This window comes from Sipha flava, unplaced genomic scaffold, assembly GCF_003268045.1.
Source record: "Sipha flava isolate LNK unplaced genomic scaffold, YSA_version1 89_pilon_pilon, whole genome shotgun sequence".
In the NCBI taxonomy this organism is placed as follows: domain Eukaryota; kingdom Metazoa; phylum Arthropoda; class Insecta; order Hemiptera; family Aphididae; genus Sipha; species Sipha flava.
This window is the reverse complement of record NW_020273631.1, coordinates 550200-610957: the sequence shown is the minus strand read 5'-3', so window position 1 is coordinate 610957 and position 60758 is coordinate 550200. Positions and strand designations below refer to the sequence as shown.

Here is a 60758-nt window from a genome sequence, read left to right as displayed (position 1 = left end):
CGAATTTAAGCTCTTATTGTTGTTTATATTGGTATAATATTTTATATAATATTTATTGTTTTATATTTTATTCGGTTTATTATGATTATCTGATTGCATACCCGAGCATATTCTTCATTGAGGAGCGATGACACAATTCTGAAAGAATAGCATCGAGTTATCTTAATAAATACATTGACTTCAAATAATCATCTTAAATATCTAAATTCTAATTCACCGCTTGAACTTCATGCATAGTCCTCGCGTCGCTCACTATTTGAATTATTTGAACATTCCATTTAATATACTTGAATTACATATATTTTTAACCTGGTTATTATTCATTTTATTTTTATAACCATAGTTAATGAACTTAAAATAAAATGATAAATATAACTATCAATAAGAATACTCGAATTATTTTCTATAGTTAAAACATTAGTACATACAAATACATCAGTAAATATAGTGTACAGTATCAAAACTATTTAATTAATTCGAGTAATTCGACATTATTTATTCTAATTGGTAATACTTAAAATGCAATAAACATTTTTTTTTTTTTTGTTCATATAGCATTTTTTTAATGTAGGTCATTTAGTTCATATATTCTCAAACTCTACTGGCTATTTCCGTAGCACGCAATAAAATGATTTGTTGTAAATAATCAAGCTTCCGTCTTTATTTGTTAACTTATTGTTTATACATAAAATCATCTTTAACGATGCTATAATTTCAATTGGGTTGAATCCGAATCAACCTATACGTAAAATATACATACTCACGAGTACGGAGCACCTCAATAAATAAATATATTATTTGCACATACTTATAACCAATTAATAATGTTTATTTGATTGTAAAAAGTATATTAATTTATCATTGATAAAACCAATTGATTCTTCGAATTCAATAAAAACGTGAATTGTAATTGTTGAAAGTGCAGACGTATAAAAGTACACAAAAATAGAAACGCTCTAATTTATTTATTTCTTAAATAAGAAAAATAAAAAAATATGTTATGATATTTTTCATAATAAAAAATAAACATAATAATAATTTTATTTGTTGTTAATAACGTATAGATCAGTAAAAATTCATTTGCATAAGATGCTTCTCCAATAAACATGTAGAAAATAAAGCACAACTAAGAATTATAAATATCTAATTGTTTAAATTTATTTTTTTGACAATATTGGATTCTAAGAAAACTCTTTTGGAAATTATTATTTGTCGGTAACAAAAAGGAAATTTATTAAAAAATAAAAACTTAAACACAATAATAACCATATTAATTATAATAGAGTTAAAATCAGGGATTGAGACCGAACCGAAAAGAACCGGTTACGGAACCTAAAACCTAGTGTAAATTAAAGAACTGAAAATAACCGTTACCTGTATTTTATATTTACAATAAACTATAACCAATACCGAAACCTATAAACAATACCAAAAGAATATTGGTTTTTTTAAGGGTTTTTTACTGTTTTCAATTTCCTATTAAAATCGAAAAAAATTACTCTTTAAACTAAAAATATATTATTTAGAAACAATAACTACATATAATAATTTATATTATACAGTATTTACGCAATGTTATATTCGGCCGTCAACTAATGAATATAATATTATTGTCTAAGGAATATTAATATATATTATGTATATGTTAAGCTGGGTACACACGTTCAGTTTTTGTTTAAAACTTGACTAAACAGGCCTGGCCGTTCAGACAAGTCCTAACGTATGTATGCAAAAACTGAAGGCTCGTTCAGTCCTGGGCGCGGCATGAACTGAACTGGTTGTTCTTGATTTTTTGAATTGGCGTGAACGACCACGTGCATATAAAAATGAATAATATATTGAAACTTTCAAATATTATTCATCGTATATCAACTATTATTAATAAGATAATTAAGATATTATGTCAGAAGAGTAAGTTCAGATATAATAATTATAAATAATTATAAAACTATTGTAAATGATTATCTTCAGTATTTTAAATTATAATAATAGTATGGACTCACGAAATTGGCCACAAAAGATTCTGAGCAAATTTATTGAACTATACCGAGAAAACCCATGTTTAGGCATCAGAATATAGTGACAAAAATAAAAAAAACGATGCACAAATCGTCGGACATCATGAAGTCGCCATACTTAACTGATCAACGATACGAATCGTGTGTAGTGAATCACGAGCTCCGACTTACCTGAACATACTTACTTTAAGTTACACGATAATGTCGATAACGGATCATTTCTGCGGACACATAACTTATTTTTACAATCACAAAAATGACACTGGGTTTTTGAAATGTTTATTTTTATTACATATCTATACGTCAAACACAGTACAAACGCATATCGTATTATCGTTATTAGTTATTATCGAATATCGGTGCTCAACGGTGAATTTGCTATATTTGCTATTCAGTCACCGATGCATGAACACGTAGTCTACCTTTATTAGTTTAAAAGTATCAAATTAAAATTATGGGCTGTCATACCGTGTCATGCGTTTATAAATATTTTGTTTACAATAAGAAATCAAACGAGTCAGTTTGTAAAAGTTGCAATGGAAAAATAAAAGTAAGTAGCTACACATTTTTGTTTCATTTAATTTTAGTTTAAGTTTAAAATCATTGACAAAAGAATTAAAATAATATGGTAACAAAATGGTAGGTAACTATGTAATATTCAAGTAAATAGACAAGACGACATTATCTTTATAGTTTATAGTTTATATTTATACCATCAACTATAATAGTGCAGTCTTGAGTAATTTATTCAGGTCCTACTCGCTATTATGTTAAAAATACCTGATATCGGCCGATATTGGTGGTATCGGAAATATCGGTATCGGTTTATGTTCAAAACCGATTTTTGATCCGATATATACCGCAAAAACTAATTGTGATTATAATATCGGGTATCGGTTTTATCGGTTCATAGTTTTGCCAAAAAAATTGATTTTTTGCTATGTAATATATTAAAAATCGTTTTTACTTGTGATTATAATATCGGGTATCGGTTTTATTAGTTTGTGGTATCGGATTAATTTTAGTATCCGTTCATGGTTTTGCCAAAAAAGTTGATTTTTTTTTGTAATATATTAAAGATCAACTTAGTTTTTACTTGTGATTATAATATCGGGTATCGGTAAAAGGTGGTATCGGCCCATCCCTAAAAAATACCCAATGTGAATATTATGTGATTATCTACAAAATAAAAAATAGTATCTATAATTTTACCAGTAATTGCTCTTCACCTGTACGTGTAGCTTTGTAGCGGATTACTTATGAAAAGTTTAAATAATATTTATTTTAGTTAATTCAGTTTGTATATTGTATTCCTTAAATATTTATATTTTGAAAATCTAATTGATATAGCTAGGTAATCAGATTTTATATAAATATTTATAAATATGTACCTATAATTTTAAAAGGGAAAGCTTGGAACAAATTTGAAAAGGCATCTGAGTTCCCACCAGGATATATATGAGGAGATGCTGGTTAAAGATACAGAAATAAAAAAATCTACGCAGATTAACACATCTGTCAAAGCACATGAGAAACTCTTTTTTTTTCTATATCCGGGGTTAAAGTTAACATTAATATGAGCACTTTAATCAGCGCCGGCAAATACTAAATAATAATATGCAATATATATTCTCGTATTAAAATTTCTAGTTTGAAAAAATAATGTACAAAAATAAAGGTTAGAAACCGGTTGGAACCGAAACCTAAATTTTAAAACTCTTAAAATCCCGAAATTTAACCTAAACCATTAAAAAATATTTTAAAAACCCGAACCCTTACCTAAACCGTTAAAACCATTTAGGTCTCAGTCCTTGGTTAAAATTAAATATTATAAATAATAACAAATAGGTTTTTAAAAAATTAAGCATTCAATCATATCCACTGTAAATTTTCATGAATATTTGTATCCGGCTTTGCAATAATCCAAAACTTTGAAACACTCTGCAATCCGGTGACTCACTTTAGTGTCTGAAAGACTTATAAATCGTGTGACAAATGAAAATAGAAATTTTGTTGGATATAAAATCCTATAATATGCAATTCGTTTTATAATAAATATAAAATTTAACAACTTAACTACCGTAAATACGCTTGAAATTCACGTTTATTAAAATGTTTACATAAAATATTTATTGTTCAAGTTATAATTTTACCAAGTGAAAGATAAATATTTTAGTTTCTGAGTATATATTAGCTTAAGAATAATATTTTCGCCTTTATTCTTTTAAATATTTGTTATTATGTATTAAATGTGTGTTGCGACGTTTCAGTGTTTCTCACGATCCCGAACATCGTATGACGGACCCGTAGGAAGAGTCGCCAACCTATGGCCGAAACGATTCGTCGGAACTCATAGGTTTTTTTTTATAAAAGAAAAGGTACTGTGAGGAAAAAAAGAAAAAATATAAAAAAAAACAAAATTGGTAAAATAGGATATAAGTTTTTATTTATTTTTTATTTTTATTACGTTGTCGTCGAAAAAGCTTCCGGCCGTTAAACTCGGTCAAAAGAAGAAAAAAAATGACGATACAAAACTAACCTAAGAAATTAATGTATTATTAAATTTATATTGATTGGTACATCAATTCATGCAACAGTTTTTTTTTCAGTTGTGTTTCAGGCAACACAACTTTACATCAATAATTAAAACTAAAACATTAAATAACAAATTTTGTCCATTGGGTGCATTAAAAGGAAATCAAAAGGAAAATTATTTTTTTCTTTTATATTTTTTTTTTTTTTTTATAAGTATACCGGCCAAGGTTTATACATATATTTATGTGATACTTCACAACGGTCGCACTCTACACATCCTCTTCAGGATCGACATCCGAAGATGTGATTGTAAATGTTCTACTCCATGTTGATGGTGAGCTTCAACAGTAAAAAAATAAATTCACTTTGGAAATTCGACTGTGTCTGAAAGCTTCCAGTCGAGAAGTGATCCAACAGGGAAAAACATAAAAGATTGTTGGCCGGCAGACTTTAATTTTAAAACAAATATCAATTCACGTGGTGGGAGACGGAAAAACATTGCGCGTGAGTCGCACGGTCACCGGCAGTATGTGGATACCGCTAACAAGTTTGGACGCATTATTAAAATTTTGACAAAAACGAGATCGTCACAGTGTTAATCATTTTTCTACCACTACTTTTGAAATTAGTGATTGAACCCAGATAGTTATTTAAACCAATCAATGTTTATTTTTTCAATTCTCTCTGTGCTTTTCTCATACGGAAAATAACTTGTAAATAATATTAAATGTTATTCATGAAGTATACATGTGTATTTCAAGTAATTTTGTATTTTATAACTTAACAATAATTATATCCAAATTCAAAACTGTATCACAAGTGTAAGGCGTCACAGACCGACAGCACGGGGTATATTATGAACGAGATCCGGCAGTTATACATTTAGCCGTCCATCTTGAAAACGGGCAGCAAATATTTTTCGCTAGCAAAACAAAATTTGACCGTGCTATAAATCCATCAAAAACTACACTCACTGAATTTTTCGAATTGTGTAATGATTTGTATGAACACTAATCTATTCCAAAGTAACGCGCTATTTTAGATGGGCTCAAGCGAAAAAATGGATGCCTCGCAAGCAAAGAACACCAGTTGATGCGTGCCCCAGTTTATCAAACACTTTGGGCCGAGTATACAAATAGATAGTCAATCCAAAGCAGACTGTCAATCCAGGTGAAACTGGCAAAACATATCTCATTTCGCTAATTCTTGCCAAAATACGATCAAATAATGGAATCGCATTAGCCGTAGCATAATCTGGAATTATAGCAACTTTATCGCATGGAGTTAGAATAGCTCATTCAACATTTAAGCTGCCACTTAATATGCAAAATAATCCAGATGCAGTGTGCAACATAAAAAAACAATCGTCCTTGGCCATTGCTGAAAAAATGCAAAATTATCATCCGGGGTGAATGCACTATGGCACACAAACATTCGCTTGAGGCGTTGAACAGGACACTAAAAGATATAAAAAACAACGACGAACCATTTAGCGACAGTCTGTTACTCTTCTCAGGTGATTTAACTCCACAATTGTTAGATATCGGTAATGGAAAAGTTGCTATAGATGAAAGTACAGGATGCATAACATTACCGACCGATTTTTATCGATTGATATCAATCGTTTTTTTTAAAGTAATTTTCAAAAATTCTCTCTTCAATTACATTTTTCCATATATAAACATAGAATACACAAATCATGAGTGGCTGGATTGTTCTTCAAGATTAATATTTTTTTTTTATTTTTTTTAAATTGTCATTTAAAGTAAAAAGTTTATTAAATTATTTAGTAAGTACATTGAACTAAAAAAATAAATGGCTGGCGAATTGTAATTTTTATAGGCCGTCATCTCCACAGGATTCCATTTCAATCATAGACAATCATAGACATCATAGACACCATCCCAACATACTTACAATAATACTAGAAATATTAAATATATGGCAAAACGTTGTTTACTGAGTTAGCTAGTCTTATATATATATATATAAAATTCTCCGGTCACAGTGTTTGTTACTGAACTCTTAACTAAAACAGCTTCATTTCGGTTTCATGAAATTGTTTGTGTATATTTGATAGGTCTAAGAATAGCTTTTGAGCTATTTTTTAAACCTCTAAGTGTTAAGGGTGGTCCTTCCCAAACGTAAAATTGTATAACTATCTATAATAAGCACGCCGGTTCGTAGTGAACACACGCAGATCAAATGACCGACAATGACAACAAGTGGATTTATATCAAACTCGTTCCTTCATCTGGCATTCAACTACGAGCCAGATATTGAATATCACGCTCATTTGAAAGTGACGATTGGTGCTATGGACAAGGAATGTCTCTATTGCCACGTGCTTATATTAAAAAATGAGCCAGCCGAGATGTGTTGCGCGTCAGAACAAGTGCAACTACCAGGAATTGAAACACCACCTGAACCATTAAAAGGCTTACTTATGGGTACGTATCTAGATTCAAACTTGTTCCTGAAGTCCATTAGCACATTTAATTCTTTTTTTCAAATTAAATCGTTCTGTGCAAAACAAATAGTCAACAATAATGCGTCAAATGGTAACAATTCAATTCAATATTTAATATCAAAGGTCAAGTTTATCACAAAATGGGCACTTTTATATACTACAAAATATATACTAAAAATACTAGAAATATATGGCAAAAAACTTTGCCGTGACAGGGCCGGCGCAATGGCAGTGCAACCGGTGCACCTACACAGGGCCCCGTGGAAAATAAATCATTAGGTACTGAATAAATATTATAATTTAGAAAATATTACATTATTAATAAAAATATAATATTTTAAACTACAGATCCTAGCGAAAAGTCAAGAAAAAAATCGTTATAAAATATATAATCAATAATAAATTATATAATGTATTATATTATTGTATACATTTATTTTATATATATAACTAAAAAATAAAGAGTATATATTAAATATTAATTGTTGTGTATTATTTTATTTCAACTATTTTGCACGGGGCCCCGCAATTTGTAGCACCGGTCTTGGCCGTGTATACCAGTAAATATATATTTTTTTTGACCGTGTGGTACGTCAATGAACTTCTTTTAAATTGCTGGACTGGTTTTTATGAAATTTTGTATATGCGATTGAATCGATTCCAGAATGGTTTAGATTTATAATTTGATCCGATAGAAAATGTTTTTCATTCACATAAAACAGGTTAACAGGTTTTTTTTTAAATATTTCTGATGTATGTTTCTTAGACAGAGACGGTTTGAACATTTACATCTTACCGGGGTAGTATAATTTAAACCACACCACCTACCTGAAAAAATTGTTCTGGCTTCCTTCATATCACATTAAAACTACTTAAACGCTAAAACGTAAATTATGTATCTCCAAATATGTTCATAAATATATATAAGTATATAAATATACTGGTATGACTACTAAATTTGAATTTATTTAATCAAAATGTACATAAAAAATGTTTTTTACCGGGGCACCACCTCGGTAGTAAGTGCTTACAAGCCGCCTCTGATCTTAAACATACAAATTACGTGTTCAACGTTATGTCTTCGATGGATTCCGAAACTACATAACCTATTTTGATGAAATTCGGTAGAAAGATAGATAGACCAAAGATTTAGACTACCTTTTATCTCGGAAAAAAGGAAAGGGAAACATCAGTACCAGGAGCGTACCCAGGAATTTTTTATGGAGGGGGAATCCAAAATTTTTATTTTATCTGTTATCTAATTATAACTACAGTTGTAACTCAATACCAACAATTACTGTAAATATACTATAGTATGGTTTATACATTATTGGTATATTATATTATCTATAAACTTTGTATATTGAACATAATAGGAAATTAAAATGCACTAGATACTATTATTATACTATTTACTATTAAACCGTTGAGTAAGTAGAAATTTCAATGGGGTGTCCGGATCCGAAACCTCCCCCTCTTAATCAGTACACCTAACCCGAACGGGCAGTTGTTGTTTGGTTGTTGCTATAAGAATCGAAAAAACGGAAAGGAAGCCCACAAATTTCTCAGTGAGGAGTGAAAATGTTTATTATATTGAAAATAATTTTCAAGAGCGACTATCTTCTCCTCTAAAAATGACACTCGCCGCGATGGATTTGCAAGAACTTTTATGTTGAGGTACCGAGATATTACAATTGGAACACAACAGAAAATTAATAGAAACGCTGAATTCAAGGAACTACTGTTCAGAATTGACCTGGTGTCAAATTTGGAGATGTCTAAGGTTGAGTTTTGACCAGGGGCATATTTAGCCTTACTTCTAGGGGCAATGACTCATATTTTTTTTCAATTCAGACTCAAAATTTATAAGTTAAATTGTTGGTAATATTTAAATCAGGTGAATCCTTAATAATATGTGGTTTTATTTTTTTAATCTAATGCCGGTTAAAATCCACCTAGAATCGACTTTTGTGTAGTTCTTTTTTTAACACTTGTCTATGTTTTGAAAGTTACGTTTGTGTTTTATTTGATTTTTCACCAAGTATGGACCTGACAAAAAGCCCAATTCAGTATTCACAGCAACATATAATTTGATTTCGTTATAAAATGATCCACATTAAAAAAATTTGAAATGTGGGAACATTTCTACTTAATGGGACACCCTATTTTTTTGGAATCAGGTAAATGATGTTTTAAAAATGATGGTGCAAAAAAATGTTGGAAATCATTAGTTTTGAAATTATAGTATTTTTAAATTTGCGTATTTTACAATTTTTGTACAAATTGTTTTCAATTTATCCTGAGTACTTCTCTTTTATTTGTAACAGTACATTTTTTGCTACAGTCATTTCATATTTCATCACTCTGTTATAGTATTATTATTTATTATTGTTCGGTGAAAAACACCAAATCCACTATTCAATAGATTAAAAATGATTCATGGTTGTTTCCTAAAATATGATCTCATATAACAGTACGAGATATTTTAGAATAAAATAATATTGGTCTTAAGCCAAATTGAGGATTCTAAAAGTGAGCTTATGAATGCTAAGCATCCTAGTAACTGCACTAACTACTTCAATGTACATAAGCTTAAAAAATAAGGTTTAATACAGCAATACATGAACCAAAAATCATGATGAATAAAACATTGAACTTATATATCTATCTATATACAGCATATTGTAATGTTCCTTATAAAATCATTTTTACATTATTACAGCAATCTGAGATTTATGAAATAAATTTTAATAAAATTACTTTACATCTTTTAGATCCATACATTTAATACTATAATATAAATAACTAGTTGAAAACATGTAGCTTTAAGTTTTCAAATGTAATATATTTTTACAAAAATCATGAATTTTTCAAAAAGGAAAATAGGATAATCAAATTTAGAATTTCAATGAAAAAAACAAAGGCAATTTAATGTTTATATCAGAACTATAAATAAAAGTTAAAAAATAAAATATAAGTTTGATTTGAGATTTGTAAAATAAAATATTATAAATAAAGACTGGCTGCAAATACAATATCTCTTTTAACCATTTTAACTGATTCACTAAATTTATTTTCGAGATCAGTATTACCAATACTCTTTGATGCTTGAATCAATTGTCTTAATATTTCTTCTAAACGTCTCATTGCTCTAATAATACTTCCTGAAAAATACCAAGATTATTAAAAATGTTATTCAACAAAATAATTAATTATTCACAAAATTAATATAACAACAATATTCACCTTCAAATATATCGGTCATTTGACATATTTGATAAAATGTGGCACCTCGACACCACTCATAACAAACGTCCATTAAAAATGGTTTAAAACCTTCAACATAGGCATCTTCGTCAATATCTAATTTAGCGTCTTTACAAACTTTAGCTATTTTTCTGGCAAGTTCCTTCAAAAAATAAAAATAAGTTATAATTACTAATACATTTTTTCATGAAAAAAAGGTCATACAGTATTAATAAAATAATAATTTACCTGCATTTTTCTTAAAGGTCCGGCTAATTCCGCTGTTTTGGCTGGCATTTCATTACTTTTTTCATCACACACAAAACAACTGAGCAATGCCACTGTCTGGGGAACTGATAAGTCATTAAATACTCCATTAAACATTAATTCAGTCATCAATAATTCATCAGCACTAATAAAATACAAATAATATTATTAAAAACTTGAAATTTATTATTATTATTATAAATATTACCTGCTTAGTTCGCATGCAATTCGTCCTTTAGTTTCTATAACTTCTCCAGCAGTACAATAACCCATTCGTCTAAGTATGCGTTTACGACACTTCAGATCATCCATTTGCATAAGTGATTTTGCTTTTTTTAATTCATTTTTAAATTTTAAAAGCTCTTGATCTACCTAGTACAAACATGTATCATATGAAATAATTTTTTTAAAAAATTTATGATAGTAAATATTATACTTTGTCTTTCTCTAAATATTGGGCATATAGATCATCAATATCATCTTTTTCATGTAATGGATGAGCAAATAATCTGCTTTCAAATTTTTCAATTTGTTCTGTTACTTTTTCAAAATCTGGATCTTTTATATGCATATCATTAACTGGATCTAATAATGGAATATCTGTGGAGCATCTTTGTAAAACTTCCTAAAAAAGTTTAATATATTTATATGAATTAGGCTTTTATTGATTTCACAATTAAATAACAATCCTATCCCCTACATTGGTGTAGAATCCCTTTAATACATTTTTTAAAAAAACCTAAAGCAGTACACTACAAATATATCTAACTTTTTTTTTTTTAAATTTTAGGACTATATTTAACAATAATAAATATAATTTTGGCCATAATAAAGCTTAAAAAATGATTACATATTTCATGTCACTATCAAATATTTTATTTCAATGAATGTCTCATCTTTATTTTGATACAAATTGATATTTCATTTAAAATATAAGTTGTAATTTAACATTATACTGTAGTAGCTATTTAGTGTTATGTTGTAATTTTGTATACTTGGTAATAACTGTTGTAATTTTAATTTTTTTTTTTTTTTTTGTATAGCATATGGCATATGTAATAAATAATATTATGTATTGGCATATAAAAAAAAAAAACTAAATTAATGATAGTTGAGTAGTAATGCATAAATTTTTTTAAATTAATTTTTTTTTTTTTTTTTAATATCCAAATATTATCACATATTTAAGGAAACTTGAAAACAGTTATTATATTCAATATTTTAAAGACTTACTTTTACATTATTATATAATAATATTCTAGAATCTCGAGATTTTAAATTATTTGGCATTTTGTTTAATCGTAGTGAACTTAAATCTTCAACCATATTATGTTTGACATTAATAATTTCTGGCTCTCCCAATTTTCCAGGAGGACAAGGTGTTGGCTCTTCATCTGTATTTTCAACAGACTTTTCTAAATTTAATAATACATTCAATATTGCTTCTCCAACACCACCACCTTCGTGTTTACTCTTCATTATAGACTTAAAATTCACAATAACACCCCAACCAAAATCCACATCATTTTTCTTAATCTAATAAAATAATAAATTAATAAAGTTAAATCAAAATATACATAATAATAAATTAAATATAAAAAATATAATTAAATTAAATTATACATTATTAATCATAAAATAAAATTAATAAAAATAACAAAATAACTACTTTGACAAAAGTAAAATAAATTGTAATAATTATTATTAGTTTTTATTTTAATATAATATAAATTAAAATCTTCGAGTTTCTGAAAAATTTGTTATTGTTTATTTAGTTAGTTAGAAATACAGAAACTACATTTGAAAACAGCATTAAATATTAAGTAATTAATAATGAAGTCTAAAATAATTAATTTTAAAGTAAATAATAATTAATTGTATATAGTAAGTTCCCTTCCAATAATTTTATTTAAACTTAAATATGTATATTAGAAAAAATTACAATTGTAATTTAGTATACAATTTAAATAAATACATAATAATTATAAGTACTAAATATTATTATTTATTAACTGACCTTAACCAGTCTTCCAGGATTACAAAAAGGTACTAAATTTTTAGGATTTACTATAAAAGAATGATATTGCTTTGCTAAGTCTTCTAACTGTTGACGGATTAGAAAATATGATCTGACATCAAATTCATTTTCAATTATTATTTTGTTTTTTTCAGTTGATAATTCTTTCACCTCTGAAAAATAAGAATAGGTTATATACTACTTCAAAGTAAACATGCATTAGTCATGTCTAGGCTTAAGGACTATTAGCACTTGTATATTTTTTTTACGAGAATTGCAGCAGCAAAAAAATAAGTAAAGAACAAATTACAGTTGTGTTGTATGTTAATATGGAAGGTAATTTTGCAACACCTTTGGTGATTGGAAAAACACTAAAACCCTGGTGTGTTAAGAACATTATTGTTAACAATCTTAGAATAATATGGAAGGCTAACCATAAAGCTTTAATTTTTTGTAAATTTTTCTCAATAGCTGACCTATTACCTATAACCTCTCAATAGTTGAAAATTTTGATGGTCTAGTAAAAATACACTATTTAGAAGTTATACTGCATTTAATTTAAATAAGTACCAAGGATTTTTTTTTAAATTTTTTCATTAAACTATGGATAACAACTAGAATTTCCAAGGAATTAGAAAAGTGATATTTTTAAAATACCATGTGTATTCAATTATAAACATAAAAAAATGAATAAAAAGTAAGTTATATATTTATAATTAATCAAAACTTGTTTGTACAGATTAATTAAAAAAAAAAAATTATAATTCGAAATTTTGATTAAAGGAATAAAATAACATTATAATAAAACTAATATACTTTTGGTTCATTTAGAATGTAATTATACTTATCTATTTACTAATGAATTTATAATATAATGTTATTAATTGCTTACTTTCTACTATTTCTGGTATAGCTGCTTGATTTTGAAATTGGAAAAAACTTCTTTCTAACATATATTCTGGATCAATTTCTTCAACGCGCATTAAATTTAAAACCATGTTATATGTCAAATGAAAAGCTGAATTAAGTGAATCCGGTTTTCCTTGTATAATATTCCTGACAGTATCAGGACTAACTTTTTCATCGATTATCAACATAACAATACCTTTTTCATCTAATCCTCGTCTACCAGCTCGGCCAGACATTTGAATATACTCTCCTGATGTTATCTACCATTAAAATGTAACTAGTTGAGATTTAAATTAAAACAGTTGATTAATAAATTCTCACAAAATACTCACAAATCGTCTTTCTTTACCATCAAATTTTCGACAGGCAGTAAACAAAACTGTTCTTGCAGGCATATTTAAGCCCATAGCAAATGTTTCAGTAGCATAAAGAACTTTTAACAAACCTTCACCGAATAAAATTTCAATTGTTTCTTTTAAAATTGGTAAAAGACCTAAAATTAATGTAATATGATATTAGTTTTTAGTAATAATTAACTGTCAACATTAATAATATTATTTACCTCCATGATGAATACCAATGCCTCGACGTATTAAAGGTATAATATTTATTACTGCTGGTAACTTACGATCTTCCTCTGTCAATACTTTAGTAGCATTTTCAAATAATTTATCAATCAACCCTTTTTCAACATCTATAATAGACCATATATATTATATATAATATTTTCACATTCACTAACTTCTTCACATTTATTCCTAAAAGAGAGCACAAGAATGCTTTATGGTACCTCATACATTTAACAAGAGACAATTAAAACTGTTTCAGATAGATATGTGGTGTAAATTATATAAAAAAATAAAAAAAACAGGGGAAATAAAACCAATACAAGAAAAATTATAATCTTGGAAACATTCTTTTCTTTAAATTTAATTATCTATTATAAATTAAAATATGTATCACAATTTTGATTTTGCACATTATAATTTTACTATATTTTTCATTTAACAAATGCATACAGATAAATATGTACCAGTATCACGTCCTCTTAACATCATAAATTTGAGACAATAAAATATTTATATATATATATATAAGATAAAACATATTTACCTGAAGTAAAATCTAATTTTGACATTTGCATAGCATAGTTTTCACAATCTTTTTTACTAAATGAAAATACAATTACTGGTGCAAAATTTCTTTCCATAATCATTTTCACCAATTTGAAGCAATGTGATTCATTATCTGGATTGTTAGCTGTAGGTCTACTAGGCTGTCCATAATGTTTAGTTGGTTGAGTAACCGCAGATAAAACATTCATAGCTGCTGCAAAGTTTTCTTCTCGAAATTTGTTCTAGAGCAATTAAAATAATTATAAAATATGAGTTTAACTTGCAATAATTTATATCATCAAACTTCTCACATTTTCATCAACAATAAGATGTAAGCCATCACCACCAGCAGGATATAGGTAATGTTGTAATGGTGTTGGCCTATATTCTGTATATACAACGTGACATGGTTGACTATGCAAATGAGCTACCCATTCAGCAAATTGTCTAGCATTCGGTATAGTAGCAGACAAAAATACCAATCGTACATTATCTGGTAATAAAATCAAAGTTTCTTCCCAAACATAACCACGTTCTTTGTCACGCATGTAATGAATTTCATCAAATATCACCCATCCTACTTCTTTCAACACCTCTGAACCACGATACAACATAGAACGAAGAATCTAGTTTTAAAGGAAATGCAATTTTAGACAAACTATTCTTATACAAATTCTTTGTTATGAATAATAAAAAAAATAAAATGTTATATATATATATATTGCCTTAAATTATTATATATTGTAAATCAGTTTTTGTAATTAAAAGAACATATATATATAGTTATATAAATTATAACTGAACAAAAATTTCCCACAGAAATAAACTTCAGTAAATTTGATTAAATATATTTACTTCGGTTGTCATAATAAGACAACTTGCTGATGGATTAATAGTAACATCTCCAGTTATAAGACCAACATCACCAAATTCTTCATGAAATTCCCGATATTTTTGATTACTTAATGCTTTAATAGGTGTAGTATAAATCACACGTTTGGATTCTCTTAAAGACAATGCTATACTATATCTATAATTAAAAATATAAAGTAATTCAGAAATTACATATTTCAATAAAAAATAAGCAGGAGCTTACTCAGCTACAACTGTTTTACCAGCTGATGTATGAGCTGATACGAGAACAGATTGATTATTTTCAATACAAACAATAGCTTCTTTTTGAAAAGGATCTAATTCAAACTCATACACTTTTGCCGGTTTTTTATTATTTTCACGATTTAATGGTATATAATCAAAATTTGAAGGCAATGCAATTTCATGTGTACATGATTCACCATCAAGTGATTCAACGGCAAAAATTTTTATTCTAGGAGCTGATACTTCAATACTAAAACAAATAAATTCATATATATATATATGTATCAAACCATATTTTCTCAAATATAAATATCAGTATTGAAAACCAGTGATCGGCAACCGGCGGCACGCGGGCCGTATCCGGCCCACACGTCTCTTTTATATGACCTACATTAAATTCCAAAACTAGAATATGTCATTGAATATCATATCAATTTTGTGTATTGTCTGGCCCGTGAATCCTTTTCAATTTGTGAATGTGGCCCAAGGATTCAAAAAGGTTGCTGACCACTGTTGTAAACTATACTTAACATATTTAATTTAAACTTACTCCAATGTAGGCAGTTCATCAAAATTTTTTGATTTTTTTAGACTATCATCTTCATCATCAGATAATTCTAATGTTCTTTTTATGGGACTGAAAATTAAAAATATATAAATTAATAAAACTTTCAATAATAATAATAAATTAATATCAGCCCTAGTTTATTAATAAAATAAAATTCAGCAGTTTAAAAAGATATTATTTCAAATTGAAATCTTATGATATATTATTTAGTAGGGATGGGCCGATACCACCTTTCACCGATACCCGATATACCGATAAATACAACCAATATAAAACCGATATCAGATGTTATAATCACAAGTAAAAACTAAGTTGATTTTTAATATATTACATAAAAATTTCAAATTTTTTGGTAAAACCATGAACCGATACTAAAATTAATCCGATACCACAAACCGATAAAACCAATACTCGATATTATAATCACAAATAGTTTTTGCAGTATCGGTTCAAATATTGGTTTTGAAAATAAAACAATACCGATATTTCCGATACTACCAATATCGGCCAATACCAAGTATCGGTTCTAGAATCAGCCCACCTTTATTATTTAGATGTAGTTTTAATTACTATACTACATATTCAAGATGAATCAATTTGAAGTACCTACTAAACCAGTGGTGGCCAAACTTTTTTTTCCTCGGGCCATAAAAAACAACTTTTTTTTTATTGCGGGCCATAAAAAACAACTTTTTTTTATCACGGGCCATAAAAAAATGCATTCTAAATTTTTTTTTACGTAAATGCAAAATATTACAGTTATACAAATAAGTGCTGTAATATAGAAGACTTTCGTGGGCCAGATATTAAATGATGGCGGGCCGGAGTTGGCCCGCGGGCCGTAGTTTGGCCACCACTGTACTAAACAAAGAAAACTCAAGTTATAGTATATATGTGTATAACAGTGTATATGTAGTCTCATCAGTACGAAAGATATAAATCAAATAAGTATTGAATTGTACATATATAAATATACATAATTAGTCAATTTAAAATTAATTATACATGAATTGATAGTAAATTGGTAAACACTTTTTAACTATAATAATTTATACTTAGTTATAAGTATAAAACATAAATAAATACCGAAGTATAAATCTAAGCATTATAAATTTATGCCATATAATATAAATAATACGTAAAATTAGTTTAATATTAAATTGAAAATATTTTTTCAAAAATAAAATAATTCATGATATATTTTAATGCAAGATTATTTTGAATAAAATAAAGCTTAAGTAAAATTATTTTATTTTACTCGACAAGGATTTATTAATTATTTTTATAAGACTATAAATACAAAAAAAAATTGCAATTTCAAGAGAATTTGTTCTTTAATCATCAACGTTGAAAACAAACTAATAAAATATGTGAATAAATGATAAAGGTTGTAAAATATAATTCAACTTTTACAACGAATAACAAATAAAGAGCTTTTCAAAACTATTGGTTAAATAGGAACTAATTTTATAATCTAAAAATAATAGATAACTTTAAATAAAATAAAAAATATTAAAATCGTTTGGTTACTCATACTTTTCTTTAGCATTCTGTTGATCATTAGAATTTTGCTCTCCGACAGAAAAAGAACTGGCAGATGGTTTTTCAAATTCATCAAATAAATCGTCACCAAAATCATCCATGATTTGATACTCAGGTTTTGGAAATAAGTAAAAATTGTTAATTTATATCACAAAATAAGAATAAACAGAATATTTAATGTTTGTTGAGCAGACAAATTGAGCGCAAAATTTAAAATAAATAATAACTTACATTATACATTTAACTTCAAATCAAACAAATTTAAAATTTGTTATTTTTTTAGGTTATGATATTTACATTAATTGATAACGTAATAATTGTATTACTCCCATTCGCTGTACACAATACATGGACACAGAATTTTATACCGACTATACTTTTATTCCATTTATTATATGAAAATACCTAATTTAATACCAAATTTTATAATTTGTGGTCATACACAAAGAGTGACGATCTAATTACTTCAAAATAGCTAGATATAGCTGTATCTTCACTGCTCCAATTTATTTTAAAAATATATGTATCTATTGATTAGTTAAAATATTTAATATTGTTTCAACTCTGTATCGGCACGATTTCAGAACATAATGTCTTCTAAGACATTAGAATTCATTAGCATTCTATATAATAAAATTTGATTTTTAATGACAAATAATATAAAAAACCGTTTACTAATCGATATCAAGAACTCAAAATTCGCATCATATGAAAAAACTAAGAGTTAAAAAGCCGAATTAATTGTATAAAGCAATAAATCATACATCGTCTATATTAACACATATGAGACACTAGTGGTTTCTTTTCCTTGTGTCAAGTTTATTTTTTAATCGTTTTCTATCGTTGTATTTTTTTGTTCGATTTAAGAGTAATTACGTTATGCGATGTCACACGACGAATCCTTACAAGGTATTTGATTCAATAGTCAATACTTAAGTGTTCGAGCTAAAAAAAAAAAAACAGTGATATTAGCGTAATTCCTTCAAAACAATTTTAGTAAATCAAACGGTTTGTTACGAGCAATATATTATAGTTTAAGCCACGCCCACATATCTGTTTTTGGCGTTGGGTATCATATGTCGGTAATTCGGCATACTGGGATTTCTATGTTCTGTACCATGTACAACCATTTTTCAGATCCTCCCATAGACTGTGATAAAAAAAAATCGCACTCCCCATTGGTCAAGCAGTATCTGATTATAGGAGATCGTTACAAATTTGATTGTTTTATTTGAAAGTTATATATTTCCGATGTCCAAACCTAGGTTCGCGTGGTACCTAGTAGTCATTCATGTTGTTACGATTTGGCGTCTGCGAGCAAAAGATTAATAGATCAAATCCATTTCAACTGTTCCATGAGTAAACTCATTTTGTTCCCTTCTGTTAACTTTTCACGGCCTAATATTATCTTGCGCATTTCAGTTACTGAAACTTACATCTTATGACATTGACATACTGTTCACAGTGCTTATGTGGTGATTCTACCGAACAAATATTATTACTTTGTCGGTCTCTATTGATTTAATGATATCATTTGAATTATATTACCGTTTAATTTGCGCCCCGAGATAATAACCTAAACCCTGGTAGTAAGTAATAATAATTTATTAAATATAATTAGATATAGGTACAAGTTCAAAATATAACTATTTGAATTTAATTATTTTTAATTGTTTAGTCAAATTGAAATTATATATGATATATAATTGAATTAACTTAAAATATAGAAGGGGAAAACTAACAAAATAAAATATGGGTTTTATGTAAGAAATAAATTACTCTATAGTAAATGCAACTATTGATGAACTATTTAATGTTAATGAGAATTAAAAATTAGTATTTTTAATCAATAAATATATCATCCATTTTTTGTAATGACTAAATTCAATAAATATATACCTTTGGTTATTCTATTATACAAATAATGAAACCTCTTAATTTTGATATTTATATTGTAACTGATGTATTTACATCAGTTTTATATAATACTTATTTAAAAAGGTGAGTGATATGTTTACTAAAATATTTTATCTCTCAAACTTTGATGTATTTAAATTTCTAGTACAATACCATCATTATCAACTTTTGCTTATTGAAATATTCAGTACTTAGAAGTTATTTTTAATGTTTTATAATTTAATAAAACTATTATTTTCACAGTTTGAATTGAATGTTAGGTAAAAATTTAGGTAAGCAATTTTTATCTAAAATCATAAGACATTAAATACAACTATATGCCGCATAATAATTCAAGTAAATTAATTATTTGGTACATATTTAGTTTATATTTTAAAATTAAAATAATTAAACTTTTTGAATAGTAAAAATATTTACAACTTTTATATTTTTAGGAAGTATGTCAAAACAAATAATATTTTCAAATTTTTTAAATAAACTTGAAGAATATGAAAATTCAAATTTTATTTGGTGTGCTGATTTGATAGCTAATGGACGTCAAACACTACTTTCTGTGTTTAACAGTATTGATAATGAACAATTAACAAATTTAGTGGAGAGTTTCACTAAATTTCTCTCATTACTTACACAATATAATCCTAATTCATTAACTAATGAAAATAACATCCTTATACAAAATGAAGTATGAATAAAACTAATAATTTAATGATAAAATCTATTGTATCATCAAAGTTATATTTTATTTTTTAGCCTACTCCAAAACAAAATGAAAGCCAAGAATTATTACCAAAAAATGATGTCATCAAGATAGTGAATAGTGATCTTCAATGTCCAATATGTAACGAATGGCTATTTAGAGTAATATTGTTTTTTACTTCTTTATATAAAATAATTTAAGTTGGTTTAAGTATAGTTTGTATTATTTCGCTAATTAAAAAAAAAAAAATGGTCCATAGAATATCTCAGGGGTATATTATTTTTTTATTTCATATCAAAATATTTATACTATTTTGAAATTATTTAACAGTAATAGTTATTAACTAATTTAATAACATAATAAATATTCTAAAAAAAATTTATAAAAGTGATTTTATTGATACATTCAAATTATTTTAGGCGACTACTGTAAACTGCAATCATACATTTTGTGAAACGTGCATTAAGAAATGGCTGAATATTAATAAAGCATGTCCTGTTTGTCGTGCTTCAATTCAATACACTTCTACTTCTATAGCAGTTGACAATTTTATTACAAATTTATGTCAGTTGATTGGTGGATTTTTTAAAGAACGGCGAGAATCAATACAGAATTCACGAAAATGTATAAATTACACATATTTTATATTATATTTATGTATCTTTAAATAAGTTTTATTTTCAGGTAATAATAACAGTTCAACTGTTGATCTTACAATTGATGAACTAATTAATGATTTGAATATTAGCCAATCAATTGTAAATGATACTTATATAAGCCAACTTGAAACTACCATACCTATGACACATCCAAATATGGTTCGTTTATTGCCTTGTCCACCAACACCTGTATCCAGAGCGAATTTAAGACAACCAATAGCCAGCTCAAATACACACCATCCTAATAGAGTTCAATTATTACCTTTTCCTCAATCATCTACAGTAATTAGCTCTCGTGAAAATCGTCTTCAACTTCCATCTTCCACATCTGCATCAAACTCACGTGTAAATCGGTTGCAACCAGTACCTTCAACTAATGTTGGTTCTAATGTTGGTCTACCCACAAGGCATCAATCAAATATAGCCATATTATCACCATGTCATCGAACAACTTCATTAAAATAACATAATGTTAGGTATTACTACAGGACCTAAATTGCAAAAGTTTGCATCGCATTACTATTATATACTATATATAATTATTTTTGTAACAGTAGATTTTAAAATTGTAATATGCAGCGTATCATAATTTAATCAATTTACATTTTCTAAATAAAATTAAAATACCTACATTGTTTTTTATTATTTTAAATATAATTAGTTAATCTTCTTTACTAAAATTAGTTTAATTTTGCATTTTTCAAAATGAAGTTGTACTTATGTCTAAATTTTCATAAAATCTAAAAATAACTAAAACATCATTAAAAATGTATCAAATATATGTTTTAAGTGAATGAAATCATTTTATTTCAAGACAATAATGATTCCAAATGACTTTTCAATAACATTTCACTATTCAATCCATCTTTATGGTTTACCTAGACAAAATAACTTATTAAAGATATATTTTATAATTATACTTATTATTTAAATGTAAAGTAGAATTCTTACAGTAATAACTCTGATATCCAACTTTGATTCAAGACGAAATTTTAATTTCATCATGCCATTAGGAATAGCTGTGTCATACAGACATGTACTATTGTCAAGAACTTCTACATATATAATTTTACTGAAAATAAATAATGCATTTTTAATGTATATTGTCAACAATTTTTCAATGTAGGTTTTTTTGAATAATATAACAATCTCAAAATAAAAAATGGGTTAAAAGTGAAAAATAAGATTAGTGTACAATTGAGATAAGTATAAAAATAATAACTGTACATCAACCTAAATAAAAAAAATGTATAAGTATAAACATTTGATTTATTAGAAAAATATAAATATTGAATTTTAAAAATTACCTATTTTTTTTTATAACTTTTATACCCAATATTTTCAAAAAAGGTATACTGAAATTATATTCAATTTCTGAAATATTCAATTTATTAGATAATTTTTTCAAGGTTTCATATACTTCTACCAAAAATGGACGTTCGCCTAAATGTGAATTAACATGAGGCATGGAATATTTTTCTGGATCTAATTTACATTTTGTTATCAAATCTGGTTGTTCAATTGATGCACATATTAATAAAAGGTTAAGTCTGTTATCCTGTTTATGAGCATTAGGCACTGTATTATAAAAATTATATTTATTTAGTTATATAATAAAATATATACTAAAAAAAATAAATTACTTCTTAAATTTGCAGTAGACATATCAGAAAATATAAAATGCATTAACTTAATTGGTTTACTGTCCAACATCCACATAGATAAACACATGCCGATTAATACTTTTGAATATTTTTTACATTTTTCTTTAGTATTAAACATTTTATTTAAAAAGTCAACAACTATTTTACATACATTAGGATCTTTTGGAGTTAGACCTAAGTAACTAGCAGAAAATACATAACTGGATATATCTTTCAATCTATAATTTTTTAAACTATCTTTGATCTGAAAACAAAATATGTTTTATAAAATTAAAATTAATAATATTATTTAAATAGGAATAACTTACCATCCTTTCTCCAATAGAATCGATTAATGATTGTAAAAAATCAACTTTATTACAATTTGCATCAGCAAAGTACGAGAGAATATGAATGCTGCTAATCACATCAGCCAAGACTTTATTATTTGTATTATTATTAAAGGCAGTGATCAATTTAGATAACAGAATTGGATCATGATATTTGGATTTTTTTAGTGGTTTAATAAAAGATATCAATTGCATTGGGTTTTGCATAAGATTATCTAAATTTTTTTCAATTCTAAAGGCAAATATTCTTAATATCTTGTCATAAATTTTAGAACTACTTTTGTATGTTGCCACACCTAAGAAACTAAGTTCGTCATCAGTTAATTGTTTTAAATAATTAATTTCATTCAATAATTTTTGTAATCCTAATTCTACAACACGTTGTGATTTATTTTTATAAATACTAACATAGTAAATTAACTGTATAGTTTGAGGAACAGTCAAATCTGGTCTTCGAAACCACGATTCATCAAATATTTCAAAACATTTCCTAAATGAACTTGCATCTTTTGACAGTGAATTTTTATCAGATAAACAGGCATCCATTAATGCCAGTATTTGATTTATTGACATACCATGAACTCTACTTACTAATTCGTTATCAATTTCATAGAGAAGACTTTTAATATTTGAGGATGAAAATCTTATAAGTAATTCGTCAGTAGAAATTGATTTTAGTTGTACATGATTGTAAACGAAATTATTAGTATTAATCATAGATTGTTTCAATACAAACTTATTGTAATGTGGTTGATTTCTGAAGTAATCTAAAGTCCATTTATGAAATGTTGAATGATTGTTTACTTGATTTAATGTTCGAAAATTATGACTTGTCTTGAAACTTAATGATTTGAGAATGTTGCAGAGATTTTTTCTTAAAAACATAATTATTTATTGTCCTACAGAGTAAAATGAACACCTATAATAAAAACAAAATATTTTGGAATAATAATAATATAAAAGTATTAAATCTACTATTTAGTGTTTTGTAATACATTTTAACAGTTAATGGCATTTATTAAGCTTTTCTGACTTCTGAATATCGTTTTAATGATTTATTGTAATTTATGGTGAGACATTTTACACACCAGAAGATCTGCCGGAGTGATAAGAATATATGATATATAAGAGTGATAAGATAAAAAAAAGTACCAATTGTTTGGAATTCAAATTATTATTGGTGGAATTGAATACCAAATAATTTACCCTTCTTGTACTTATATATTTAACGATTTTCAAATATGTATCTTAGGAATAAACTTGTTTCTAGATCTATATTTGTAACAGAGGTGAACGTAGGATAACATTTCAAGGTAAGTTTTGAAAGTATGAAAAATTTAAATCTTGATAAATAGCATGCTTTATTACTCATAATATAATATATATATTTATATATTTTATTTGCAAGTCCCATGGGATACTTTGAAATAACTATTAAATTTGTACGTCAGGTAATTTTTTTATACCTACTTAAATACTATGAGAAAAGGATAATTTTATTAGGTTATCTTTATTATTATAAAATAAACTATTATTTACATTTATTTTTTAAATATAATATCTTTTAAATATTGGCCGTAACTGCCACCAATATGATCTGTTCTTAAATCCCCGTTTACAAAAACACTTCGAGGTATTTCGACCATAGACGTATGTGATATTGAATTCCAATTCAATAAGATTGTTATAAGATGTTGGCCATGTAGACTTTGGACATAACGTAGCCTTAAACAAAAAATAGGCCTCATTGCTGAACAAAATTTTGGTTGAAAACATAGATTTTCTTCAAACTTTTCAAGGGCCCATACGCTAAAATGGTGATGATTCGCAAGAACAGCGGGCTTCAATACTTGCACGAGTTGAATTTCGTATGCTTTAAAACCAAGGTCCGTAGCTACATAAAATACGCCAAGCTGGGCTGGATAACGGTAAGAGGTTTTTTTTTTGGGGGGAGGGGTTATAGCTCCGGGCTGCAAGTTGAAAGGATTCAATTCAAAATTCAAATTTCAAAATCAATTCAAAATTGACAAAGCTATCAATTTTATTTATATAATTGTCTTACAATATTTTGAAGATAGTCTTTAATATTTTCACATGTGTGTGTCATTGGGAATTTCACACATGAAAGTAGATATGATTTTAATTCACAGTTCTGATTTATGAAGTTTACAGTAATTGTGATATAACTCTAATTTTTAAATGATGTCTATGCCTCTATAATTAAGGCACAATACTAAGCATTAACTTCTATATCTGATTGAACTGTTTTGTATATTTGATTATAAAGAACAGGCAATAATGATGTTGAAAGGGTTTTCCTATATGGAAGTGAATAACCAGGATTCAACATATTTATCAACTTTTTAAATGCAACATCCTCAACAATACTAAAGGATTAATATTCTTTAACAATCATTTTAATTAACTGTTGGTCAATTAATTGCCTCTTTGTTGCAATTAACTGTTTGCTGAAATAATTAGAAATATGACATTGCTGTGAACGACTTAATTATGATGATTGATGATGAAGAAAATATATCTATTACATGTTGATGCTAATAGAATGCCATTACTAGAAGGATCATCTAGGAGTTATTTACTTCCAGATCAAAATTAGGTTTGAACATATAGTCAAATCAGTTATTGGATGTTTAGATATTATGTCTTAATAAATTAGTTATAAAAACAATTAATTATTACATTAGTCTTATAATTCATTTATTTAAAATAAATCTATTTAAAGCACCTGTAATTTTAACTTAATAACCAAATATGTTCAAAAATTATAAATCGACAAGGAACATAACAAACTTAAGTGGTCACTGGTGTGTTGTGGATATTTATTTATACGAAATTTAAATCAAATTATAAGTAGTTGTCAACCAAATCTAACCTGCATGAACAGTCACATCATGTTATTTATTGTTTGTAAACAAAGACATAAATATATATGTATATTCTATAATATTATTTTGTGAATATGGAATAAATGATTTTGATGTACAAAATAAATATTATAGACTAGAATATTTTATTTATATAAAATAAATAATATACACCATGTCTCAAGATTTTGATTTTATTGACTTCCAATAACTTTTTTTCTATTAAATATTATAGTTATTTATTGTTGTCATGCAAAAATTGATCAAGAGAACAATTTTAGTATTAAAAATATGAATAATTTTTATTTTTTTTCTTGCTTAATTTTTGTATGACTGCAACTGAGTTGTAATACACATATATCAGTATTGATAATGATTATATTGATTGTAATCAGTATTGCAATATTATGTTAGCAAAAAGTAACCAATTAAAAAATAAATAAATCTATTAAAAGTATTGTCAAAGAACTTAATTTACTTTTATATATTGAAAAATATTTTAGTAAGTAATTAATTCCATTTATTCCATAAATGTATTTAAATTAGTCGTTTCATTGCATTCAATTAGTATACATCATTTTTATTAAATTATTTATACTTTTTTTTTATATATCATTTTTTCATGGATTGGAATAATAATATTTTCTTTTTAGAAATATAATTCAAGTCTTTATTCTTTAGTAATGTGTGAATATGTATGGCTCATTGTAGGAGTGTAAGTTCACATTGTTGCTGCTGCAAACACATTAAATACGACATGAATAAGGAAGTTAATAATTAATCATGAATGTACATACATGAGCTAACCATAGGTAACTAACATAACACAAGAGTGTATATTGTATAGCCATTAAAACATTTATTTTAATTTTAGAGGTGTGAGGACAGTGGTTAATTTTTAAATTCTTTATCTATGTACACAATTTTTTTTTAGTGAAAGATTACAACTTAAAACCCTGTTTAATCTTTTGCCTATCATAGTGTACATAGTTGTATTATTTTGGAACTTTGTTACTTTACCGGACATCTAAAAATATTGTCTAAACCAATGCTTCCCAAACTTTTTCGACTCCCGGCGTCCTTTTTAATTCAATGCTTTTTCAGGGCGCCCTGACTTTCGCTCGAACGCTTCTCAATTTACCTAAACTCGTGCCCCACGACCCAATCGGGTGACATGCATCCGTACGAATTGTAACATGTCCAACTGGTTGCATTCGAATTGGTTCTCATACCTAAATATCGGCATCCAAATTGGTTCCCGAGATTTTATGTAGTATACATCCGAATTGGTTCCCGAGATTTTATGTAGCATACATCCGAATTGATTCCCGATATTTTATGAATTCTATTTTTGTAAAATACCTTCGATGATACATATGCCTATGGATTCTTCCGATAATTCAGTTTATCTAATAATTTCTCCAATCATAAATATATTTATATAAATAAAATAAGAAACACATTATACGTAGATAATGACGATTTGAGTGGTATGGTTAAATATATATTTGTTACTTGTTAGTCGTTTCCTGTACGTTACGTGTTATAAACTTTTTTAATATGGAATTCATGTACAGTGAAAAAAATAAGAAACTTGTGGTGTTAGACGGTTTTAAATTTGGATATCAAAAACAGTCAGCATATGACATTGAACGTTGGATATGTGTAAAAATAAAATGTAAGTCATACTTAAAAATTATATAATTCAATAAACATACATAATCAAAACATTAAAAAAATATAACTTAACTTCTTTTCGTGTTATAAACAAGCACACCTACATCAAAATAAGCATAAACAAATTTCAAAAAAATGAAATTATCATAATACTAGAAAAAACAATTTTTAACCATACCTAATAAAAGTAAACAATCCTAATTCTGTATGAAATGGAAAGGAAAATTGAAATTACTCCGTAAAAAAATGGGAACCAATTCGGATATACTCTTTGTAAGAAATCGGGAACCAATTCGGACGTTTCGAAACCAATCCAGATTTAGCGATTATAACCACCGGTTAAATACCGACATAACCTAAATCTTCTAACCTTCCTTTCCTTGTGCTGACCAGTCTAGTTAAAAAATCGTCAGCACAATTACTCAATGCATTATATTTGTTTACAGATTGTAAATTTTTCTGTATTTAAATTAAACAAAAAAAATTACAATTACATTTAATTACATTTTGTGAGATTATAAGTTTTATAGTTCCCCTTGGATAAAAATAAATAAAATTATTGTTATTAGGACTAAGGTGAAAATAATGAACACGAAATTGCGTATTAATATTAAATTACAACAAGTAAAAACTGTTAGATTTATTTTCAATTGATAATAAATAATTAATATCAACAAACGATTATCCAATGTTATATACATTTATAATATTAAATTTACAGAGATGATAATCATAAGTTTAACAATTATTCATTTGTACAATATCACATGACTTTCTTTCCACTCAAACACACTATTTTTAACTTTAAAAAGTGTTAAAATCAAATTATACAACATAATATTTTAAATAAACAAACATTAATACTACTTAACTTTTACTTTTTTACGTTAAGTATAACGTAAAATATGAATTTTTTAAAGAAAAAGAAGGCATATAATTAAATTCAGATGGAATCTTAACAAAATATAATATAGATACAATAATCTATACAATAATACTATACGCCTATTTAAATACATTTCAAAATCTCAATATCGTGTTAGTAAAATATTGTTAAATCATGTTACATTATGTATCAGTCTTATGTAATATCGTGAAGTAATTGAACCAAGTCCGAGACGTTAATGCAAAGGTTAATCTAGCCAACAATTAAATAATGAACAAATTTACAATGCGTTCGATTACAATTTTTTTTTTTTTAATTTAAATTATTACATCAAAATTTCTACTTATAATAATAATGTTAACACCTCGGACCGAACACGATAAACGTGAAATAATTCGTGCACGTTCCTATTCGTTTGTCGAACGCTTAATCCAACCGTCAACGCACGGTGCGCAACAGGAAAACGCGTTGATATCGCCGAAAGGTTTAACTTTTAACAATCAATATGGCACATTGAACAGATCATTTTATTACAATAATATTATAAACCGTCCGCGGGACAAGTAAACCGAGACGATCCCCGTTACGATTCAAATCGTTTGTTGATCTCTCAGTAATAACCGATTCGCCTCGGGACGAACCGGATGACCTGTACCACCATGGTACACACAGTTCGAAGGTTTTTATTTTTCAAACGTTCAATTTTGGCAGAAGCTCGCGCGCCGTCCACGGGTGCGATAAGACCGTACGATGCCGCGCATGCGCCTACAGCACGGTGGTTGCTTGCAGCTTCACGTACCTGGGCCGCTGCGTTCCGTTCTCGGGCGGCGGAACGGGCAAGAAGCACTGGTGCGTGGTTTGGACGGCATTGGCGCCGCGGCGACCGACGGGTTTCTTGCACGCCGAGCACGCGGTCCGGTACGCGAGCAGCGCGAACATAAATACCAGCGCTGTGAACATGGCGGACAGGAGGAACGCGTAGCTCTTGGCACCCAGCACGAAGAACCAGTCGACCGGGCTGCCGACGCCGACACCGGTGCCGCCACCACCAACGTCCCCGTCCACGGAAGTGCATACCATGGTCGCCTCATCGTCCTTGGGGAACTTGGACCCGATGCTGGCGCACACTTGGTATGACCGCTCGGCCGGCAGGTCGGTCACCGTGGTCCAGGGCGCAGTGCAGTTGAGCCGGTGATGCGCGACCGGCCTGCCCATCGTGTACACCGACACCGTTATCGTGCACTTGCCCGCATCCGGCCGCACGGACGACAGGTGTACGGCCACGAACAGCGACGACCCCGACATCAGTGTGGTGGTCAGGTTCCGGATGTCTGGTGGCTCTGTGGCCGCCGCCGCAGCCGCCGCTGCGGCTGCAGCTGCTGTTGCTGCCCGGCCATTGGGTGCCGCTTGGTTTGCGGTCGTCGGCACCAGCGCGATGATGTCGCTGCAGCCCAGCACCATGGCCGACTCGTCCGACTTGTCGGTTGCGTAGCCCTCGATCAGCACCACACAGTACCTGTCGACATCATCCGAAACGTTACTATGCGTTACAGCGTGCGCGCGGTCGGGCTGCAAACATTGACAGCCCTAACTACTCCTAAGTCTGAGCGGTCCGACAAGCAAAATAGTGCACTTGTACCGTACATTTTAATGTAAACATTTTCTGGACAAGATCTACGTGCACCTAAAAAATATCTGGCACGCAACTTTTATGCAAAAACAGAAAAATGTACGTATTGAGTCATAACATACCTATTTCAGTGTTACTGTACCCTCTGCCCGTCGATGTCATAGGCACGTTTTTAACCGTTCCCATAGAATTATAAGAAATCCAGATTGATAAACACGTGCACAATATGTTTTGTTAATATATTAAGACTACGGTTACCCTACGTTCCGTTCTTCAACATTGCCACCGATTGTCCCGAAAAACTTTTATTGGAACGCGTTTGGTCTTATTTTCTTGATTACAATTTTATAAATTTAGGGCCAACTATTGTTAATTCCTATTTATACATACAATTATTATAAATTAATCTTACGTATTCGAAATATAGAAAAGTGTACGGGAGTCCTATTAGAAACTACTAAATTATCCCTGTTTTAATTTTATTTCTATATGATCTACAGTGCTTTAACGTATATTTTACTGCTATAAATTTATAATGTATCGGTTCATGGTATGTTACATGTTGATATTGAATTACACACATGATCTATTACATTTGAAATGCTGATACCCGACGACGGTTTGAATACCGAACGAGATCCACATCAACGGATTATAGGTGATAAAACCAACCGACCGGGATCCATTATACCGTGTCTATCGTATATTAACTGAATTAATTATGTATCGTTGTGAGAATGCTGACCTGTAACTGTGTGTCGGTTGCAATTCACTCGCCGACAGCGACAGCGTTAGGCTCTTGGCGTCTGGTAACTGCGACGAATTACACCTGACTGGCTTCGAGTCCAACAACACCTCATGGTTGCCGATGTCTTCGTAGATGACCAGAGCGTTGCAGTAATAGGAAACGACCGGAGCTACGATCGACCAGCCGAGGCTGATACGGCTGCCGTCGAACTGATAGGAGCGCAATGACACCTTGGTATTGGAGTACGATTGCAACGAAGCTAGAGGACCTTCTGGCGGTGGCACGTTATCCTCGCCACCGCATATCAATTTGGAAACTGGCAAATCCTGGAGCAGACCGTTCTCGAGGGACGGTGGCGTTGCACACACGGCCGTCTCGCTAGCCGTGCGGATCGCGCTGTGATTCGACACCCACGTGGCAAAGTACAAAAGACTGCAGTCACAATTCAACGGGTTATCTGAAAACATGTCGGACATTTTTAACGTCACGGTAAAAATATTAATGATATCATGATGCTGATCATGAATATAACAGTAGATTGATTAGGTAGTTACATTCGACTGCATTGTTCTTCCGTTTTAAAGTATTACACATGTGTGGTCAACGAAAATACTATAAGTTGTACAATATATCTTACTAATTATTCAATTCACCTGATAAAGAAAGACTCGTTATATGATTGGCGGTGTTCAGAGCACCTTCGGCCACAATCGATATGTCATTATCGTCGAGTTTCAGTTCTTGGATACTCTTTAACGGTACAATAAGATCAGATGTCAAACTCCTCAAAAAGTTGTGCGACAAATCGAGTGTTTTAAGTTTGGTCAGATGGGCCAGCGAAGCGCTAGACACGGCCACGATACGATTATTAGCCAAGTCCAAGTGTGACAACGTAGGCACCGCTCTGAAGCCATGGTCTTCCAGCACATCGATTTGGTTGTGGTTAAGTGTTAGGGACACGACGGCCTCGAGGCCGGCAAACGATCCTCGCCGGACACTGTTGAGTTGATTGTGCGCCAGCGATATGATCTGCAGGTTCGGTAACCTAGGTAACGTGCTGGGGCCCAGTTGGCCCGTCAACAGGTTGGAACTGAGATCTAACTCTACCAACGACCGCAATCCCTGCAGATGAGAAGTGGATGCTGACGTCAAAAGGTTGTTTTGAAGGCGCAGCACTTTCAAAAACGGCAAGTTGACAAACGCATCCGGGCTGATGAAATGAATGGAATTGTTGCTCAAGTCCAAAAACGTTAAGTTTGGTGATCCCTGCGACAGACAACAATACGTAAATATATACAATATAAGTTACAAAGTGTAAATTCAATATGAAAGAGCTCGCAGTATTATCTTGTAAATAATGTATGCAAAACGTACTGTGCATATATCATGCAAGATCTACTTGGGTACGATAATGTGAGTTTTATTCTTAACTTTAGACTATTACAATTCCGATGCGGTCATGACCTTTTTGATACCATTTGCGGTCATTCAATTTCCATGCGGGTATTTAGGCGGTCATAAGAGATGTGTACAGAATGAGTGAAGGGAACCGCTCGTTACACCTGCCCGCTTCGCTTATCATCTTAATATAGAAACACTAGCTGTGCACCTAATGTCGTAACCAGGGGTCGGAAGTAATAGCATTAAAATAATTCATGTATTGCACTTAAATATACACTTAGAAATAAGTACCGGGTTCTGTGCAAAAATATATAGTAGGCGAGAAAAATTTAACACACGCAACCCTGATGAATGTGGTTCGGTTTGTATGAAACCTAAGACGTCGCGAGATGATCAAAAAATTTTTTTTTTTAAAAAAAAACAGTTTTTATCGACACTAATTTGAGATACCGGCAGTTTTTTTTTTCGAAACTGGTTACCCCGGCGGGATCGATAAGCCTTCAGATTTAGTGGCCGAGATAGTTGAAAAACGGACCAAGACTGCGGGAATGCAGCGCGACCAAAAAGATTGTGGCCGCATCGGTTATTAAACACCAGTACGTGATTATTACTTTGAACGAATTGTTGTGGACGGTGTGCAGACGGTTGTGCGACAGGTCCAGCCGTTCGAGACCATTGAGCGTGGCCAGCGCGGAGCTGGGCACCCGTTCGAGCTGGTTGTTGGGCAGTCCGAGCGCCTGGAGCGGCGAGGCGAGCCCGTCGAACGCGCCGTCCGACACGGACCTGATCTCGCCGGACGACACGACCAGCCCGTGCAGCGAGACGCCGTCGAGCAGCCTGGCCGGCAGCGAGGCCACGTTCTGCACGGTGCAGTCCAACAGCGATATGGACGACGTGCCGGACAGGTGCCTTAGCGCCCGGGCCACCGTCTGGAACGTCGACTTGCCGCCTGTGCACCGCAACGTGTGCGGCAGATCGCACGTGCACGACACGTTCCGCAACTCCGGGCACTTCCATTCGTCGCCCGCGATCGTCGTCGGCCCGCGCTGCTCCAGTTCCTGCTGCTGCTGCTGGCCACCAGCGTGTTGTAGCACCGCGAGCACGGTTACCGCCACAGTCATCAACAACATTCTGCGAAAAATCACGTTCATTGTATTATTACAAAAACCACCTTTTTTTTTTTTTTTTTGATTTAGCGGTTGAAAATTAATAGAAAAATAATTATAAAGTTTAAACAGATGTGTTCGTTGTTGTAAACTTATAGGTAAGTTTACACGTTCAGTTAAACTGCACAAACCAATTTGAGGTATTCTTGTGCAGTCTGTTTGTGCAAATAAACTGAGTTAATTATTAGGGATTAGAGGTTTCAGTTATTGACATAAATTTTTGTCGGTTCTAATTTGACAATGCAGCAAAAATATCGTCCATTACCTAACAGGATCTCTTCCTTCTCGCAGTGTGTGTGATAAAAAAAAAAAAAAAAACCATTAATTCTTCAAAAATTAAATAAAGAGAAGTGATCAAAAAATTGGTTTTTAAAAAGACAACCGTTTTCGCAAATAAATTGTAATTGTGACCTACGATTTTTAATTTTTTTTTAATGGCGATAAATACCTATAACTTATGAGAATTCTTGTATTAAATTTTACAAGCACCATTACTGCTCCAAATTTTGAATCTACGTATCTTTACATGTCCCTACATGCTGCAGTATGCAGTAGGTATGCACTATATCACATCATATTTTGATTTTAATTTAATACATTTTAAAACCGTCTAAAAACCCACAGTTATCTGTTTACACACACGAAAAAACTGTGCAACTACTATAACTGCACAGTTTTTTTCAAGCATCGCCTGAACTCGTACAGTCAACATTTTGAACTGCGCAGACATACGATTTCCATTTACACGCAAAGTTAATTTGCGCAAACTTGAGTTCGTCTAGTCTGTTTGAGCAGTTTAACTGAGCGTGTAAACTCACCTTAAGACAACGGTTAATCGGTGCGGTACGAAACGGGACGTAGTTATATTTTGTACTGAATGCGGGGAACCTAAAAGCCGATATATACCAAAAACTAAAGACCGTTATGATACGTTTTCGTTTAATATTTAATTCAAAAATAAAGATGAGTTGTATTCCCGCTTATCAATCTCTATTCTACAATAATTATCAACGTTACCGATGAGCAGTTCTCACAAGTTGAATTTTAAAATTAAATCATTCCATTAAGTTTCCTTCGAATTTTATCGATTTCATCGATTTTTACTATTGGGTTATTCTCGAAGCAATCGACAAAAAAATACAACATTAAAACAAAAAACATTTATTTATTTATTTATCCTATAAGCTATAAGTTACATATCAATAGGTGTTCCGAGTAGGAAGTTACACCAGCTTAGTGTACTTGTACAGATAATTGGTGTGCATACGAGTATACCAATAAACAAACAAGAACTGTTAATTGTTTAATAAGGGTGAATAAATGGTCCACTGCTATAAAACATCAGACGCACAAAATTCCAACATCTTTTAAAACTTAATGGTACCCAACAATCGTATATACATAAAGTTCATACGAGTACAAGTACGTATGCGAAGTTTGCATTGCGAACCGCGTGTACGTTGTAGTATCGTCATAATATAGCCGACAACGCGCACGTATAATATGTTTATTGGAATTTATTCATCGAAAAATTATCACATAGGTATTATATACACAAACAAAAAAATATTACACCGTGCTTTGTGATTGTTAAAGATTGATTTCGGTATTTCAAACACACTGGGAAATTATTGTGACCTAAGAAAATATAATTACATTTAAAATGTGTTTCTACTGTTTAAGGACGTGCTAAATTGTTTGCGTCTCCTACCGGGGATCCTAGAAGTTAATCAAATATCATATAAATCTAAGAAGTAAACACCTATTATGTGTGTTTAAATGACTTTTCATAGTGAAATGTAAAAAAATAAATAAAAAATACCTGTACATGTATTTTTAAATCGTTGTCTATTTGTTCACGAAAAATCGAGTGATCGAAACATGTCCGATAGATGAAGGGTCGGAGTGGCAAACTTCAAATAAAGATGATGAAGAAGAGGGAATTAATACGGTAATTCTACATTCTTATTAACTCATCCCATTTACGTATATGGAAGCGATAAATTATTTTTCGATCAAAACCATTAATGTATTTGATTGGAATAAAATATAAATTTATATAATTACACGTAGTTAATGTAATATAAACGAGGGTTTTTTCATAGAATGGTACGCCATTAGTAAGAAAATAACTATCTTTGAGAACGGAAATTCGGTCTTTATTATATAGTTCTTTGAAGACCTATTAACACCCACGAGTAAACATTTACCCCAGACATGTTTATCATGCGTAAATAATCCATACTGACCAATATTTATCCAAATCTATAAATCGGAATCGAAAACTTATAAAATCGAAACGGCGGGGTTCAATAAACAAACATAATACATAAAATACAATATTTTTTTCAATACGAAACCGGACCGAGAAGAATCGTGCCTAAATCGGATGCGAATGAACCTATCAAATGAAACCGAATCGATTTAATAATAAGTAGGTATCGACGAAAAAAAAATTATAATACGGTTTTTTCAATTACTGGTATAGGTACGTTCAATTTTTAATCATTATAAATTATAATTATTATTAAATACACGATTCGTGCACATCGTGATATCTACAAGTATACTGTTTTTTATTGTATATTTTATTATAAAAAAAAAAAAGAGAGCGACGAATTCCAGGCGAACTGTCGTTCGGTAGCGTATATAATAATGTATCTTATACATATTTATAAATATTCTGGTTACTGCATTTTACGAATACTGCCATGCGATCGGATCTACGAGTTGATTTGTGGTTCCATACGGTACCGTTTGGATAATGTGTCGATGAATACTTGGCGCCATTAATACAGACCCCCGCATGGGATTTATAGTTATAAGTTATATATATTAAGTTATATAGATATACTCGTTCCAAACGCGACCCGCCCCGATAAGATGAGCGTACAGATTATACGCAAATTATTCAAGACCGCTATAAAACCATACGAATAACCCGCGAATTTCGAACGGGCCTGCAATTAACATATATAAGTTACACACAAACACACACTGGCAGACATTTCGTTATCGTTATCGGTTTTTTTACTTCGACTGAAATAAAATCATAAATGAATTATATTATTTTTGCACCGATGCAATCCTCCATATACAATTACATATTTTCGAAATCGAAATCCATCCGACCGCATGCGAATTACGACGGGTCATCAAGTTTATTATAAGAAATACATCGTTTGCGCATTTTTCTAAAGGTATGAAAGAAAAAAAAACCAACCGAAGGATATGTATTATAAACGATCGATATGTCATGATCGGCAGCCAACTGCAGTGCGTTGTAGCATATAATAATAACAGTGATATGAAGTACACATGTACTAATTACGTATTCACAGACATGAACTTGCCAAGTTCGTCAGACAAATGTGTATATGTGTGTGTGTGTGTGTGTGTGTGTGTGTGTGTGTGTCTACCTCTTATATGTATGTGCCGCGTATGTACGAGAACGGGTCGTTATAACCATATTCGATAACTCCGGTCACCGGTCGGTATGTGTATGTGTACATTATTATTTATGGATGTGTACGACATCGTCGTATTACCTAGTTGTATATAAAGACGAAGAGAGTCTCGTGATTTACACACACACATACACGTATACTTTTATAAATATATATGGTATCTACCTATATTACAAGTCCAGTGATCGCAGTAGTATACGTCGTAAGGTATATATTGTAATATTCCAGCAATCGTTTAACAGTTTACAGTCTACAAGCTCCCTCTCCCTTTCTCACTCGTGGGATACAAGTTTTCTTTTTCAATTTGCCCCAGAGAACTGGTAGGTATATACGTATTATATAGGTGCTACGTATATAGGTATATGTGTTTATTATATTTTTCACCGAGACGCGTATTACATGTTTATGTATATAGGTAGTAAGCAAAAACTGCTCAAGCGAATTTGTTAAATATTAATAATTATAATATATACCTTTGAATTGGTTTTATTATTTTTTTTTTTCAATTGCATTCTTTTTATTTTTTTTAATGAGACTTTTCCTATGAAAAATAGAAATCAAATATTATACTATAATAATATATACTGTTAATATTTGAAACTTTAAGTTTGCATTTGAGTGCATTTTGTAATATATTTTTTTTTTAATTTAAAAATATTTTATTTTGACTGTAAAACAGTTATTTTTTATATTACGATTCATTTATTTTTAATGGTTCTATTTTAAGAGTATATTATTAATGTTTCTTGTAGATATTAACTACAAAATCATTTAAAATTTAGATTTTTTAATTCAACGATTTATTGCTAGTTTTATAGTTTTAAAAAAATGTTCAATTCTAGTTCATCGATGAAACGTATTTATTGCAATCTTTAGAGCATTTTCTAACTTTTCCAATACTATGTTTTTGATGACATAGAATTCACAGTTCTAATAGTTATAATAATAATAATAATAATAATAATAATAGTGTACGCGGTGAATGTCCGTCACGCGATGTTTACCGGCAATACTCCTGAGTACCATAATAAACGACGCGGTTTTGCTTTCGATCATCAATACGCGGATACCTCAGGATCTGGTAGCGAAAACTATATGCTGACATAAAACCGTTTTTGTTGTTATTATATTCTTCAATAGAGTTCGACGACACGCGTGAACGAATGAATGAGCATTTTTATTCATTCGGTCACGTAATCGTTAAAAATGCACGAGACGTGTTCTTTTTCCGAACGGAAACGTCAAAGAAATGTTCTTATTTATTATTTTCATTTTTTTTTTTTTTTTTTTTTTTTTAAATAAATAAAAATCTACATGCATATCAATTGTAAAACGAGTCCATGGTATCCCATGTATTCAATCATGTTTTACGAAAACCAAAACGCATGAATATCATGATCGGGTAAGTCACCGGATAATATTACCACTCCATGAGTAAATAAGAAATATTTTACGTTACGAAATTCGAAAAATTATATACATTGTATACATGTTTAAATCGATGTCAGTGCCATACATTCGATTTTTTTCTTAAAGGGGAGAGGATTTTTTTATATACAAAATTTTATATGTCAATATCATACGTCTATTTTTATACCTTCTCGGATGAAAAATTAATGTGATTGTGATTCCATCAAGATTGACAAACACTAAATTTTATATTAACGTTAAAATATTCATGATGTGCATATTTTTCGTTATAATAATCTCAAAGTGAGATTTTTTTTTTTTATAGTCCTTTTGAGAAGGATTTATCCCTAAACCCTTTCCTCCATTTGTACGCCACTGGTTGTATTATATACATGTAATTACTATTCAGTTATAAATAGATACGAATGTTGCATCTGTTAGAAGTCCGTACCACTACATCTTGAATGATATGGCGAAATACGCTTATAGTTGCACATGTTTTGTTACGTCGTCTCGTACGATTTCAGACGGTCTATTTTTATCATATCGCCGCAGCGTTACCTCGACTACCGCAATCCAAAAACGCCAATGCACCGTTAATTCCACATCAAAATTATACATAAACCGTAAGCTAAAATACCACTTCTGTACATATGTTACATTTTCCCTTGATCGTTTTCCGCTAAAAATTAAACATATTTTTCTCCTCGATTATTCCGAATAACTTAAATAATAACAATTTAATAACGAAGAAAATCGATTTCTCTGGAAAATTGACCCTGCAATGTTGACGAATAGACGAAATATCACAAGTCTTGTTTTTGGAGGACAAATTGAATGTTATATTAGTGCATATTCAAACTTTCTAATCCACATTTCATCAACTGATTGAATCAACATTTGCCACGAAATATGAATATAATAAAATATGCGTACTATATATCATGAACGATCTGTTTTGATTAGGCCGATTAGGGTGCGCCCAGACAAACCTATATTATGACAATACGCAGTAAGCATGTTGCGGTAAAAATATTTCTTCCCACGTGTCCTCGACAACATGGCGGCCGCGCTTTTTTTGTTGTAATACTGTTGTATTCATATTTTTTCATGATATAAACGCGTTGTTAACGAATAAACTACGACCGCGGTATATTTTGATGTAGAGGTGAAACTGACTAGCTAATTATTATTGTTATAGTTTATTGAAAAAAAAATCTTATACTTTGGTACTCTCTGCAAAACTACTAAATCCTGTCGAACTGTTTATTATCCATTTTCATCGAACGACAATCAATGTATCGCGCAGGCAATGATGGCCGGATCCAATTTATTATTAAGAAATAAAGACAAAACCATTCGCTAGTTATTGCCTTAGACAAGCCTTTACATGATGTGCTTTCTGCACACAGAATATACGCACGCATCGGATTTCTTCGTTTCTCCCACACACACACAAGGTACACGACCGTGTTCGGTACTAAGAAATCGGACAAAAAGACGTAGTCAGTGATTTTCAGTAGATTCCTATAAGGATTTGGAAAAAAAAAAACACGAGTGCATGTGTATTTCTGTTTCCTGTGACGCGCGTGATTGGAATGAGAATACGCGTTTCGAAACCTTACACTAATCCAACCCTAACCTTATACGTACACGCGCACGCACACACACACACACACACACACACACACACACACTCGCCGTACAATTGTACATCCGTTCACGTTAAGTTGGATAAACGGTCTTACGGCACGTACGTAAAAATTCCGTACACGATAAATAATTATGCTCGTATGTTACGCGATTATTGTGCGCGTGTCTACGGGCTAAACGTTGCGTTTGCTCGCAGTAACAGTAATACGTTGCATGCGTTATTGTGTCGTTTGCGCACGTGTTGCGCACTCGTATACGTTTTGGTGAGCAAAGAACCCACGCGCGCAAAATATGTGCGACCCGTTCAACGTTGTCCGCCGTGCATCATAATACATGTACGTTTATATCATAGGCGCATTTTAGGGGGGTGGCGAAGGGGCGACCCCCCTGAATCCGTATTTAAGGAATATGTGAGATACACGTTTCAAATTTTTTTTAACGTGGATCGTTTCATTACGAAATCAAATTACGCGTGGCTGTGAATACTGAATTGAGCTTTTTGTCGGGTCCGTATTCGGTGAAAAATCAAATAAAACACAAGCATAACTTTCAAAACACAGGCAGGTGTTAAAAAAGAAATAAACAAAATTCAATTTTAAGTGGATCCGGCATTAGATGAAAAAAAAACCACAAATATTAAAGATTCATATGATTTAAATATTACCAAACATTTTACTTGTAAATTTTGAGCCTGAATTAAAGAAAAAATTTGAGTCACCCCCCCTCCAGAATTAAGTCTAAATACGCCCCTAGTTTATTTTAGGGATATTTGAATGAAAACCCGTAATAATAACGTTAAATGTTTGGGCGACAAACGAATTTCGCAGACGTTATGTGTAATGTCCGGTAAAACTGACGAAACGATGAGGATGAATCGTTAACAACAGAAAAAAACCGAATACATAACAATACTATGCGGTGCATTGGTTCCGACGAAAGTACAACAATTTATATATTTATGTAAACCGAGTGATGACTGCAATTATCATATTTCTGGGTAAATTTAAAATAATTGTATTTTCTCGACGGATTTTACATAGAACAATCAAGATTTTAATGTTTAACTTATGATTTATTCTGCCTAGTATGGTGTACACGATTAATAATTTAAATTATTATTTTTTTTTTATTTATATCCACAAAGCATAAATATACTTCTTCAATAATTAATAAATATTTAAAAAAATTTTAAATACTACATAAATGTTCGATATCCATTGGTTATAATGATGACGATTTCATTATTTTTTAATCTTCAATAACTAATGTGATTTAATTATAATAACTACAATAATTAATATAATTATATTAGTTCCTAATTATGTGATTGATTAAATACCATTGTATTATAATAATTATTGATGTACGTTACCAAATTTTAAAAACTATCCGACCGTAAAGGAAATATACCACAGAAAACGTATTCGTAAAAAAATGATTTTACAAAATTACACAAGTATTCCTCGATACCCTTACTTCACGCATCCGCACAGTGGCGTACATACGGGGGGGGGGGGGGGGGGGTGTCCGGGTTCAAACCCCCCAGGACAAAAAAAAAATTGTTTTATTATTGATAACATGTAATATATTTGTAGTTTCATTATTACCAGTGGCGTAGCCAAGGGGGGGGGGCTAAGGGGGCTATAGCCTCCCCCATGGGCCGTGTTTATATGTATAATGTATCTTGACTATTTAATAGAATCAATGCTCGTTTTAATCAAAGGCTTATTGATGTTATGCCACTTGAAGGACTTATTCCGGCCAATTTAAATATGTATGACGATAAAAATATTATAAAAGCTGCTAAAATGTATGTCCAAGATCTCCATGATGATACCTCATCTACAATCAGGGCTGACCTGTTCATATAGAGGCAACAATGGAGTCAAAATACTATTCCAAAACCGAATTCTGCTCTTGATTCACTCTCTCATCGCACCAATCTTCGACCTAACATTAAAATATTTTTACAATTATTCGCCACATTACCAGTTACCTCTTTCACTCTGGAAAGAACGTTTTCAGCACTTTAAAAATCCTGGCTACTCCACTGATTATTACGCCTTGAACTTAAAATATACAACTATACAAATATTATGATAATTAAATAATTATATTGATAGGTGTTTGAATAGTTTTGTTAACTATGCTGTTTTTGTATTCCAATAGCTATAAATTTACTGTAATGTAAAAGTAAACTGTAAATTGCTAAAAAAGTTGTATAAAATAATATCTATTTATAGCAGTTATTTATCTTATTTATCTGTGCAACGAAAAAAAAAAGATAACGATTATTTTTTTAACCCCCCCCCCTAAATCAAGAATGAATGTACGCCACTGTATTCGCGTATAATATATTATTACGCGACCAATACGACGGAGAGGGTGTATGACAAGTAGAACCCTGTTATCGTGTTAGCACAACATTTGTTCATCGACGATGTCATTATTATACAACGAATGAATAAAATAAATAATTTATATTGATAAAACGTCAGATGGTTTTCTCTTTTAATATTGTACATGAAATTATACTTCATCAATTACATTGTGAATATGCATATGGAATAGAACTTGTCCGTCGACGGTGACGGTGAGAACACGTACCTGTGTACATACTTGTATTTTAAACCAACGCATTTGAGTCAATTTAAAGTTAACGTAATTAATTACTACTAATACTACCTAAAAAAAGCCATGTTTTATTTAAAGGACTAGTTTTCTGTATAATATACGATATACTTTTACTAACACTTAATTCATCTGAATTATTGAAGACTCGTCATATGAATATATTATAACCGGAACGAGCACACATGTACGGAATATATTTATTTTTCGTTCTAATATTACATACCTATAAACGCATTTGCTATTTGTTTTTGAGGATAATAAACATTTTTTTTATGATTAATAAAAATCGTTATGAATGCCCTACAGTCTCTCTTTTTCGTCATGCTCATCATATAACTTACACTACATACACATGTACAGACTGAAACGTGAATGGTTTATTTTTCTGAATCGACGACAAGCACTTGATAATTATTCAGAGAACCGATAACGTTAAATAATAATTACCGAGATACACATAATCTCATCGCGAAGTGACCAAAAAAAAAAATCGTATTCCTCGGGCGAGCGAACGCTAATTTATGAACTGAATGTTTATCACAATAATGGTGCGGTTTGACGTTTCGAAATTGTACGCGTTAAGTAAGTAAGTATATGTACACATATAAATGCAATATAAAACGCGTATATATATATTTACATATAATTTGGTAGAAAACCTCGCGACATCGGCGACGACGGTGGCATTCGCTATTCAGTGTGCGAGGGATAATGTGAGAGAAACCCAAAACGCGTCCATAAAAACGTCGGAAAATTGTTTTTGACAATAAATATGTCTTTGCTAACTAATGTTGGCGTTTGTAGAATGTTCGAACGATAGGACCCGTACTGTTGTTGTTATTATTATTATTATTGTGTACGCGGTGTGTGTGTGTGTGTACCTACAAAAAAAAACGATATATCTATAGAAGTACCTGGCGAGCGCGCGCGCGCGAGCTAGTCCTCCGGTCGGTTATAAAGACACATAACTTGGTGTAGGCGAACGGAAATTAACATAAAACGCAGGTGTGTCTTTTTTCTTGATATATACGCGAACACGGACCGGTCACGCGGAGGATTATATTCCGAGTGAACATATAATATACGTATGTACGTACACAAAGCTATATTATACATATATGTATGTGATACGCGTCCGAGGAAATAATCGTAGCGAAAAATATCGAATTAGTATACATCGGGGTCAATTTGAATGTTATTATAATATGCATTTCGATTGTACACGCACGATCATTATTATTTCTCCATTCCTTCCTCACACCGGTGTATGACTGAATTACGAGAATCGCGAATCGGTCGTTGCAGATCGCCGAACGATAAATCGCCAAGGACCGTAATTATGTTTACGTCAAGTCGGCGTGAAATACCACTATACGTGTTATAATACGGCTTTTAGTGCTCCCGTTGCAATACGGCGTACGTGCCATCGTGTGATGAATGAATGATTAAATGAAAGAAGATATTTCAAATCTTGATTCAGATACTACAATTGGTATTACTTCTGATATTATGTAAATTAATAATTTGGAAAATAATTTAGCATATATTTCCAAAAAATTTTTTTTCTTGGTTAAAATAATAAAATATTAGAAACATTGAATCTAACAATAATTGAAAATTTCGCGAGAGTGGAAAATGCAGAAATTCAATGAAATGTAACACCATCCGATGTAAGTGGTATAAAATATGCTCCATTAACCTCGGTTGACATTGAATGCAGCCTCAGCCGCTATGAGTTGACTTTGAAATCTAACCGCCGTACATTAAAATTTGAAAATCTTTAAATGTACGTCTTATCCAATTGTTCAAAGAAAACAACAATGAAGATGATCAAATGATTAATTATTAATTAATAATTAAAAATTAATGGAAAATACCGATTTTTTTTTTTTTTTGTTAAATATTTTACGTTTTTTAATACATATTTTAGCAAAAATAAGAACATAAATATTTATATATTTTGACTTTTTTATTACATAAATATCCGCGCCCTAGTTATTATTAATGATTAGCTACAGATTTTGTGAATTATCTAGATAAATTTATCTAGATGACTATGATTTTTATCTAGTTAAGATAACGATATGAAGTTTTTATCTAAATAAATTTATCTAAAGCACAACCCTGCTCCGTACACCATTCATCGCACTTTTTCAAAATGTTCGGTTCATCCGAAATCGATAGCGCTTTACGATTACGATTATCGATTACGCTTTAAGTCATCGTAACACTAGCCGTAACGAAATCACTGCACGAAACGATTGTAGGTGTACACTTGTCAACCAACTGAACAACACTAAACCTCGTTTACGTTATAATATTACACTCGTTTATCAGTTGAACTTTCGACTAAGTATCGTTAACCCACGTAGACAAAAAGAGTAAAAATTGTATTCTTACTATCACTCAATTGCAATAGTCATTATCGTCTTCTGCCGAACAAAATATACCGTCTGATCTGATAAGATTGAGAAAAACCAAACGTCTTAAGCCAATGTATTTTTTAAGGAATTATCACTGGACGATGAACCATTTTTTACTCAAGATAATCAATGTATGATGGTAATTTTTCACTTTTTATCCGCATAATTATTAAAAAGAAATCTTAACGCGCTGGTAGGAAAAGTAAACATCGATAATATAACCTTATATTGCATTATACACAAATTTATTCATCGCACACTATATAGTATTTTTTTTTTTTTACATAATTTAAAATAAATCTTTTAACAATTAATTGTTTTTCAAAAACCAGTCTTTCAAAACACTATTAAATAGGGCTGATACATTACAGACCCATTTTTTCATGAGTTTATTACATACATTTAATTTTTTATTTTGAATGACAAAATATTTTCAACGGCAACATTTGTGTCGCCTATTTAACTAGTTCAGAAAATGTTTAGGTTCCGATGAAAACTCTCGATTTACTGTATATTTAAAATAGATAAATACTCGGATTTAAAAAAAAAAATCAATCTTTAAATAAAAACATTTTATTGCATTCCTGATGCTTTAATTGATCGCAATATCACATTATATAAAACTGATAAACACAAAAATATTGAAATGTATTAATTGATAAAAAAAAGTTTGATTGAAAAATTTAAAATCTTTTAGAAAAAAAGTAGAGTAATTCTATAGATCCACTGTGTACCTATATAGGATATATATTCACTGTGCACTGTGTTTACTGATATTCGTATTCAAGAAACAAGTTGGCATAACTCGCATCAGTAGTGGCAAGTAAAAACGCGAATTAATAATAAATAATAAATAACCAATTCTGGTAGTGAATAAAGTGAATAATTTTGGATCAATAACTAATTTACAGATGTAATTAGTCGATACTATTTGCCGAAGGAAACAAATCGCAAATTAAACCTTAAACGAAGCATTAATAGACCGGAAAACAATAATGCAATATTTCTAAATGACACGTCTTTTTTTACAATACACTTTTTTTATTAATTATGATGAAATGCGAATAAAAAAAAAAATGTTGAAAAATATAATACAATATATTACTAAGAATTGAATGAAAAAAATCTTCAGGCTACTTTGCAGTTTTTTTTTTTTGTTTTGCTTACATTAGGTGTTTTAATTCAAAATCGACATATAATCGTAAAATCATATTAATTATGTCTCATATACCTATGTGGTTTTATTATTATGTACACATTTTATTTTTATTGGATTACTTAAATATGTTCTAGTCATAATTAGCGTTAAATACAGTTAAAACGGATAGAATGATTGAAATAACCATAAAAAATAAACCTCCCTCTATTCAGAACGAAACTCATATAAGTTCCTAACTAAGTAACCTAACTTTTCTATATATATTATATGTATATCATATGATATTATTTTATTATAATTGCTGGGCTATCAATAATTCGTCCCCAATCCGTTTCCGGCCTTAGACATAGCACTGTACTCGTAAATAAGTACACGAAAAATAAGAATTACATTATAAATCAGATTTACATTAATAAAAGTATATAATGAAATATAGCTTTTACAGAATAATATTCATACATGTATGTAAGTAAATAAAAAATGTATATAACCATATTATGTCCTACCGAAATATCCTCAGGACTATTTTTCCATTAACAAAATATTAAATATAAATATAACACAACCTCAACACGCACCGAGCCGAGTTTTCAACTTATAAATTATACATGTAAAGTACGTCTTAATTTTCAATCATTTTTTATTAGGTTTTTATTTAAATTTACTACTAAATATTATAATCTATACATCAAACACATATACTGCAATCTTTATATTTTCAGACATACATCTTATATAACGATATTGAAATAAGTCTTGAGAAATGCGGCCGCGTGTTTTCAATAAAATGACAGTTTTTAAACATCAAGATAACAAGCAACATTGTTAGTCGTTAAATAATACTTGCATTGCATAATATAAATTTATAATACATACATCTTCTTCTGGTTAAAGAGCTTTCAAGACCATCCCATCTCACATCCATTCCTCCATTCTTCTCTATTCATTGCTTTTTCTTTCCAATTCGTTCCTCCTCCTAGCGATTGCACATCCTTTTTAACTAAGTCTTCCCCCCCATCTTGTTTTGGGTCTTCCCAGCGGTCTTTTTCCTCGCGGGTTTAGTTCTAACACTGCTCTAATTAGTTTATTTTGGCTCCTCCAAGCGTGGCAATGTTTTTGTGGCTTAGTTTATTTTTTATTAATACATACATAAATATATATAATTCGTATACGATATAGAGTTATATTATATATAAAATATTAGTTTGCAATAAACAGTAATTTCCAAAGTCATTATTAGAAATAATTGTTACTTTTATTTTTTACAGCATTACATTGACAAGTTATTGTCTGCACGTCTAAAATGTCTTATTAAGTGTCCAATAAGAGTTTTTTTTTTTATTTTATCGACATTGATCTACTGGACCTTGAATTTTTTATTTTTTTTAAACAAATGCATTTTTGTCATACCATTGAGATTTCGATAATATAATGCGCTCACATTATAAGATTTATTTATATTATCATGCAGCTGATATCGAAAATAATACGAAAGGGTTGTACACGTGACACACGGCGGTCCGAATAAACATAATATTAGACGGTTAGTTCATTATGCTGTATACGATATAGAGATCTCCAAACATTTTCATTCGAGGACCACATACGAGTAAAATATCAAAAGCTCTTAGCGGGCCAAAATTATGACACAGCCAATCCAGGTGATAATCGACACGTGTGCACAATAACGACTTAGGATATTACACATATTTTTAGATTATTTACCATTATTTGGGAGGGAGGGGTGTGGTTAAATTTTGTTGGTGGACCGTAGATTGGAAACCTTTGCTATGTATTATTATGCGTTTGGTTCGCATTTGATTCGTTTCCTTTGCCGTTGTCTGTGTCACAAGATTGGTAGCAGTGGTCCAAGCATAAGCGAATACGTATGAACCGTGAAAAAAATCGCTGCCATGGTCCGAGGAGGAAAGAGTGGGCAGAAAAAAAAAACGCAGCCGATCGACGTCTTTGGCAAAAAATGCACTTTTAAAATACCACGCGCCAGACACGGTTGTATCGTCAAGATGTGCCATGTGCACACTGCGGTGCACTATGTACAGTAAATATTTCCGTTTCGCGAGACACGTTTGTGGAAATAATGCGCGAAGTAACAGATGTCGCACACGCATGACGACAATGACCGCAATAATAGTAATGTTAATGATCGTAAGACGGCGTTATTGTTATTTATTTTTTTCGCAACCGAATCGATCCTGGAAAAAAAAATCTCGTACGATCGCGCGATATCATATATGCACACGCACGCACGCACACAAGCGCGATCACACGTCAACGCTATTCCGGTGGTCTGTTGACAATGGTCGCGGTATGCGGTGATCATTACAGGTTACGAGAAATAATACTTATCGAACGTAGGTACACGGGTACACAGACACATGTGTACAAACGTACGACGTTTTCGTGCGTGCGTTCGTATCCACTATTCGCGAGTCGAATATTTTGTCGTTATTTTTTTCATACATTCGAGGGTACACACGAGCACACATAGCGAAGTCAATCATCGACGTCGGAAGGACGTATAGATCGAGAGATGGCGAGAGAAAATGAGAGAGAGAGTGAGTACCAGTCGATAGGCCCTCGGGATTGCGACCGAACGGCATACACTATTTGAATTATTAATATACATACTCACACACACACACATATACATATACGACGGCGCTGAACAGTTGTCGTCGTCGTCGTATTCCCCCTGCCTCCAAACCGAAATCAATTAATCTCGTTTGTTTTCCAAGTACGTATAATGCTGCGGTTACGTCGTATAAATAATTGATAGCGGACCATTTTTTTTTCTTCTTCTTCTGCCCCGCAGCATCGCCGTATACGACCGGCTCGCAATACCTACACAGTATTAGGTATACATATACATTCTACTGTGCCTACAACGTATTTTATAAATGTATATATATATATATATAAAAACGGTCCTAATCGAGCGCTGCGGTGAAGGAATACAATATCGCGACGACGACGACAAACGTAAATATGTACACATTTTACAAAAACCCGTGCACGTATGCGCGTAGGAAGAATTACAATACAATGGGGGCACGCACGGCGACGGACAGGAGACCGGTTTCGGTCGGTCTTTCGGCCGGACTGCGAATGTAGACGAGTGTCGATCACTCGGTTGTCTCTTGGATCGCGCGCGCGTCCATCGAAAGTAGGCGAGAAGCGTACACATAACGCTGGGGGGATGCTGGAACGCCGCGCAGGACTGTACGCGAATGACGCTGGTGGCGGCGGCCCGCGACGTCGGATCCTTTTATACGGCGAGCAATAACAATAGATCATGCTGACGGTCGGAGAACGAACTTATAATAATGAGTAGAAATGTAGTAATAATAGATGGTGTGTGTGTGTGTATGTGTGCGAGCGACTTGCGGCGATCTCGTGCCAAGGAATGCGAATCGACGGACGAAAAACAGTTGCAATTAGCGTTTGATGTTTATTTATTTTTTCTGAAACACCTATGTATAGCACACGCTTTCGTTATGTTACGGAGATCAACTTAAATGTGTCCACGACGACCAGAAATCAATAAACTCCCTATTTCGGTTATGAAAACAATTGGCTTACAAAATATATCGTGTTTGATGATTCTATACATTTTTATAATGTGTAATGTTATTTACTGTTGTTTTACTTCCCAGAAATTCGAGTGATTAAAACATTTAAAAAAAGTAAAATGATTATAATAGATATTAAGTATATTTATTTCAAATACTTACAATATTATTATTTTTTATACGTTCTATGCAATAATTTGTTATTACAACGATGATTACGAAGAAACCAAGGTTTAGGGTGGCCGATTTGTGCCAGAACTTGTACAGAAAAGTTTTCTCTGAGAGAACATTAAAGACAATAAATCACAAACGTATAAAAAAATAATTTATTGCGGTTCATTTTAGCAATAGGTTGAAAAAAAAGTCGGTGGGATCGAAAAGTCTGTAACGTTTAACAAATAAAAGGATATTTGTAATAGAATGTTGTGTAATGTTTCTATGCTATCCTATGAGTTTTTCTCAATCACGTCACTGCGTGTAATATAATGCACAAATATCTAATATACAACTGTGGCACTTGTACAACTATATTCTGTAGAATTGCAAACGAGAAACAGTTTCAAAAACCATTTCCGTTAAGTGGCGTATTAAAGATCTTTCTTGGACGGAGATTTATTATGCATACCTATTATAATATTGTTGTAGTAACAAAGTTTGCAAATCGTTTTAGTTAAAACGTAATTTTCAATCGAGATACAAAAAATAAAAATAAAATATTCATTTCTGTCATACTTTAAGGATTTTAAACGTTTTCACGAAAAACAAAAATGCAATAATATTATAATCAAAAAATACTTATTTATTAAAAATGAACTTTAAGTTGATGTAATCGAATACATTTCGAGTCGGTAAGAATCAATTTGACTAATTTAAAAAAAAAAAAATCAGTACAATATCAATAAGCTTCTGTCCATAAATACGTCATAGTTACGGTGTCTGTTATGTCATGTTCGCGATGTTTATTCAAGGTTTAATAATTATTGCGCGGAAACTAAAAACGTATACAAGAATTTTAATATTCACGGGTGCACGGCACACGACCTACTGCACGATAACCACAGTACGCGTGCATCGCGGTTTTACCTCTTATAATAACCTTCCACGTTGTTTTCCGATATAGAACGCAACCGACGATCGTGACCCGTTCCGGAGAGATGTAGTAGGACGTATAGAATCATAGTAGGCGCGCGTTTTTCGATATTTCGGCTACTCGATTTCTCGTCGATAATGAGCATCTATTATAGATATTATAATAGTACACGTGTATTGAAAAAAATATACTTATATACTATGATGAAAAAGAAAAAAACCGACTTAAATATATTACGTATACGCCGTACGTACGACCGACACCTTCCCACGCGCGAAATCGTTTAAACGCGCACATTTATACAAGTATAATGTAAGTGCCTCGAGGTGGTTACATATTATTATAATATATTTTATTGTACGCGTTGTGGCCATTTTCACGTGTGCACCTATATATGTACGTGTTAATATTTAATACGTATAAATATTAAACAGCGCACTAATATTCAGTGTAGTACGTGTAGAAGATATACGTAGCACTGGACCGCTTAGGTATTTGGACAACTCGACGACGGGTCCATTCGTTCTAATATTATAATCTTTATCCGGCGATACAATACGTACGGTTTGTTGTGGGTGGTTGATTTAATTCAATATTACATTTTAAACATCTCGTTTGAAGGCGACTACTACCTGCAGCTGATGGAACGACTACAGTGGTGAGCCGTTTACGCGCACCTATATGCGATGGTGATGATATCCGCTTGTATTATAATAATCGTTCCCTCCATTTCCTTCGCTGCCGCCGCCGCCGCCGACGTTATAATAATAATAAGGATTTCGGATTTCGTTATTATAAAGTGACCGGATGCAGGCAGACGGGCGTGGAGGCGATCGGACCTCGTGGTACGTTATGTCGTTTATATATAATACTAATAATATAATGAACATGAAATTCCAAAGCATACAGCGGCAGGCGGTAATAAAAAAAAAATAAAAAAAAAAAACAGAAATAGTTTGCAAGACCTATATCAACGGAAGAACAAAGCTGTAAATTTTATTGAGTTTATCGCATTGGCCATACGAATGGCCTCAGCGTTTATGTAGCGTACGTAAATATTTAGTCTTCGCGGAAAGATTTTTTAAACGTTTACTGACGCGCACACAACTGTCAAAGTGCGTACAATGGAAACGTACTACTACTACTATTACTACTGCTATTACTACTACTTGAGAGAGAAAACTGGCGAGAAGCGTGACGGGTTCGTTAAAAATAATAATAAATAAATATTGTTCGTGAATTTTAATTCGTGTTGACTTTGGCGAACGTGCGTTCGTAAGACGTCGATGTGGATTTATAACATGATAATTTGTTCTCTAAATGCGTCCGGTTAAAGCACTTTTTTTTTATTTTTTTTAAGTGTTTGTGTAATCGTCATTATTAATATTATTAGTCCTTCGCTGATGTTTATATTACGAAGTATTAAACGTCCATGTTATTATACGTAATACTACTATCTCAAAATCAAATAATTGGATATTGGATCAACGCCTACGTACACTATTACTACTGGAGCCACAAAAGAGCGAGCTAATTGCGCTTATAATAATTATTTATGATGTTATATTTTAAAATATACGGAACAGTACAGATACATCGAACGAAACTTTTCAAACAAATAAAATCAAACGTTCTAATCTTGATGTTAAGGTACTTATATTAATATAGAATTAATTTATATTCACAGTTGCTACGCTTGAAAAACACCTCGCATTATACTGTAGATAGACATTTACATATTTTTCGGATACCCTTACCTTACCTCGTTACACTTATTGGATTTTAATTGGTGGATATCGAAAAATATCGATAATTCGAATTTATAATAATTACAAATAATACAATTAATTTAGTTGAATTTAAAAATTGAATGTGTACTCATTTTTAACAATTTAAATTTAATCAAATAAATCGAATATATTTATCTTACGTAGTTAATAAATATGTCCTTTTTATAGTGTTGCATTTAATAAAATCGTTAAAAGATTTTGGATGTGTTGCTGTTACATTTTAAATCTAAGTCATAACGTTAATACATTTTATTGAGTTTTATTGCCAAATCAAAATTCAAATTCAAATTGTAATATGTATGGAATTGTAATTAATCGACTCACAATAATATGAAGATAATGGACGATTCAACTATAGATTAACTTATTATAATTTACAATGCCTTGCGATGCGTTATACTGTCGTTATGTCTTATCTTCATCTACTGTAAAGTTGGATTACACATAATACAGTAAACTCTCAATGATTCGAAATTCAGGATGCTAAGCCAAAAACATGATTTTTAAAGGTTTTGGAATTGCCGAGAGTCTAGTGTATTATGACTTTTTCATTATTTCCTCTTTGCTTTTAGATATTCTGTTAAATCTTTGTATGATTTAACATGTTTATGATTTATACAATTGTTTAGTATATTATATATATGGGGTGGTATTCTTTTTTTTTTTCTTAAATTATGACTTTTATTAAAAGGTATTTTATTTTATCGATCGATTATGACGGAAGCTTCTTGAATTCTTTTATTTTTAGGGTCAGTTGCATCTTGGACCTATCCTTGAATATCCTTGCATTTATCCTTGAATCCTATGAAAATCTTGACGCAAATCACGCGTGCGTATAAGTATACGTATATACGAGTATGTCACCGAACTGAAGATGGGACAAGGAGACTTCTGTACTTAAATTCGATATCATTGTCCTTGGAACTCGGATAATGGAAAATGTGCGTGTACCGTGGATTACATAGTGTGAATTGTGATATAATACAACACAATTTTACAGCTACAATATAGATATCAATGTATGTTTGTATCATATTCGTAAGTTCTCATGCAACAGTGATCGGGAAAATGTCTATAATATGATATACTTGTATCGTATTCCGTTGAAACTAAGACAACTGTTGCATGTTAAACTAATTAAAAATATCAATAAATATAATACTATTAACATTTTTAATAATAAACATATCGATCTGATGTATACAAATTGTATAAATCCGTGTGCTCGCGAATAATATATTTAAAACATTTGAAAATTTTACGTCTTCGTCGAGTTGTTTTGATTGATACGTAATTCTTGATCATCTTATCCGGTGGTTAATGTTAATTTTCGAAAATCATGAAAGTCGCGTGTTATTTAAAGAACTATAAAAATTGTGTTTTTATTATTATTATTATTTTTTTTTTTTTAACAATTGCGAATCACGATTCATGAAGTGTCGATACATAAACACATAACAAACGTAGACTACCGACTATACTTTTATTATGGCTTTATGTATATATATATATATATAATACATATCATTATCATATTATTGTTATGAATTATTCACCATTGACGTTCAAAATTTATAATTAATAATAATAAACGATTAAAATTGCCACGAGGCTATAATATGTATGAAATTAATACGTGTTGTCCCGATCACGTACAATACCATTTAGATATAATTTGGCCGTATCATCCATTGCATACTTTATAATTCAATAGAAATAATTAACAATAATAATAAATAATTGATAACGTGTACACAATTCATGAGGAGTAGATATAAATGAAATATTCGCGCGTACATAATTTTCTGTCATTTTTCCCAGTACGTTGGGTTAGGTATTGCTCATGAATAAGAGTCCTAACCCATTCGCAAATCGTAACTAATATATAAATATATATATATATAATATTATGTACTATTTACGAGTGTATAGAACGAAAATCCTTCTTTGATTTGTTTTCATAAAGTCGTAATATACGTAGGTACTATAGATGGTTGTACGCGTTGTATAGTGATTTGGGTCTCGAATATTTTACTGCATCTCGTATACATTTAATTTTAAACACGACACATTAATTTTATTGCATTTATGCATACGAATATATTATATATATATCTATTGTTCTATGCGCGGGAATACAATATAAAATAATAATATTTAACAAATACCTACACATACGCGTATTTCAATAATTTTTTTCATCCGAATATTTACGTAATAAAGTTACAAACTACTTTACATGCGCGCGTCATCTGCCCACATTTTCCGGCGTCTCTCTCTCTCTGTTTTTACACAATGAGTATACTATATTTTTACATATCATTTAATATTGTAATCGTTTTCATACGGAATCCCACCGAAATCGAATTCTTCTCGTCCGTATAGTATTATTATAATTTTATTATCTTTCGAGATAAAATATTTTATTATGCATTGACCGTCGTCACACCTAATGCCGTCGTTTGTCGACTCGGGCACACCATTCATACATAAAGTATTCGTTGTTTCTCCGAAGCGCACGTGGCGCGAGTAGACCGTATCGCGCGTAAATTAATAAATATATAAATTGAAATAGGTAGGTACGCGCGCGCAGGTAGTGCATCAATGAAATCGAGTTCTTCACCGCAACGAACTTTCCTTTCTTAACATGAACATTTTGTAAATTTCATTCTTCTCACGGCAAGTTGCCACCTCGATCATTACGCGATTAACCCATCTTCATGTGCCCGAAAGAGTGATACGTGTACACAATATGTAATGCACCTAAACGCATAGCACCCGATCGAGTTTCATTCTCGCGGCTACATATGATGCACCTATACGCGTACTCGCATTCCACGTGTAATTGATATATTCAATTTAAACGTTCAATTCCCGTCAAAACATTAGAACCTATTTCCTGTATTTTAAGTTACATATAGTATATCTATGGAAGCTTCCATATGGTAGTCTTCTTGCGAGATAGTATCGCGACACCAACGCCGCCACTCGCACATGAACACCACCTCCGCACACGGTATTTAAATTGACTTTATACACGCGCACGCATACAAAAATACCGTATTCGAACGTCCGGTGCGGGATATGCGCGCCCATGCGACAACGTGTACAAACAGCAATTCCATAACAAGACACACACGTAGGCACCTCTGACGACCGTATAACTATCGCCGTACACGGCACATCCGGAGAGAGACCTTACTTGATGATAATTATAATAATCGTCGTCCGGTATGGCGGTTGTTCGGTGCGTTTTGATTTTAAGCACGAGTCGATCGTCATAAAACGAATGCGCGCGCGTGTGCGTTTTTTTTAATAGTATTTTTTAAACAGACTCGATGCCGACGGCGAGTGTAATACCATTGCGTGTATCAAAACTAAATAATAAAGAAAACCTTTTCTGCGTTGCGAACGATGTTGTTCACCCACACACACACACACACCCCAGAGTAAAATATATATACGTAAAATAGGTACTACCGCGACAGTACCATTACGAATTCATCACAGACTATTCAACTGTTTGCGGCATTGAAATGAAATAGGCATATAATACGGTACATACATGTATGATGCAGTATATTCTTCGTGTATTAAACACTGGGTATTGTGTAGTCGAGTAAAAAAAGATAACAGTGTGGCGCGTTATACTTATTATTTTGCGAGAACGTTTAACAACTTTGTTGTTTTATTTTTATTTTACACGTGGTGGGCGTTTTGTTTGTGTGCGCGCGTGTGTTGGCCAACTCTCGTCAACCGTCGTCGTAATATACATTGTATATTTGATATTATTATTATTATTATAGTAGGCATGAGGTTTATCATTATTATTATTAACTTAAAATATGCGCGCTAGCGAGAGTTTCTCCCGTGGCCTAACCTATAGGTACGAAGTGCGTGGGCAGCATAACCTGAATGGCGAGCCCACTACATGCACTCGCGCACACTCGCACACATCCTTGGTTCGTAGTACAGGAAAAAAAAAAGAACCTTCGTTCAAGTTTTGATTTTTTTTTTCTTCTTCTTTCATCAGCTCCTCTGTCTTATAACGCACAATCGCCTCCGCTTAACGGTATACGGTGGTACGTACGGTACATATTGTGTTATATGCGGTCTGTCATTCCGACCGCGAAGGCGCGTCGCGTTTTCCCGGCACTATTTCTTAGACTACTTTATACGACTGCGCGGCAGTGTAATTAATCGACTCCGGCGGCTACGGTCCGGACGCAGCCGGCTACCGTGTTGTCAGATGATGTATTACGCTCCGGAGATTGACGTGCTCTCCGATACAAAACGAACATATCTGTGCACACCGTACGTCTGTCTGCTGCGTATGTCTACGGCGTTTCGCCGACGTCCGTCGACGATCGACGGCATTTCTGTCTCGCGCGATCCGATCGTATCTTATTAGTATATCCAGTCGTACCGGTGCACGGTTTTGTAATGGGCGATGGTTGAAAAGGACCTAAACTTACAGTTCTTCCCATTCGCCGTGTACGTGTTTCGCAACCAGGCCGATGCATCGTTCGGAGCATTAATGAATATACGAGACATTTTCTGAACGTATATGTTTTATTCGAGTGTCCGCGTGCAATGGAAAACACACGGAAAATATCTTTTATCGGTCTCGACCATTTAATAATTCTCGACCGTTCAAATGATAAAAGTGCGATTTATTGTCAGCGACGAGTTCAAAGTAAATGATAACTGAAGGAACGCATAACATGCATTTCAATGTATATAACTCGGATTATATTGAAACGCGACGCGTCCGGGACTCGTCTAAATGTCGCGCGCCGACCGACCCGGGGTGGTGGTAACGGTGAGTCGAAGGTTCGTCCGTCCTACGAACGGTGAAACGAAAACGTGAAGGCGTGTGATTTATCTGACATGCGTTCGGCGAACATTATGCAGCAGAGTATAACCTTATAACCGAACTGGTATACGAGTTTTTCAGTAAAATTTTTCGAGTATAAATTATAGACGTATAGATATATTAATGCATTATTATAAATACGTTGTACATCCATAGAGCTATACGCTTGTAACTACCTACGTTCGCAATAAAACAAATAAATATGCATTTATCGCTATCTCGAATGGAAATTAATAACGATTTATCGCGCCGCTTTCATGTATAAAATGTGTACATTTAAAAATTCGTCGAACAAGAACCCCACGGACGAATTTTTCGCGGATGCATACGCAGAACAGCTGTTATGATTTAACGTTATTCCAGAGAGATAATTAGTTTTCAACGAGACCATACAACGGAATTAACGAGAACTTCTGGAAAACCGCGTTCATGTCGAACGATCCGCACTGTGTACGTCGAAAACGTCACATTGTCAACATTCAGTGTACTCGGATGATTACTTACTACTTACAACTCTTTAAGTTGATCGTTTTCATGACCTACCGTTGAAATCTTTTCGTACGCATTAAGGAGAGTGAATTTCGACTAGTAGAACGACAATACGATGTAAACACTGATGCAATACAAACGGTTCGCACAAACTCAATAATTACAATCGATGCGCTATAATATTATTATGTATTATTGTCGCACTTACGTGATTGCCGGAGATCACATGAACCGTACGGGCAAATCGTAATGAGGTTTCTGCATAGAGACAACGAAAACAGTAGGACCCATATTATGTTTTCACCGCATATTGGCGGTACGACGTGATTTCAGTGATTTTTTCTTGCACAATCGTTCGACACGGTCACGATATGATATTATATTCGTTCAACCGTACTACGACGATGAGCCAAAACTCGGATTGTTAGCGCCACGCATTTTATTCGACTATTGATATTATTATTATTATTACGTTATTTACCGCACGTGTGTACCGCACGCGACCGACAACAGTACTGAACCGACTGCAACGCGTTTTTTAGCACGCACGCGGTAGCTGCGGCGGCGGACCGGATAAAAAACACACACGGCGGCACTGGGTGGGGCCTGCTCATCGTCTCCGCCGCTGCCGCCGCCGCCGCCGATGGACCGGTCAACCTACGGAGGCAAACGAGGCTACATCGAGCCCTACATTGTATGGATAATGAACGAGAAAACGCGCACGGACCGTGTACGGAATACGTTAAGTAGGTATACCTCTATACGGTTCTGTGGCGGTGCATATAGAGATACGCGTATTGCAGATTGAATTCAATAAATAATTCATTTTGAATTTTGCTGCTGTCGACGGATTTTTTCTTCTCCGTCTTCTTACTCTTCATTTTTATCCGCAGGGAACATAACTACATAGTTACCTACCCGGTTCTCTTCGCGTAGAACCACCGTACTAATGGTTTTTGTTTTTTCAACGCACATAACATGATGTACAACCGATCGTGTCTATTATGCGTTTCCGCAGTCCGACGAAAGAAAAATAACTGACAGACATAAAACTCGAACGTAACGCGGAAAATGCTGTGAAATTATAAAATGCTTACAGAATATCTTTAACCAATAAAAAAATCGTACCGTATACATTATAATATATACATAGAGACGATGAACCCCACACGGTAATTGTTAAAATATAATATAGAGCCTAAAAAATTGGTGGTTTATTTACTATAGATTTGTATACGTACGTATATACTTACAAGGTAAATAATGCACTTCATTATTAGTGTCAGTTGTGGATTGATAATTTATTATTTTTGATGCAGTTATAATTGTAGGTACTAACGTAATTTATCGTAATATTCTACACATACCCAGATAGCAAGAAAATATTTATTTGATATTATATAATTATATTAACATTTTTTTCATCCATTAAATTAGTTACAAAAATGTTATAATAATGTTAATAAAATAATGGTTGGTCACTGAAGTTACATTATATGATTAATATTTATGTAATATTTATAAACTATTAATTTAATAATTATATCATAACATTATTATATTATTTATCAAATATTTAATTAAAAAAAAAATTAAAATTATTTTAATAATAATTTGTTTTGGTCAATACATAAATAATATTTTTTTGTAACCTTTATATATATTTATTTTTACTATAAATATTTATAATATTATAATATTAGTTTTTATTCAATAATAAATAAAAGCTATTGTTAAAAGAGTCATTTTAGGATACCAAACAAGTAACAACTAAGAAATTTTTTGTTCATTAAAATCCTCTTTATTATTGCATTTTGTGAGTTCCTTCCTTACAAAAACAAATATATTTTTTATTAACAGATATGAGTACCACCATTGATATTATTCAGTTTTATTTTATTAAATATCTGATAATCCTTCTTCTTGATAAGGTTTTTTCTTCTAAACTTAGCACTAGCAATGAAAATTTTGATCGGTTGTTTTACATCGATTTTATCATATTTCTAGAATCTTTTCATTTTTTTGACAGAATCTAAAAACATAAATATTATTAATGTTATGTTTATTGTAAATAAAGTGAAACTCAATTTTTTTTTTATCAAATATAATTGAACATGTTGTTAAGGTTAAAAATATTTTCTTCTTCTTTTGCCCTTTATAGCTGTATGTTTGTAACAACCCATCTTTGAAAAAATAACAAATTTTTGATATTTTGGTACTTGAAAATGTATCACGGACATATCGACTAAATTTATTTACCTAAAAAAGTTATATATATTTGTTTCAGATCAGTTTGAGTTTTAAAGAAAAACAATTGAATATGTTATTTTTTTTTAATTAGAATCTACCTACATTTTTACCATTTAAGTCCTAAAGTTCTGGTCTAAAAGTTTATCTTCAAATCTTTGAAGAAAATCTTCGTATTTCAAAGATAAATTATTGTTTATAATGTATTGAAATGAATCTTTATTATGAGTCATACTAGTATCTTAATTAGTGTATTCAGCTACATTAGATCTAATATTCACTATTAGATCTTCCAGCTTCCAAATTTGTATTTGATGTTCTAAGACGCCTCTGATGTAATATATCTTCGGCCATGTGATCATTATATTTTTTCCATAAATCAATCGGTGTTAATGGGAAGCATGTAGACATAATTATGGAAAACAATGTTCGTATTTGTTTAGCATTTGACGGAATCAAAGCATTCTCGAGTGTGTGGTTCCAATG

General features: G+C 31.4%; 4 protein-coding genes across 5 annotated transcripts; 1 reads left to right on the top strand and 3 right to left on the bottom strand.

Moving 5' to 3' along the window:
• Positions 1-9977: 9977 nt before the first annotated feature.
• LOC112693672 (exosome RNA helicase MTR4) lies at positions 9978-17886 on the bottom strand. The gene is made up of 16 exons (XM_025568854.1): positions 17780-17886; positions 16226-16312; positions 15674-15925; positions 15433-15607; positions 14889-15203; positions 14576-14819; positions 14025-14156; positions 13795-13955; positions 13446-13722; positions 12554-12726; positions 11770-12072; positions 10973-11161; positions 10745-10908; positions 10519-10681; positions 10270-10432; positions 9978-10187 (listed from the first exon to the last, which is right to left on the bottom strand). Exons 1-16 carry the CDS (start codon positions 17884-17886, stop codon positions 10030-10032), a joined length of 3063 nt encoding a protein of 1020 aa, XP_025424639.1. The 3' UTR covers positions 9978-10029.
• Positions 17887-19036: 1150 nt separating this feature from the next.
• On the top strand, positions 19037-21647 carry LOC112693631 (postreplication repair E3 ubiquitin-protein ligase RAD18-like). Its single transcript, XM_025568787.1, has 6 exons — positions 19037-19144; positions 19208-19374; positions 20137-20384; positions 20453-20560; positions 20819-21023; positions 21084-21647. Exons 3-6 carry the CDS (start codon positions 20142-20144, stop codon positions 21521-21523), a joined length of 996 nt encoding a protein of 331 aa, XP_025424572.1. The 5' UTR covers positions 19037-19144; positions 19208-19374; positions 20137-20141; the 3' UTR covers positions 21524-21647.
• A 172-nt stretch (positions 21648-21819) lies between these two features.
• LOC112693725 lies at positions 21820-24155 on the bottom strand. Of its 2 annotated transcripts, XM_025568912.1 has the most exons (6): positions 24047-24155; positions 23031-23970; positions 22702-22966; positions 22366-22636; positions 22010-22130; positions 21868-21936 (listed from the first exon to the last, which is right to left on the bottom strand). In XM_025568912.1, exons 2-6 carry the CDS (start codon positions 23934-23936, stop codon positions 21868-21870), a joined length of 1632 nt encoding a protein of 543 aa, XP_025424697.1. In that variant the 5' UTR covers positions 23937-23970; positions 24047-24155. The 2 variants fall into 2 exon arrangements, with proteins under 2 accessions (XP_025424698.1, XP_025424697.1); XM_025568913.1 differs by lacking the exon at positions 24047-24155 and having other exon boundaries at positions 21820-21936; positions 23031-23936.
• Positions 24156-28613: 4458 nt separating this feature from the next.
• On the bottom strand, positions 28614-58558 carry LOC112693724 (leucine-rich repeat-containing protein 15-like). The gene is made up of 5 exons (XM_025568911.1): positions 58234-58558; positions 32890-33409; positions 31531-32143; positions 30875-31334; positions 28614-30015 (listed from the first exon to the last, which is right to left on the bottom strand). Exons 2-5 carry the CDS (start codon positions 33406-33408, stop codon positions 29265-29267), a joined length of 2343 nt encoding a protein of 780 aa, XP_025424696.1. The 5' UTR covers position 33409; positions 58234-58558; the 3' UTR covers positions 28614-29264.
• Positions 58559-60758: the final 2200 nt, after the last annotated feature.

Coding starts and splice junctions, on each gene's coding strand:
- LOC112693725 (XM_025568912.1), bottom strand. CDS start 23,936: ATGTTTTTAAGAAAAAATCTCTGCAACATTCTCAAATCATTAAGTTTC. Junction 22,967..23,030: donor ATTCTATTGGAGAAAGGATG/GTAAGTTATTCC, acceptor TTTTGTTTTCAG/ATCAAAGATAGTTTAAAAAA. Junction 22,637..22,701: donor GTCTACTGCAAATTTAAGAA/GTAATTTATTTT, acceptor TTTATAATACAG/TGCCTAATGCTCATAAACAG.
- LOC112693672 (XM_025568854.1), bottom strand. CDS start 17,886: ATGGATGATTTTGGTGACGATTTATTTGATGAATTTGAAAAACCATCT. Junction 15,204..15,432: donor GTCTTATTATGACAACCGAA/GTAAATATATTT, acceptor CTTTAAAACTAG/ATTCTTCGTTCTATGTTGTA. Junction 10,188..10,269: donor AATGACCGATATATTTGAAG/GTGAATATTGTT, acceptor GGTATTTTTCAG/GAAGTATTATTAGAGCAATG.
- LOC112693631 (XM_025568787.1), top strand. CDS start 20,142: ATGTCAAAACAAATAATATTTTCAAATTTTTTAAATAAACTTGAAGAA. Junction 20,385..20,452: donor ACATCCTTATACAAAATGAA/GTATGAATAAAA, acceptor TTTATTTTTTAG/CCTACTCCAAAACAAAATGA. Junction 21,024..21,083: donor AATACAGAATTCACGAAAAT/GTATAAATTACA, acceptor TTTTATTTTCAG/GTAATAATAACAGTTCAACT.
- LOC112693724 (XM_025568911.1), bottom strand. CDS start 33,408: ATGTTGTTGATGACTGTGGCGGTAACCGTGCTCGCGGTGCTACAACAC. Junction 32,144..32,889: donor TCCACAACAATTCGTTCAAA/GTAATAATCACG, acceptor TGTCTGTCGCAG/GGATCACCAAACTTAACGTT. Junction 30,016..30,874: donor CAACCGACACACAGTTACAG/GTCAGCATTCTC, acceptor TGATGTCGACAG/GTACTGTGTGGTGCTGATCG.